We start from the raw sequence: 72,089 nt of genomic DNA on the forward strand, positions 1-72,089 counted from the left end.
GGATGGAAGAATCCTCCACAGCTGCCCCCGTCAACCCAACTAAGAGAAAGAGATTGGCGGTCAGAGGAACAGGTAAGGCAAGCCTTCATTTGAGCCCATCAGCTTCTGCAGAAAAAATATTCCATGATCATGGGATGACGTGACTGACTGATACAAACTGTCCACACAGCTAGTTGACCTTTGCCTCCTCTCTAGATCCAAAATGTATTGGAAATGAATGCCATACGAGATCTATCCCCACCCTCCTTATCACACACCCTTTCTAGGAGAGCCCACACTAGCTGATGACTCTGGAATTCTGGTTACCATCAATCTAGATATCATGCCACTGGGCTCTGTCTTTCCAACTACCTTTTAGACATCTCTGTCTGGATGCCCTGAGCATCCTATGTCCAAAGATTAATTCTTTCTCCCTGACAACATATGTTCTTTGTTTCTCCACTTCCCCTGTCTCAGTTAATGAGACTGCCATGCACCAAGATACCTGAACCAGAAACCTGAAGGGCATCCTACAGTCCTCCTTCTGCCCTCCTCCTATTTCTATTCACTGTGTCAACAATAGGCTGTCCTGATATTTTATCTCCTAAGTATCTCTCAAAACCCCACTTCCACTTCGTATTCACTAGCACCCCCCATTCAGCATCTCATCACTCATTCAACAATATTTAATGAGTATGAAGCATAGCTAGGTGTTTTAAAACAGAATAAAACCAGTGTGATCTTTGTTTTCTGATGGCTCAACATCTAGTTTTTTTTTTTTTTTTTCTTTTCTTTTCTTTTTTTTTTTTTCCTGAGATGGAGTCTTGCTATGTTGCCAAGGCTGGAGTACAGCAGCATGATCTCAGCTCACTGCAACTTTTGCCTTCCAGATTCAAGCAATTCTCCTGCCTCAGCCTCCCAAGTAGCTGGGATTACAGGTGCACACCACCATACCCAGCTAATTTTTCTATTTTTAGTAAAGACGGGATTTCACCATGTTGGCCAGGCTGGCCTCAAACTTCTGACCTTGTCATCCACCAACCTCAGCCTCCCAAAAGTGCTAGGAGTTCATGCATAAGCCACCACAGCCAGCCAACATCTAGTTATTTCTTATCTGAACTATTCAGGTATACTCTTGACTCTTACCATTCATTCCCTAAACAATACCCAGAGTGTCTCCTTCTCAAAACTTAAATTAGATCATTTAATTCAGAGATCAGTAAACTTTTTCTACAAAAACCAGATAGTGAATATTTTAGGCTTCTGGGCCGTATGTTCTATGCTGAAACTACTCAACTCTGATCTTTTAACATTAAAAACAGCCATGGACAAAATGTAAACCCATGGGTGAGACTGTGTTCCAATATGGTTTATTCATTAAAATAGGCAGCAGGCCAGATTTGACCCATGGGCCGTAGTTTGCCAACCCCCGATTTCATCGCAATGCTTCTTACTCCATTGGGATTCATCCAGATTCCTTTCCATGGCCTAGAGGGTGTGCCATCCTTATCTGAATATTACTTGCTCCTCCAGGCTCCACTATGCTCTAGCCACCCTGACCATCTTTATGGTGCTTAAACACTATGCCAAGTCTGTTAACATCTCAGGTCCCTGCCCTTGACGTTCTACCCAGCAGGATCTACGCAGCAGGATCTAGACCAGATCTTCTTCGAGTTACCTTGGCTCAAATGTCACCTCGTCAGAGAGGTCTTCACTGCCCACCCCAATAGGTCAGTACCCATTCCAATGTCAAAACATTCTAACTCCCATAGCTCTATTCATTTTCTTCAAATTATTTATCACCATCTGAAAAAATATCATTTGTTGCATGTACATAGCCTGCTTCCCCACCACCACACCACCACTAGAATGGAAGCTCCCTGGGAACAGAGACTGACTCATTCTCCCCTAGTTCCCAGGACCTAGATATGTGCCTGGCACTTAGCAGGGGCTCAAAAAATATCTGTTATCTGAACTGTTATTGCCTCTAGTCTCACTCCCTTCAACTCACTGGTATCTTCACTACCACTAGTCATCTTTCAAAAATACAAATGGGGCCAAATGCGGTGGCTCACACCTGTAATTGCAGCACCTTGGGAGCCTGAGGCAGGAGGATCACCTGAACCCAGGAGGGTGAGGCTGCAGTGAGCCATGATCCCACCACTGCAGTCCAGCCTGGGAAACAGAGTAAGACCCTATCTCAAAAAATAAATAAATAAATAAAAAAATAAAAAAATTAGCAGTGTGTGGTGATGCACACCTGTAGTCCCTGCTACCTGAGTGGCTGAAGCAAGAAAATCACTGAGCCCAGCAGTCTGAGGTTACAGTGAGCTATGATTGTGCCTCTGCATTCATGCCTGGGCAACACAACAAGACTCTGTCTCAAAAAAAAAGAAAAAAGTGGGCCAGGAGTGGTGCCTCATGCCTGTAATTCCAACACTTTAGGAGGCCAAGGTGGGTGGATCACCTAACATCAGGAGTTTGAGACCAGCCTGGCCAACATAGTGAAACCCCGTCTCTACCAAAAATACAAAAATTAGCTAAATACAGTGGTACACGCCTGTAGTCCCAGGTACTTCAGAGTCTGAGGTAGGAGAATCACTTGAACTCAGGAGGCAGAGATTGCAGTGAGCCGAGATTGTGTCACTCCACTCCAGCCTGGGAGCCTGGGTGGACAGATACCGTCACATGATAAATTGGGTGGAGAAGCACATGGTGCAAAGCATCTCTGCACAGCAAGAAAAGGAGACAGTTGCCAAGTGCATTGCGGACCTGAAGCTGCTGGCAAAGAAGGCTCAAGCACAGCCAGTTATGTAAATGTATCTATCCCAATTGAGACAGCTAGAAACAGTTGACAGACTAAATGGAAACTAGTCCATTTGATGAAGTCTTTCTGTATTGATGTCTACTGAAGTTATAGTTTACCCTTCTTAAAAATGAAAAGATTTTTTCATATAGTAAGAGAACGAAATCTCTATGGGCCAGTCAGATGTTTCTCATCCTTCTTACTCTGCCTTTGAGTTGTTCCATGATCACTTCTGAATAAGCAGTTTGCCTTTATAAAAACTTGCTGCCTGACTAAAGATTACCAGATTATAGTTTAAATTTGCAATTAATTCTGCCATCTTGCAATAAAGTGACAATTGAATGAAAAAAAAAGTAAAATACAAATGAATCATTGGATCTTGTCACTCTCTTGCTTAAAACATTTCCATGGCTCCCCACTGGTTTTAAGATACAAATACAAACTATGTGGCAAGATCACTACAGCTCTTATCAGACCTTCCCACACTCTCCCAGTAGGAGACTCTGAGCTCTGAGTGGCAAGGACCAACTTCTAGTTATGTTTTTATCTCAGGTGGTCAGCATAGTACCAGGAACACCGTTGGTGTTCCATGAATAGAGAATGAAATCAATCAACAGTAGTACTACAACTACCACAAAGCACAAATCTAATGCTCAGTAATACGCAATTTAAAGGCAATGAAGCAAGATTTCACATAACACTCTTGTTTACTTTTCTTTTCTTTTTTTTCCCCCCGAGACAGAGTCTTGCTCTGTCACCCAGGATGGAGTGCAGTGGCATGATCTCAGCTCACTGAAACTTCCACCTCCTGGGTTCAAGCAATTCTGCTGCCTCAACCTCCCACGTAGCTGGGATTACAGACATGCATCACCACACCCGGCTGATTTTTGTACTTTTAGTAAACACAAGGTTTCACCATATTGGCCAGGCTGGTCTTGAACTCCTGACCTGGTGATCCACCCACCTCAGCCTCCCAAAGTGCTGAGATTACAGGTGTAAGCCATGGCACCCAGCCTCTTTCTTTTCTTTGAAAGCTACTTGGGTGGGAGCTATGCTTATAACTCTGAATCTGACTTTGGATTTTGCCACCAAGATTTTACCTGGCAGGCAGCACTTACCACTTTCTGTAAGAATGAAGGGAGGAGGCAGGAAGATAAGTCATACAAATCTATTTCCTGTGATCAGCTCTGGTAAAAGGGTTAGGAAAAGAGTCATAACACGAAGGCTAAAATGTAACTTAGGGATTCTCCACAGATTCCAAGTGTCTACATTCTCCTTGTCATCTATTAGCAAAGAAAACCTGATGCTGGCTGGTTTGCTGTATAAAATAATCTAAGAGATTCAGGACGATCTCACCAACAGAATGGAAATTGTTCCTTCCAGAATAATTTCGATTAGCCCTTTGAAATCCTTCAACATTCATTAAAGCCAAAGAGTTTTCACCTAATTTAATCTAAAGGGTATGTGACCAGAGTCTTTCTAGGGAATACAGACTCCCAAACTGTTCGACTGGAAAGTGAAGAGGGAACGTAATACTCAAAATCGAAGGGAAATAAAAAGAGGCCAACCTAGAATGTCATTATTCTTCCTTGGTGGGGAGAGGAAAGGATTCCAGAGTCATTCCGAGACATTTACATGACCTCCTTATTAGCATCTAAAAGCTTCCAGTGTTGGATGCAGTCAGCTATGCTTTCTTCTAATGTAATAAAATCTGTTTCAGCAAAGCTTACACGAATCCATCCCCAGACTCCAGAAATAATAGGCTATAAATTACTGGATCTCCCATTTGATATAATGAAGTATAAGCATGGTCCTGCATACCGTTAACCTAAGCCCAGACAGGACCTTGTTTACTAGAGTATTAGGCATGGGTTCGGGCAATGATTCTAACCAGATAAATTGGCTCCAGTGAGGGCAGGTTTGCAATCCAAGGCATGGCATGCATAGGGTTGGTGAAATTCAGGGTGATTGAAGCAAAAGCTTCAGAACAAGAAAGACCACATCTGCTGGAAGAGCACAAAACTCTCAAGAGATGAATCTTTTTAAGAGTGAGGCAGGGTTACATAGCAGTTATAGGAGATCAGTTGGTACCCAGCAAGAGCTCCATACTGGCTATAACCAGGGATGCATGCTGTAGTCTCAGGAGAGGAGGTTCACAAAAGTAATTCAGACCAAGAGCCCAAACTGTGTTCTCTACTAAAAAGGAATCAAGGCTCCCTACAGAAATGATTGACTTCTTGTATGGTACAGTATATAGATCATGGAACATCTTTTAGGCCAGAAAGCAATGAAGTCATCAAAGTCCAACAAGATCACGTCAGAAAGACAGGAGAGTCAACTTGAAGAGATAATTATTAACCTAGATGAGACAACGTATGCATCCAGAACAATTAATAAATAATAACTGCAATGGTCTAAAATACATCAAATGCAAACAATAATCTATGAGTTCATAATGATATTCAGGAAAAAAAACTATTGGTCACTAGAGTAGAGGTTACTAGGTCACTAACTCATTATTCTGAAAAGTAACCTAAAATGGGAGGTAGGGTGGAGAATTCAGTATGTATCCAGTTTTTCCTGTACAAACAAATTTTTAGGGAGATTGAGTAAGATGAAACAAATCTAGCAAAATGGAGATAACTGCTTAATCTGGGGGTTGGACACATGGAGGTTCATCATATTTCTTTTGTGTATATTTGAACCCCCTCCAAAAAAAGCACAAGACAGAATGTGAGCTAAGAAGCTCACGGTTTAGGCAAGGCTTCTGCCTACAAGAGACACTAGGATATGAGGGGTAGTTTTAGCCCTGATGAGCTGAGCCAACTGTAGGTACTAAATTGCAGAGGTATCATGTTGCCCAGCACTTGATCGAATCCTAGATCCTAGGTCTGCTTGGTAGCATGTTTCCTAGATGGTGGATCTGAGACTGCCTATAGAACTTCCTTTGCAGTCATAATTGGCTCAGAAACTACAAAAGGGCTTGCTCTTGAAAATGGAGCCTGTCTTTGTCCATTTCATGCTGCTATAAAAGAATGCCACAGACTGTATAATTTGGAAGGAAGGAAGGAAGGAAGGAAGGAAGGAAGGAAGGAAGGAAGGAAAAAAGGAAGGAAAGAAGAAAGGAAAGAGGAGAAGGGGAAGGGGATGAGAGGAAGGAAAAGGAAGGAAGGCAAGGAGAAAAGGAGGGAAGCAGGAAAGGAGGGAGGGAGGGAAGGGAGGGAGGGGAAGGGGAGGGGAGGGAGGGAAAGGAAAGGAAAGGAAGGAAAAGAAGGGAGGAAGAAAGGAAAGGAATGAAAGGGAAAGGAAAGAAATTTATTTTGTACAGTTCTGGAGGCTAGGAAGTCCAAGGTTGAAGGGCCTGCATCTGGTGAGGGTCTTCTTGCCACATCATCCCACGGCAGAATGACGAAAGAGTGGGATTTCAAAAGCAAAAGGGCAAGAGCGACTGAACTCTGTGATAATAAGCTCACTCTTTTGATTATTAAATGATTACCACAATTACAACATTAATTCATTCATGAGGGCTCTCTTATTAGGCCCCACATCCCAACTGTTGCATTGACATTTGAGTTTCCAACACATAAACTTTTGGGGGCATATTTAAACCACAGCAGAGCCCTTACAGAAATTCAACCAAGAGGAACTGGAAAAATCAAACACATGAGAAAGACAGCAAAGGCTATCAGAGAAGTATGTGCAGGTTAAGGAAAAAAGTCACAATGAATCCTGTAGTGCAGACTACTTTGTACAAAACACCTAAAAAAAATTTCATTAACTCTCCCAACTCACCTGCATCCATATCTAAAGAGCCACACACAGCACCACCAAAGGCAGCAGAATGAGAACAGCATTCTCCTCAAAAGACGAGCTGTAAGAATCCAGACACCCGACCTCAACAGCTCCAGAACATCATCTCCCTGACCACCACTCAAGTAATCAGCTGGGAAAGTATTCAGAAAACGGAAATCCTGACACACCACTACCAAACAACTTAAACAGCAAAGAACCATTGAAACAGCAATGCTAGCTGCCAGGAAAAGTAGGAACAATGAGTAGAGGAAAAGCAGACCTCTTGGGGTCCACCAAGATCCAGTCTCTCAGCGTTAGCACTTTCAAATGCAGAATCCCTTCACCTCCGGGGCCTGTGGAGCTCAAGTCATGTTGTCCTCAAAGATAAATGAGCAGACAAGCTGGCTAGAAAACCACTCAGGGTATTACTCTTTAAAGAATCTTTACAGGGTCAAAGAGAAATGGGTCTACATGCTCTGTGCAATTCCCCACAGATTCTGAGGATGATGTCAGTATCTCTTTGCAGATGTGTTTAACAATTTGCAGTCACTCGTATTCCTGCCATTGAGCGCCAGTGCTTTTCTAATTTGAACTCATTCCAGCTCACGCTGACACGCTGGATCTGGTTACCATTAGCCAAGACTGTCGTCCATACTGTACCCCTTTAAGAGTCCTAAAAACAGCTCTTCCCCTACTCTTTCAAGACAAGTAAAAATGTCTGCAAAAGAAATGGGGGAAAAAAATTCAGAGAGAGAATATAATTAACATACTAGCAAGAGAGGAAAAAGTGAAGGGAGAGGAGAAACTAGCAAAATCATATGTGACATCACACCAAAGCTGGGCTAATATCCTTTTGCTTGTGTCTAAATAAGACATGAATTTTAAGCTGCTACTGGAAAAAAGTAAAAGAGAAAGAAAGAAGCAGGCCCAGGCCGGGTCTGGTGGCTCATTTCTGTAATCCCAGCACTTTCTGACTTAGTTTCTGACATCAAACACAGAGTGCCCTGATCCTTAGAGGCAGAGGCAGCTCTTCAGCCTATGGGGTAAGTAACCAGGGAATGGAATTCTCACCATAGCATATTTTTCTCTGCTAAAAGTTTTACTTTAAGATTTGGGCCTCCTCCTTTGTTTTTTTTTTTTTTTGTTTGTTTGAGATGGAGTTTCACCCTTGTTGCCCAGGCTGGAGTGCAGTGGTGTGATCTCGGCTCAATGCAACCTCTGCCTCCCAGGTTCAAGCGACTCTGCCTCAGCCTGCTGAGTCACTGAGATTACAGGCATGTACCACCACATCTGGCTAATTTTTTTTGTATTTTTAGTAGAGTTGGGGTTTTACCATGTTGGCCAGGCTAGTCTCCATCTCCTGACCTTGGGTGATCCACCTGCCTTGGCCTCCCAAATTGCTGGGATTATAGTCATGAGCCACCGCACCCAACCTTCTGTTCTTTCTTATTTTGCCCACCTAATGTAAGAAAACTAAGCTAAAATAAATTTTGTAACCAAACCAAAATTAAGTTCTCTAGGTGGTATGGTTCCTATACTCAGCAGACTTCAACTTTCCTCGATCCAGAAATGGCTGTCTGCAAGTCACCATCCTCAGAGTACATTTCAGATGCAAACTAGAATACATCAGTGTACAGTATGAAAGTCCAGAGCCTTTGCTTGAGTAAAACTAGATGCAGCAAAACCGTGGGCTTCATGCATGATTAGTATTTAAGAGAGGTCACAGAGAGTAGAATTAAATATGACACCTCCAGCCAGGTGCAGTGGCTCATGCCTGTAATCCCAACACTTTGGGAGGCTCAGGAGGGCAGATCACCTGAGGTCAGGAGTTCCAGACCAGCCTGGCCAACATGATGAAACCCTGTCTCTACTAAAAATACAAAAATTAGCCAGGCGTGGTGGTGGGCACCTGTGTTCCCAGCTACTTGGGAAGCTGAGGCAGGAGAATCATTTCAACCCGGGAGACAGTTTGCAGTGAGCCGAGGTTGTACCACCTCACTTCAGCCTGGGTGACAGAGCAAAACTCTGTTTCAAAACAAACGAACAAACAAATATGACACCTCTTAACCTATGATCAAAGTTCCTTTTAAATTCAATTTGGGGCACCATATATCACAAACCAGATGGCAAGAAATTAAATAAATTTTGGTCTCTTTCATGCCATCCCAATTACATCTTGGTCAATTCAGAAACATGTTTCAGCAAATGCTGGAGGAGTTTCTCTCTCTTTAGGAGTCCTCTTTCACTTTACCTGCGTAACAAAAGACCACACACATTTAGAAAGAGGATGAAGACAGGCCAGCTTCAGGACATGTTGCACAGGGAGAAATGACTGTCCCAAAAACAGAAGTCTCTATACTCCTCTGACAACTCCACAATAGACTGGCTACACACAAATGACTGAAGGAAGTTTACCAAGAAAATGAACAGTTGGCCAGGCGTGGTGGCTCACGACTGTAATCCCAACACTTTGGGAAGCTGAGATGGATAGATCACCTGAGGTTGGGAGTTTGAGACCAACATGGAGAAACCCCGTCTCTACTAAAAATACAAAAAATCAGCTGGGCGTGGTGGCGCATGCCTGTAATCTCAGCTAGTTGAGAGGCTGAGGTAGGAGAATCGCTTGAACCTGGGAGGTGGAGGTTGCAGTGAGCTGAGATCCCACCATTGCATTCCAGCCTGGGCAATTAGAGTGAAACTCCATCTCAAAAAAAAGAAAAGAGAAAAGACAGAAAAGGAAAGGAAAGAAAAGAAAAGAAAAGAAAAGGAACAGTTGGTAAGATCAAGACTTAGAAAAGAAAAGAAAAGGAACAGTTGGTACAATCAAGACTTCCGGCCCAAAGAGTCTGCAGCTGGTCTGACAATTTATTAAAAAATCTGAATGTAAATGGAGACACATTGGACTGTGACAGGCAGTAAAACAACTAAAGCAGTAAAGGGTCTAAAGGGTCTTGATTTGGGTTTCCTTTCCACCCTACACAGCTCCAGTGAACAGAGGAGTGAGCGTGCCTGTGGTGCTCCTGACACATCTGGGGTAGTTCCCATTGACAGTGGTTAACCTTTGGGATTTTCTACACATGGCAGGGTCATTGTCCATCTATGCTAACCTAGAATGTCCAGATAAAAGCTCCTTTTTAGAGACTGGAGAGGAAATTGTCAAACCTGAAGGCCCATGAACTGTCTCAGTCTGGGGAGAACATATACAGGAAAGACTACAGAATCTGATGTCAGAAGCCTAATTTCAGATTGACCCATACAGCTTTATGATTGTGGGTACTTAACTTACTTTTCAAGGCTCTGTTATTCTCTCATCGATGAGAAAAGTGGACCAAATAGTCTCCCAGATCCCTTCCAATCTTAACATCCTCTGACTTTATGACTGAAGAGTGATACTTGCTGGGTGCAGTGGCTCACGCCTGTAATCCCAGCACTTTGGGAGGCCAAGGTAGGCAGATCACCTGAGGTGGGGAATTTGAGACCAGCCTGACCAACATGAAGAAACCCTGTCTCTACTAAAAATACAGAATTAGCTAGATGTGGTGGTGCATGCCTGTAATCCCAGTTACTCAGGAGGCTGAGGCAGGAATTGCTTGAACCCAGGAGGCAGATGTTGTGGTTAGCCGAGATCACACCATTGCACTCCAGCCTGAGCAACAAGAACAACACTTCACCTCAAAAGAAAAAAAAAAGTGATACTAATAAGTTTAAAACTGTGGCTTAACCCCAATAGGAGCCTGCTGGGCTTATGCTAAGCAAAACTACTCCACACAGAGCCATTCTGACCATGTCCCTCCTTACACCAGCTATCATATAGATATGCACTACTGGTATGAGAAGTCCCCACTACAGAGGACATTGACTGATTCAATAATAGGCTGATTTAGTCATTCAACCAAAAAATATTTACTGAGCACCTTCTGGGTATTTAGGTATACAACAGAGCAAAACAGACAAAATCCCTTCCCTCATGGAGCTTACATTTTAGTGAAAGAGGAAGATGAGTGAGATATCAAATAGGAAATATGAATTGAAGATGTATTTTATGCAGAGCAGCCCGGAGGCCCTTGATAAGGTGACTTTTGAGCCAAAATCCAAAGCAGTGAGAGTGAGTCATGCAGACATTAGGGGAAGACTGTTCCAGGCAGAGGGAACAGCAAGCTCCAGAGACAGGACAAGGTCAAGCATGCCTGGCATGTTAAAGGAAACACCATGAGCTCAGTGTTTATAAAGAGGAGTAAGAGCAGGAGAGCAGCAGGAAGCACAGTGAGACAGGTAGTAGGGGACGAGATCACATAGAAAACAAAGCTACTGGAGAGTTTGAACAGAGGTGTAAACATGATCTAAATTTCACTGTAAAAGGATTGTTCTAGCTGTCATACTGATTAGACTGGGAGGGCAGGGTGGCTCATGACTGTAATCCCAACACTTGAGAGGTCGAGGCAGGTGGATCACTCGAGGCCAGGAGTTCAAGACCAGCCTGGCCAATATGGCAAAACTTTGCCTCCATTAAAAATACAAAAAATTAGCCAGGCCTGGTGGCTCATGCCTGTAATCCCAGCTACTAGGGAGGCTGAGGCAGAAGAATCACTGTAACCCAGGAGGCGGAGGTTGCAGTGAGCCAAGATCACAACATTGCACTCCAGCCTTGGCGACAAAGCAAGACTCCGTCTCAAATAAAAATAAAAAAGAGAGAGAGAGTACACTGAAAGAGGCAAGCATGGAAACAAGGAAACCAGTTAGGAGACTATGGAGATAATCCAGGTGAGAGATGATGGCAGATGGGTCCAGGGTGGCACCAATGAGGCGTGAAGACGGACAGACTCTGGGATATATTCTGAAGTTGAATTAACCAGGCACTGGAGGTCAGGATGATCTTGGAAAATCTTGGGACTACTGCAGAATCGAATGAAGCTAAATGGCACTAAATTCCAACATCCACTGTGAAATCCTGAGATCAGAGATTTGTTCACCTCTGTCACCCACTGTCCCACCCAGTACTTGGCACATAATGGGGATATAAAAAGTCTTCAATTCTTGAATGAATAAATGTGGAACTGAATACATTACAATGCCCAAAACCCTGCAGTTTGACAGGTCATTAGGAGACCAAAAAGCACGTGGTACTAGACATGTTTTACCAGCAATGGATCCCCTTCCCTGAGTAAATCTGTTTCTCTGTTTTTTTTTTTTTTTTTTTTTTTTTTTTTTAGACAGGGTATTGCTCTGTCACCCAGGCTGGCAGTGGCACAATGTTAGCTTACTGCAACCTCTGCCTCCTAGGATCAAGCAGTTCTCATACCTCAGCCTCCCCAGTAGCTGGGACTACAGGCGCCCACCACCATTCCCAGCTACTTTTTTTTTTTTTTTTTGTATTTCAGTAGAGACGGGGTTTCACCATGTTGCTGAGGATTGTCTCAAACTCCTGAGCTCAGGCAATCCACCTACTTTGGCCCAAAGTGCTAGGATTACAGGCATGAGCTACCACGCTCAACCTGAATCTGTTTCTTTTTATTAAAAAATTTCCCTTTATAACTTATTTCACAGTAGTAAACAAAGAAGCTGACAAAAAACCTCACATAATACAGTTGAAAATCTGAACAACTTGGCCATTTCCCTGAGAGGCCAGATGTAGTCACCAAACCTCATACCACCTCAGTAACTTCCAACTAAAATACAGGGATAAATGGTACACAAGTAGTAAGCTGATGTTCTTATAAATAGTAAATCATGCGCCAGGCACCGTGGCTCACACCTGTAATCCCAGCACTTTGGGAGCCTGAAGCAGGTGGGTCACCTGAAGTCAGGAGTTCAAGACCAACCTGGCCAACATGGTGAAACCCCATCTCTACCAAAAATTACAAAACTCAGCTGCACGTGGTGGTGCGTGCCTATAGTCCTAGCTACTTGGGAGGCTAAGGCATGAGAATCCCTTGAACCTGGGAGGCAGAAGTTGCAGAGACCTGAGATCATGCCACTGCACTCCACCTGGGCAACAGAGTGAGACTCCATTTCAAAAATAAAATAAAATAAAAATAAAGGCACATAGGATGGACAGGTGTTCAGGACAAGTGTGGAGGAGTTGTGGATAAGGATGAAAGTCGACTTGGAGACAATGGAGGCTACCTGGAGTTACTGGATGAAGAAAGGAGAGAAAGAGAGAAAAGGAAAAGGGTAAGGGGAGTTGAAGATTCACCTCAGTGTGGAGGTCAGCTCTGATTGCCAATAAAGGTCATCTCTGATTGCTGACAAAGGAAAATGTTGGAGAAGGTCTGAAAATATTGCTAAAGGTTGGTAGTTTCAGAAAATCTTGTAATATTTCCTTTACTTTAAAAGAAAACTCAGCATCTCAAAGGTTTAGTAGGAGTTGTTCCCCCCCGCCCCTCCTGCCCATGGATTTCAGAGTAGTTGAACCATTTGGCCACAGAAAATAACTCCAGTATGAACCACATTTGAATACTACCAATAAAGACATGGGACTCTCCTCCTCTGAGGTCGAGTGCATCTATTCACTTGCTGCTTAGCCTCCTCTTCTGCCCATCCTCACCTCCTTTGCTGGCATCTGTTTGTCCCATGGAGGATTTCACATCCTCCTCACAGAGCCAGCTGCCACCTCTCACTCTTCAAGGCTCCATCACTTGCCTGGCTCCACTGTCTTCTCACATGTGACATCTACTTTTCACCAAGCTGAGGACACAGTGCACCCATGGTGTGTTTAAGGAGACAGTTCTGATGGCCACAAAATTCTTTTGTCATGTGGTCTGTGATTTGAATTGTCCCATCCAAAGACTCATGCATGGTCCAAGGTCAGGCCAAGTAACGTTATGTTAAAATGAGGAACCATCAAGCACCTTTAATTACTTCCAAAATCTTTTATGAGTGGGACAAAGTCAAGTGCTGTTAGTGATGGCAAGAGTGGAGATTCTCCTTCTGGTGACACCTGCTGCTGCACTCTGGTGACGATGGCAGGTACAGCACAGCTCCAGCACCCAATCCTTGCAGTGTCTTCTAAGGCACTTGCACATTCTTTATGTAATACAGGTTTTGCATTGTCAGTTTCTGCAATAACTGTCACAACTGCCCCTAACAAAAGCAGTGACTGCACTCCTCACAACCTTGAATTTGAGCTTTGTCTTCAGAAATGAAGTTTTCTACAGGTTTCATCATCTTCAGACTAATGTAAACTGAAGATGTACCTCCAGGAATTCTTTCTCTATTGCTTCCCTTAGCAAAAAAGGTGTAATTTCCAATCTTCAGTTCTTTACCAATGCTTTGATTCTTTGCCTAAATCAAAAGCATGCTGAGGGCAGGGTATGGTGGTTCACACTTGTAATCGCAGCACTTTGGGAGGCCGACGTGGGTGGATCACAAGGTCAGGAGTTTGAGACCAGTCTAGCCAACATGGTAAAATCCCATTTCTTCTAAAAATACAAAATTTGGCCAGTCTTGGTGGCATGCACCTGTAATCCCAGCTACTCAGGAGGCTGAGGCAGGAGAATTGCTTGAACCTGGGATTCAAAGGTTGCAGTGAGCTGAAATCATGCCACTGCACTCCAGCCTGGGTGACAAAGCGAGACTCTACCTCAAAACAAAAACAAAAACCATCCTTAACCTATGAGTTAAGCACTGAGTTTTGTCTTCTCCACTGCAGAACTCCTGGACAAAGACAATTTTCTTACCCTACTACAGAATTTCTCAACCACTTTCCATGCCATAATCCAACAAAATCTATTTGGCACCTTGACTGACCTTAAGTAATTGCCCCAAGGTACTGTGAGAGCTGAAGGAACAGTATTTCAGGACACACCCATTAACCCAACTTGAGAACATTTATTCACCTTAGTATTCATGAGAATGATTAACTACACAAATTTGTAAACACCTAATACACACACATAATTCATACTTGATTCTCAACACTTATTTCCTGACAATACAAAACTTCACACTAAATGGCCATTATTAGTTCTTGCCAACATAAGTTCCCAAGGTAGTGGATGATCTACAAATTGTGGTCACTTACTCTGACAATGCACAATGGCAAAAAAAAAAAAAGATGGGAAAGAAAGGAAGGTACACTTAGAGCTCTAATAAAGAAATGAGGCCGGGCACGGTGGCTCATGCCTGTAATCCTAACACTTTGGAAGGCCGAGGTGGGCTGATCACTTGAGGACAGGGGTCCCAAACCAGCCTGGCCAACATGGCAAAACCCCATCTCTACTAAAGATACAAAATTTAGTTGGGCATGGTGGCATGCACCTGGAATCCCAGCTACTTGGAAGGCCGAGGCAGGAGGATCACTTGAATCTGGGAGGCGGAGGTAGCAGTCAGCCGCAATCGCGCCACCGTACTCCAGCCTGGGCAACAAGAACAAAACTTCATTCCCCCAAAAAAGAAAATAACATTATTTGTTCAACAGAGACTTATTAGATCTTCTCTATTAGGCTGTGATATTCGTGTACAGGCCAGAATTACAGTATTTGCCATTTTAGGAACAGAGCACACATGAATAGCAAATAGTAACTGCTATCCCTGAACAGCTGAAATGTGGCTACTTCAAACTGAAATATGCGGTGAGTATGAAAGACACATCAATTGTCAACAAAAATATATGCAAATGAAGAATGTGAAATACTTCACTGTATATTTATTTGTAATGATTTCAGGTTGAACTCAAAAATATAAAATTTTGTATGTGGCCTGCATTTGCAGCACACGTTGTATTTCTCTTGGATACCATCGGTCAAAGTTCAAAGCTTAATGACGGGTGCGTTGACTCACATCTGTAATCCCAGCACTTTGGGAGGCTCAGGCAGAAGGATCACCTGAATCCAGCCTGGCCATTATGGTGAAACCTCATCTCTACACACAAAAAAAAACTTGGGTAGGCATGGCTAACTTAGCCTGTAATCCCAGCTACCTGAAAGGCTGAGGCAGGAGAATTGCTTGAGCTTGGTTGCAGTGAGCCAAGATCATACCACTGCACTCCAGCCTGGGTGACAGAGTGAGACTCTGTATCACAAAAAAAAAAAAAAAAAAAGGGAAAAAGAGAAAAAAAAAAAAAAAAAAGCTTGGGTTATCCCTACACTGCATCTGTTTATATTGATAAATCATGGAGTGCCTATATTGAGCTTCTGCAAAAGATTTTTGGGGAGGTGAAGGAAGGAGCAGTTCCATCATTTTAAAAGATTAATTTTTAAAAGCTTCAAGATTAATCTGTGCTTTTAAAAAGGATTTCACAACTATTTTACTTGTTGTATTTGTTCTTGGCTGAGTGATTTCAGTTGCATTACAAGTAAGAAGTTCTGGTCTGTAAAACAGTTGATATTAATATTATAATAAAACATTTAGAAGATATTTACCGGTCTTTCTTACACAGCTTTGCACTGCTAAATATTATTATTATTATTTAAGATGGAGTCTCATTCTGTCACCCAGGCTGTAGTGCAGTGGTACCATTTCGACTCACAGCAACCTCCACCTCCCAGGTTCAAGTTATTCTCCTGCCTCAGTCTCCTGAGTAGCTGGGACGGCAAGTTTGCACCACCACACCTGGCTAATTTTTGTATTTTTAGTAGACACGGGGTTGTGCCATGTTGGCCAGGCTGGTCTTGAACTCCTGACCTCAGGTAATCCACCCGCCTCAGCCTCCCAAAGTGCTGGGATTACAAGCATGAGCCACTGCACCCGGCCAATTTTTAAACATAATCCATTCTGCCTTCATTTTACAGTGAAAAAAATCATTTTGGTGACTTGAATTTTGAAAATAGCAATTTTCAGACATTCAGGTGAGACCACCTGGATGTCTCCAAAGTCATCCTTTTTATAAGATGAATATGCAAAAGTCACTTTTACCCCAAACCAGCTCAATTATATTTCTGAATCTTAGATGAACTGTCACAATAGCACAGCCAGAAGCAGCTTGCTGTACCATCTTAAACCTTTCCTCTCCCTTATAACTCAATTCCAACGAATATACACAGATGCACAACCTCAATCAGTAAGCAAGACTCTACCCACTTCAACATTCCTTCCATGAGTAGAGAGGCCTTCTGTTCCTACTCCCCAACACTCAAACTACTCATGTGTTACCCTCCAAAATCAAGCCAGAATAACTTTTCTGAAGGGCAGATCCAAATGATTTTAAGAGGAAACTGCTATGAGACCTTTTAATGACTGCCACTGCTTTTGCAGGATCCAAGGCCTTCCTCCGTTTGGCCACAAAAGTCTATCTAAGCAATCCCACCACACCCACATGGCACTCCTCACTCCACACAGAATGGGTAATATATGTGAATATGTGAGCATATTTGACTCCTCTCTGCCTTTACTCATATTTGAAACACATTGCCTCCCTTCTGGATGCACAAGTGACTCATCTAGGTGTGCCATCCTTGCCTTCTCCCCAAAGAATGCTCAATAACTCTTCACTGCATTTTTCTGAGTATTAAGCCTCCTAAGGACAGGGTTCTTGCTAGACCCAATTTTGCACATCTGATGCTTATACTAAATAAATGTTTGTTCAATAAATGAATCTAAATGTTAATTTTAATATAAAGAAGTCATGATGAGAGGGGAACAAAAGACCCTTCTTGGTCAAATTAATCTCTCCTGAGGGAATACAATGAATTTGTTTCTGCAGATTATCATCTTACCTCTTAATAACAAATTTAATTTAACCACTCACTTGAAAGATGTTTTCCAGCCTTGGGATTCCATACAATGAGGGGCTTCTGAAAGTAATGTTTTCCGGGAGTCCTTCCACATTCAGATCATTCACATGTGCTTCAAATTTTTGGTACAGTACAGCCTTGGCTTCAGTGCTCCCCAAGGCTTCAGTTGAACAAAACCAAAGCAATTCAGAAGATTATGTTTATGTTGAAATCAGATTTTAGTACAATCCAAAGCAAGGTGCAGGTCAATTTTTTTTAATTGGAAAAACTCTAGAAACTTATTTACTAACTATTGAAACCAACTTAAAGCAAAGGCAAGTATAAATGACCCATCATTAGACAGATCAAAGAGACAGAAAATTAACAAGGATACTAAGGACTTGAACTCAGTTCTGGACAAAGCAGACCTAATAGACAACTACAGAACTCTCCACCCAAATCCACAGAATATGCATTCTTCTCAGCACCTCATCACACTTATTCTAAAATTGATAACATAATTGGAATTAAAACACTCCTCAGTAAATGCAAAGGAACGGAAATAATAACAAACAGTCTCTCAGACAACAATGAGATTAGATTAGAACTCGGGATTAAGAAGCTCACTAAAAACCCACAACTACATGGAAACTGAACAACCCCCTCCTGAATGACTAGTGGGTAAATAACAAAATTAAGGCAGAAATAAAGATGTTCTTCAAAACTAATGAGAACAAAGATACAACATACCAGCATCTCTGGGACACATTTAAAACAGTGTTTAGAGAGAAATTTATAACACTCAAGGCCCACAAGAGAAAGCAGGAAAGATTTAAAATTGACACCCTAACATCAAAATTAAAAGAACTAGAGAAGCAAGAGGAAACAAATTCAAAAGCTAACAGAAGACAAGAAATAACTAAGATTGGAGCAGAACTGAAGGAAAACCCTTCAAAATTCAATGAATCCAGGAGCTGATTTTTTGAAAAGATCAACAAAAATAGAAAGACCACTAGCTAGACTAACAATAGAGAAAAGAGACAAGAATCAAATAGAGGCAATAAAAAATGATAAAGGGGCTATCACCACTGATCCCACAGAAATACAAACTACCATCAGGGAATACTATAAACACCTCTATGCAAATAAACTAAAAAACCTAGAAGAAATGGATAAATTCCTGGACACATACACCCTCCCAAATCTAAACCGGGAAGAAGTCAAATCCCTGAATAGATCAATAACAAGTCCCGAAATTGAGGCAGTAATTAATAGCCTACCAACAAAAAGAAGTCCAGGACCACACAGATTCACAGCCAAATTCTAACAGAAGTACAAAGTGGAGCTGGTACCATTCCTTCTGAAACTATTCTAAACAATAGAAAAAGAGGAACCCTTCCCTAACTCATTTTATGAGGCCAGCAATACCCAGAAAAAACATGGCAGAGACACAATAAACAAGAAAATTTCAGGCCAATATCCCTGATGAACATCGATGCAAAAATCCTCAATAAAATACTGACAAACCAAACCAGCAACACATCAAAAAGTTTATCCACCACGATCAAGTCAGCTTCACACCTGTGACGCAAGGCTGGTTCAACATATGCAAATGAATAAACGTAATCCATCACATAAACAGAACCAATGATAAAAACCACACGATTAATTCAATAGCTGCAGAAAAGGCCTTTGACAAATTTCAACACCCCTTCATGCTAAAAACTCTCAATAAACTAGGTATTGATGAAACATATCTCAAAATAATAAGAGCTATTTATGACAAACCCAAGGCCAATATCATGCTGAATGGGCAAAAACTGGAAGCATTCCCTTTGAAAAGTGGCACAAGACAAGGATGCCTTCTCTCATCACTCCTATTCAACATAGTATTGGAAGCTCTGGCCAGGGTAATCAGGCAAGAGAAAGAAATCAAGAGTATTCAAATAGGAAGAGAGGAAGTCAAATTTCTGTTTCCAGATGACATGATTGTATATTTAGAAAACCCCATCATCTCAGCCCAAAATCTCCTTAAGCTGACAAGTAACTTCAGCAAAGTCTCAGGATACAAAATCAATGTGTATAAATCACAATCATCCCTATACACCAATAACAGACAAACAGAGAGCCAAATCATGAGTGAACTACCATTCACAACTGCTACCAAAAGAATAAAATGCCTAGGAATACAACTTACAAGGGACGTGAAGAACCTCTTCAAGGAGAACTACAAACCACTGCTCAAGGAAATAAGAGAGGACACAAATAAATGGAAAAACAGTCCATGCTCATGGATAGGAAGAATCAGTTTGTGAAAATGGCCATGCTGCCCAAAGTAATTTATAGATTCAATGCTATCCCTATCAAGCTACCATTGACTTTTTTCACAGAATTGGAAAAAACTACCTTAAATTTCCTGTGGAATCAAAAAACAACCCACAAGCAAAAAGCACAAAGCTGGAGGTATCATGCTACCTGACTTCAAACTATACTACAAGGCTACAGTAACTGAAACAACATGGTACTGGTACCAAAACAGATATATAGACCAATGGAACAGAACAGAGGCCTCAGAAATAACACCACACATCTACAACCATCTGATCTTTGACAAACTTGACAACAACAAGCAATGGGGAAAGGATTCCCTGTTTAATAAACGGTGTTGGGAAAACTGCTTGAGCCATATGCAGAAACTGAAACTGGACCCCTTCCTTACACCATATACAAAAGTTAACTCAAGAGGGATTAAAGACCTAAACGTAAGACCTAAAACCATAAAAACCCTAGAAGAAAACCTAGGCAATACAATTCAGGGCATAGACATGGGCAAAGCCTTCATGACTAAAACACCAAAAGCAAAGGCAACAAAAGCCACAATTGACAAACGGGATCTAGTTAAACTAAAAGAGCTTCTACACAGCAAAAGAAACTATCATCAGGCCAGGCGCGGTGGCTCAAGCCTGTAATCCCAGCACTTTGGGAGGCCGAGACGGCGGATCACGAGGTCAGGAGATCGAGACCATCCTGGCTAAAGGGTGAAACCCCGTCTCTACTAAAAATACAAAAACTAGCTGGGCGAGGTGGCAGGCGCCTGTAGTCTCAGCTACTCGGGAGGCTGAGGCAGGAGAATGGCGTAAACCCGGGAGGCGGAGCTTGTGGTGAGCTGAGATCCGGCCACTGCACTCCAGTCCGGGCGACAGAGCAAGACTCCGCCTCAAAAAAAAAAAAAAAAAAAACAAACGAAACTATCATCAGAATGAACAAGCAACCTACAGAATGGGAGAAAATTTGTGCAATCTGTCCATCTGACAAACGGCTAATTTCCAGAATCTACAAAGAACTTAAACAAATTTATGAGAAAAAAACAACCCCGTCAAAAGTGGGCAAAGGATTTGAACAGACACTTCTCAAAAGAAGACATTTATGCAGCTAAAGAACATATGGAAAAAAAGCTCATCATCAATGGTCATTAGAGAAATGCAAATCAAAACCACTCCAGTTAGAATGGTGATCATTAAAAAGTCAGTAAACAGAAGATGCTGGAGGGGATGTGGAGAAATAGGAATGCTTTTACACTGTTGATGGGAGTGCAAATTAGTTCAACCATTGTGGAAGACAGTGTAGTGATTTCTCAAGGATCTAGAGCCAGAAATACCATTTGATCCAGCAATCCCATTTCTGGGCATATACCTAAAGGATTATAAATCATTCTACTATAAAGACACATGCACATGTATGTTCATTGTGGCACTATTCACAATAGCAAAAACTTGGAACTAACCCAAAAGTTCATCAAAGATAGACTGGATAAAGAAAACGTGGCACATATACATCATGGAATACTATGCAGACATAAAAAAGGGTGAGTTCATGTCCTTTGCAGGAACATGGATGAAGTTGGAAACCATCATTCTTAGCAAACTAACACAAGAACAGAAAACCAAAAACTGCATGTTCTCACTCATAAGTGGGAGTTGAACCATGAGAACACATGGACACAGGGAGGGGAACATCACACATCGGGGCCTTTCTGGGGGTGGGGGGCTAAAGAAGGGATAGCATTAGGAGAAATACCTAATGTAGATGAGGGGTTGATGGGTGCAGCAAACAACAATGGCATGTGTATAGCTATGTAACAAAACTGCATGTTCTCCACATGTACCCCAGAACTTCAAGTATAATAAAAATAATAATAATCACAAAATCCTGACCCCAATCAAAGGCCACAATTTAATTAAAGCCTATAACACAGGACAAAAAAAAGCCACTCTGTTGCCTTCACTCACAACTTGTATGTGTGGCTTACAATGCATTTACTTTAATATCAGTCTTGATAAACTCTGGGGCAGAAATCCAGGGGTAACCTACCTAATCCTTTCATGAAATGTTTCCAACATGGCCTTGAGTGTGTGGGATCTTTCTCAAGCCCCATGCTTGAGTGCCATTTGCTGATGGCCTTTCCCCATGAGTGAAGAAGCTGTGCCACTAGCTGAACACTAGATACAAGACAGCATGAGAATCATGCTTGCAGCTGTAGTTATTAGCTGGGGGGCTGGTGGAGGGCACTGCTCCAAGATTGCATATTCTGAGTTTTCCCATTGTAATGATAAGTGCCTATGTTTTCTATCTTTTAAGATACTTGCATTTTTACATATCAGAATCCCAAGGCTGAGAAATAAAATTTTTAAATATTAAAATAATAATAATAGCCAAGCACGGTGGCTCGTGCCTGTAATCCCAACACTATGGGAGGCCGAGGTGGGCAGATCACAAGGTCAGGAGATCGAGACCATCCTGGCTAACACGGGGAAATCCCGTCTCTCCTGAAAATACAAAAAATTAACTGGGTGTAGTGGCGGGCGCCTGTAGTCCCAGCTACTCAGGATGCTGAGGCATGACATTGGTGTGAACCCAGGAGGCAGAGCTTATAGTGAGCAGAGATTGCGCCATTGCACTCCAGTCTGGGTGACAGAGCGAGACTCCATCTCAAAAATAAATAAATAAATAGATAAATAAATAAATAAAAATTGACCCATCATTAACAGTCAGATTTTGGCAAATTTAAGTGTCCTGGTCCCAAGACAATCTTAATAACTCTAAGATCTTAAAAGAATAAACTCTATTTTTCAATATCCTTAGGAAGAAGAGAAAGAAAATCATTATAGAAAATAAATAATAGAACCTAAGTACTATTTGGTTCTTTTCTTTTTTTTCTTTTGTTCCTTTTCTTTTCTTTTCTTTTCTTTTCTGACATGGACTCTTGCTCTGTCACCCAGGCTGGAGTGCAGTAGCGTGATCTTGGTTCATTCCAACCTCCACCTCCTGGGTTCGAGTGATTCTCCTGCCTCAGCCTCCTGAGTAGCTAAGATTACAGGTGCCTGCCACCACACCTGGCTAATTTTTGTACTTTTCAGTAGAGTCAGAGTTTCACCATATTGGCCAGGCTGGTCTTAAACTCCTGACCTCAAGTGATCCACCCACCTCAGGCTCCCAAAGTGCTGGGATTACAGGCATGAGCCACTGCACCCAGCCTGCAAGTACTATTTGGAAGCAGCCTTTTGCTATGAACTGCTCATGACTGTAATAACCCTGCTCCATTGGCTGCTGCAAACTGGCACATTTCAGGCTAAATTTTCATCTATACTCAAACAACAAGATCAATGTTCTTTACCCCTTCAACCTCGTGAGCACGCCATTGGAAAAAAAAAAAAAAAAAAAAAAAAAAAAAACTTTGCACAAAGAATTCATGGAATGTGAAATAAAAAAGTAAGGTAAGCAGAGGCCAGTTTAGATTACAAGAAGCATAACAACCAAAGTTAGCAGATGAAGATTGTTTGGATCCAGATTTAAAGCTAAATTTTTCAGATAATGAGAAAATGAGACACTGTTCAGGTAAGAGTGAGGAAACCTGGCTGGGTGCAGTGGCTCATGCTGTAATCCCAGTACTTTGGGAGGCCAAGGTGGGAGGATCACCTGAGGTCAGGAGTTCAAGACCAGCCTAGCCAATAAGGTGAAACCCCGCCTTTACTAGAAATACAAAAATTAGCTAGGTGTGGTGTCATGTGCCTGTAATCCCAGTTACTCAGGAGGCTGAGGCAGGAGAATCACTGGAACACAGGGGGCAGAGGCTGCAGTGAGCCGAGATCACGCCATTGCACACCAGTCTGGGCGACAGTGCAAGACTCTGCCTCAAAAAAAAAAAAAAAGAAAGAAAGAAAAGAGTGAGGAAACTCAAGTAAGGGCTGCATATGAGCTGACACCAAAAAATCATTGTTAATTTTGTCAGATGTGATGAGACAGTGGCTGTGTAGGAATACGTAAATACTGTTCAGGGATGCACACTGAACAGATTAAATGATGTGATGACTGATTTGCTTTACAATATTCCTGCAAAGGGAGGTAAAGGAATAGAAGAACAAAATGCAGGGCAATCTTAAAGATCACAGAAATTGAGTAATGAGTATTTTAGTGGTCATTGTACTATTTTCTCTACTTTTGAATAGGTATAAAAATTGTGATTTAAAAATGTAAAATAAAACAGCCAGGCACAGTGACTCATACCTGTAATTCCAGCACTTTGGGAGTCGAGGCAGGTGGATCACATGAGTCAGGAGTTCGAGATCACCCGGGTCAACATGGTGAAAGCCTGTCTCCACCAAAAATACAAAAAACAAACAAGCAAACAAACAAAATCAGCAGTGTATGGTGGCCGGCACCTGTAGTCCCAGCTACTCAGGAGGCTGAGGCAAGAGAATCGCTTGAACCCAGGAGGCAGAGGCTGAAGTGAGCTGAGATTTTGCCACTGCGCTTCAGCCTGGGCAACAGAGTGAGAATCCACCTCAAAAAAAAAAAAAAAAAAAAGAAAGAAAGAAAAAAAAAGTAAAAATCAATTGACTAATCTCTGGTCTGAAGCCACATCCAAACAGAACTCTAAAAAAAAGATTCAAGCAATTTACATGGTGTTGTTTATATACACATCTCCCTCGCACCTCTGTATGTAACATTTAAATATTTTGCAACATGATGGGTGGGAGTGGCTCAAAGCTGGACATGCTGGCATGTGCCTGTAGCCCCAGCTACTTAGGAGACTGAGACAGGAGGATAATTTGAGCACAGGAGTTCTAGTCCAGCCTGGACAACATAAGAAGACCCTGTTTCTTTCTTTTTTTTTTTTTTTTTGAGACAGAGTTTCACTCTTGTTGCCCAGGCTGGAGTGCAATGGTGCGATCTCGGCTCACTGCAATCTCTGCCTCCTGGGTTCAACTGATTCTCCTGCCTCAGCCTCCCAAGTAGCTGGGACTACAGGCACACACCACCACACCCAGCTAATTTTGTATTTTTAGTAGAGATGGTGTTTCTCCATGTTGGTCAGGCTGGTCTCGAACTCCCAAACTCAGGAGATCCTCCTTCCAAAATGCTAGGATTACAGGCATGGGCCACTGCACCCAGCCAACCCTGTTTCTTTAAAAACAAAGGTCGGGGAGCTGTCAGGGAACTCACTAATGAATTATTTTGGTGATATCAACAATTGCTATCAAAACACCACTATAAAATCCAAAATTACATCTATTCCCAGATCTTTCTCCTTACTTCCAAACTCATTTATCCAACTGTCTCCTCCACCTCCACACCTCAACTTAAATGTCAACTCAAAATTAATTAATTAATAATTTATTTGTTCTTAGATTGGCTTTCCTCTAACATCCCAAGACTTGTCTTAAATTCTTAATTTTATTAGCACCAAATCAGAAAGACTCTAGTATACACACTCTTTGATATAAGAAACACAAAATAAAATAATTATCATAGCTGTAAAACCAAATATGCCCATAAACAAATGATAGTAAAGGATTAGAGGCTTTCAGTCACAATAGAGAGTGATGTTAAATAAAATTATTCTGTTAATTCAACAAGAAAATATACAAACCTAATTCTAACAAACTTTCTATAAAATAAAAAAGAACCAATGGTTGAAGTTGAGAGTGAATAAGTGGAAGTTTTAGAAAGAGGTGAGGCCAACTGCAGAATGTGCTCCTCACATATCCTCAAGGCTGCCCCAATCACACCCCCTGCCTCCCCATCCCCTTATTCTACTTAATTCTATCCCAGACCTTAACACCTTACATAGTAAATATCTCCTACTTACTACATGTTTCCCCACTAGATTGAATGCTCCAGAATGTATGGGGCAGTTCCCCCTGCACCAGATTCACAGGTGCCAAACGACTGCAGGATTATGAGGCTGGAAGTAGTAAATATTTCCTAAATAGTTGCAGCGGTTCACAGCCATGAAAAATCTAAGATTTCCTCTCTCCCTTTCAGGAACCTTAGAGAAAGCAGCAATACTGTCAGAGGCATTTGAATGAGAGCAACTCGATTTTAAATAAGAGCTGGGTAAAATGAGGCTGAGACCTACTGAGCTGCATTCCCAGATGGTTAAGGCACTCTAAGTCACAGGGTGAGGGAGGAGGTCGGCACAATATACAGGTCATAAAGACCTTGTTGATAAAATGGGTTGCAGTATAAAAGCGAGCCAAAACCAAGATAACGACGAGAGTGACCTCTGGTCATCCTCACTGCTACACTCCCACCCATGCCATGGCAGTTTACAAATGCCATGGCAACATCAGGGAGTTATTCTCTGTGGTGTAAAAGGTGAACCATAAAAATAATCCACTCATGGCCGGGTGCAGTGGCTCTCACCTGTAATCTCAGCACTCTGGAAGGCCAAGGGCGGGTGGATCACCTGAGGTCAGGAGTTTAAGACCAGCCTGGCCAACATGGTGAAACCCCGTCTCTACAAAAAATACCAAAAAAAATTAGTTGGGTGTGGTGGTACATGCCTGTGATCCCAGCTATTCAGGAGGCTGAGGCAGGAGAATCGCTTGAACCCAGGAGACAGAGGTTGCAGTGAGCCGAGATCGCACCATCGCACTGCAGCCTGGACTCCATCTCAAAGAAAAAAACAAAAAACACACAGTATGAGAGGCTGGGCACGGTGGTTCATGCCTATAATCCCAGCACACTGGGAGGCTGAGGTGGGTGGATCACTTGAGGTCAGGAGTTCGAGACCACCCTGACCAACATGGTGAAACCCCATCTCTACAAAAAGTACAAAAATTAGCCAGGCATGGTGGCAGGTGCCAGTAATCCCACCTACTTGGGAGGCTGAGGCAGGAGAATCGCTTGAACCTGGGAGGTGGTGGTTGCAGTGATCCAAGACAGCGCCACTGCACTCCAGCTTGGTTAACATGAACAAAACTCCGTCTCAAAAACCAAACAGGAACAGAAAACTGGAGCTGAGTCCTACTCATTGTATTTACTTTCCTAAACAAAACAACATTATAAAAAAATTACTCAGTATTATAATTTAATTGAAGGGGAAAAAAACAGACTTACCAAATTGTTTTGCAAAAAAGCTGATCCACCATCTTTCATAATTTAGTGATTCCGGCATACCATACTTCCTTCACTATTGAAATCATAGGAATACAAGTTTTCTCAATCTAATGGGTTTAATAACTTGGGTTATTAAATATGATTATTATAAAATAGGCAGTATTTTTCTGTCCTGTGACTAATTTTTTTTTTTTGAGATGGAGTCTTGCTTGCTCTGTCACCCAGGCTGGAGTGCAGTGGCACGATCTCGGCTCACTGCAAGCTCCGCCTCCTGGGATCCCACCATTCTCCTGCCTCAGCCTCCCGAGTAGCTGGGACTACAGGCGCCTGGCTAATTTTTTGTATTTTTAGTAGAGACGGGGTTTCACCGTGTTAGCCAGGATGGTCTTGATCTCCTCAACCTCATGCTCTGCCTGCCTCAGCCTCCCAAAGTGCTGAGATTACAGGTGTGAACCACCACACCTGGCACCTGTGACTAATATTATTTCTAAGACCCATAATGTATTTATTACTGAAACAATGCTGACATACACTGCACAAAAAAAGGAAGAACCAGACATTCATTAAAGCTAGGAAAAAGCAGAACTCAGTGTGCTCAAGAACCACTAGCAGGCAGGACAGGTTGTCTCACGCCTGTTATCCCAGTACTTTGGGAGGCCGAGGTGGGCAGATCACCTGAGGTCAGGAGTTCCAGACCAGCCTGACCAACATGGTGAAACCCAAACTCTACTGCAAATAAAAAAATTAGGCAGGCATGGTGGCAGGTGCCTGTAATCCCAGCTACTTGGGAGATTGAGGCAGGGAGAATTGCTTGAACCCGGCAGGTGGAGCTTGCAGTGAGCTGAGATCACACCACTGCACTCCAGCATGGGAAACAGAGGAAAACTCCATCTCAAAAAAAAAAAAAAAAAAAAAAAGAACAGCGAACGGCTAGCAGGTGCCATTTGCTAAGGGGAGACCAGGGATATGATCTTGCTGGCAGTCCTACCATTTTAGGAAATCTAAACAGTGCGATTCCATTCTTTTTTGTCTGTACTCCAGAGCCAAAACAAGTAAGAAAATCAATTATATTTATATTTCTTTCAAACCACAACTAACAATTAAGAGATGATATGCATAGCTCCATACTCTAAAAGGAAACTTCTTATGTCCTGGGTATCGTGGACATTTGATGAATGCTTGTTCAGTTGACTAGTGTAGACTTCAATAATAAACTGTTCAATGCATTATATCAGATAAATCTTGCATCTCAAAAGTAGGACAAATATTGTTCTTTTAGTTCTGTCTACCCATAAATGCAACATTTACATGTATTTATAATGGGTTAATAAAAAGAAAATGAGTTTATGGTTCTAGAGAGTATTAGAAATTTGACAAGATGAATTCTCCTGTCCTGGAACATAATTTAAAGTTACAGAGATAGTATTTCATGTGGAACGTACCATTAAAAAAATCATTGCTAAGCATTCAATAATTATTTCACATAATCTTCTAATCTGACTTAAGACTGAAGACCTACCTCCTGAAGCTCGTTATATCAAGTTGTAAGTCTTCACGTGTTGAATTCATTAAGTTCATGTCTGAAAGGTGAGAATAAATACTTAATATTCACTATGCAATATTCAGCAAAGTAATATTCACTGGTGCATATTTTACATTTCTTCACCAAGGGTGGCTTTGAAAAGAAAAGACAGGCTGACCATGGTGGCTCACACCTGTAATCCCAACACTTTGGAAGGCCAAGGCAGACAGATCACGAAATCAGGAGTACAAGACCAGCCTGGCCAACATGGTGAAACCTGTCTCTACTAAATATACAAAAATCAGCCAGGTGTGGTGGTAGGTGCCTGTCATCCCAGCTACTCAGGAGGCTGAGCTAGGAGAATCATTTGAACCTGGGAGGCAGAGATTGCAGTGAGCCAGGATCACACCATTGCACTCCAGCATGGGCGACAAGAGCGAAACTCCAGCTGAAAAAAAGAAAAGAAAAGAAATATCCCATTACTTTAAGGTAATGTAGATACAGCCAGAATTTCTACAGAAATCTGAACCACATAATAAAGCCAGAAAAACATACCAGCTAATATTATTTAATACAGATAGTACTAAATGGAACAGGTAATTTTTTTTTTTTTTTTTGAGGCAGAGTCTCATTCTGTCACCCACGATGGAGTGCAGTGGCAGGATCTCCACTCACTGCAACCTCCGCCTCCCAGGTCCAAGCAATTTTCCTGTCTCAGCCTCCTGAGTAGCTGGGACTATAGGCATCTGCCACCACGCCCGACTAATTTTTGTATTTCTGCAGAGACGGGGTTTCACCATATTGGTCAGGCTGGTCTTGAACTCCTGAACTCAGGAGATCCATCCACCTTGGCCTCCCAAAGTGCTGGGATTACAGGCATAAGCCACCATGCCTGGCCGGAAAAGGTACTATTTTCCAAACATAAACATTAGTGTAACTTTATTGGACTTATAAAAATAATTTTTTTAGTAACAGAAGCAGAAGATTCTCCTGAACTGTATCTTTTCAGCTAACATTTATTTACTTAAGATTCAAACAATATAACAGCTATAAAAAGTTAAGAAGAGGTAGTCAGGTGCAGTGGCTCATTCCAGTAACCCAAACACTTCGGGAGGCTGAGGCAGGTGAATCAGGAGTTTGAGAACAGCCTGGCCAACATGGTGAAACCCCATCTCTACTAAAAATACAAAAATTAGCCAGGCATGGGGGCAATCGCCTATAGTCCCAGCTACTAGGGAGTCTGTGGTGGGAGGATCACTTGAACCTGAGTGGTGGAGGTTGCAGTGAGCTATGATTGCACCACTGCACTCCAGCCTGGGTGACACAGCAAGACTCTGTTTCAAAGAAAAAAAGAAAAAGTCAAGAGCATGGAGAGTATTAAAATCAGACAGAACCAATGGTCTATCATCAGAACAGCTTGAATATCATATCACAACAAAAGTGTCTTTCCCTAAGGCAATTACCATTAATACTGCTTTAAAGTTATAAAATGTGGGCTGAGGGGTAGCTCACACCTGTAATCCTAGCACTTTGGGAGTCTGAGGCAGGTAGATCATGAGGTCAGGAGAATGAGACCATCCTGGCCAACATGGTGAAACCTCATTGCTACTAAAGTACAAAAATTACCTTGGCGTGGTGACGCACACTTGTATTCCCAGCTACTCAGGAGGCTGAGGCAGGAGAATCTCTTGAATCTGGGAAGTGGAGGTTGTGATGAGCCGAGATTGCAACTCCAGCCTGAACAACAAGTGTGAAATTTTGTCTCAAAAAAAAAATTATGAAATGTGAAGATTGTTTTTATAATTTTATAACACCTGAGCATTACTGTCTTTAAACTAAATAATCTAATAAATCAAAATCACAACAAAAGCCCCACAAGCTAACCTGTTTCACCTTATAAAAAGCACTGACATTTAGTGTGTGGTAATTTGTTGCAGCAGCCACGGGAAACTAGTATTGTAGTGAAGCCTCAAAACCCACCTGAAGGGGCTGGGCACAGTGGCTCACACCTGCAATCCCAGCACTTTGGGAGGCCAAAGTGGGTGGATCACTTGAGGTCAGGAATTTGAGACCAGCATTGCCAACATGGTGAAACTCCATCTCTAAAAAAAAATACAAAAATTAGCCGGGCGTGGTGGCACATGCCTATAATCTCAGCTACTCAGGAGGCTGAGACATGGGAATTGTTTGAAACCAGGGTGGGGCGGAGGTTGCAGTGAGCCAAGAGTGCGCCACTGCACCGCACCCTGGGTGACAGAGTGAGGCTCCATCTCAACAACAACAGCAACAACAACAAAAAACTCCATCTGAAGAAAGTTTCCAGTTCTGTCAACAGTGCCCCACGAAACCCCTCAGAAGCACACACTCCTTTCCTGTGGGCCATGGACAGGAAGAAGAAAGCACTTCCTCATGGTAGAGGCCTACCCAGGAGAAACTCAAGGGAAGGCACTGCCAGGCCGGTCCTTCTGCCAAGGCCATTTTCTTTTGTTTTTTTGTTTTTGTTTTTTTGAGACAGTTTCACTCTGTCTCCCAGGCTGGAATGCAGTGGCACAATCTTGGCTCACTTCGACCTCTGCCTCCCCATTTCAAGCGATTCTACTGTCTCAGCCTCCTGAGTAGCAGGGATTACAAGAGCACAGCATGCCTAGCTAATTTTTATATTTTTAGTAGAGATAGGATTTTGCCATGTTCCCTAGGCTGGACTCAAACCCCTCACCTCAAGTGATCCACCTATCTCAGCCTCCCAAAGTGCTGACGAGTGAGCCACTGCACCCAGCACTCACCAAGGCCTTTGATGGCAGGCTTTTTCCAGCTGATAACTCCTTGTCTGGTCTGCTTCTGCCCCACTCTCCCTCTCACTAAGTTGGAATCCCTCGCTACTTTTCAGTAGAGGAGTGTGTGTACCCCAGTCTCAACTTGATATGACTCAGATCTGCATTTAACTCATGAAACCTGGCTGATCCTCAAGCCCTGGAGGAAAAAAAGGGTCTCTCTGCAGGTATGACACAGAATGGGCCTGTCCCCAGGACCCTCGGAGAGGGAAGTCCAATGTCCCACCAGGTTGGCAGAGCTGGGGAAGGGGAAGTGTTATGGTAGTCCCAAGACTAAAAGGAGGCAGCAAAGGGAGCAGGGCATCATTCCCATTGAACTCATGCCACTGCCTGAGTGAGGTGAGGGAGGAGTGCACCCGAGTGACATGAGGGGGTAGAGAGGCGTGGTTCCAGGGTGGCCTTCACCCGCCCTTCCTGCCATGTTACTCTGATCCCCTGCAGGTGAGCCTGCCCACTTTGGGCTTAGGGCTGCTGCAGAGGCATGTACTCAAATGCAGCCTCTCATGCATCATGGCTTCAGGAGTGGGGCAGAGCACAGAGGAGTCCTCAACAAAGGAGAGGTCAGGGCAGGAGGGAGTGGGCCTCAAATTCCAGGAGGGGGCCCTTCTCCTGGGTCCTCTTTTCCGGCCTCTCCCTCCTTACCCCTGGGCTGATCACCTGGGAAGAACTGAGGCAAAGTTTCTCATCCTCAGGTCTGAGGGGTTCATGTATCTGGGATTACAGGCACGTACCACCACGCCTAGCTAATTTTGCATTTTTAGTAGAGACAGGGTTTCTCCATGTTGGTCAGGCTCGTCTCGAACTCCTGACCTCAGTTGATCTGCCCACCTCTGCCTCCCAAAGTGCGGGGATTACAGGTGTGAGCGACCAAGACTGGCCAAGAAATCCTTTTTAAAAAACAAGCTGGGCCGGGTGCGGTGGCTCAAGCCTGTAATTCCAGCACTTTGGGAGGCTGAGACGGGTGGATCACGAGGTCAGGAGATCGAGACCATCCTGGCTAACACGGTGAAACCCCGTCTCTAATAAAAAAAAAATACAAAAACTAGCCGGGTGAGGTGGCGGGCGCCTGTAGTCCCAGCTCCTCGGGAGGCTGAGGCAGGAGAATGGCATAAACCCAGGAGGCGGAGCTTGCAGTGAGCTGAGATCCGGCCACTGCACTCCAGTCCGGGCGACAGAGCGAGACTCCGCCTCAAAAAAAAAAAAAAAAAAAAAAAACAAGCTGGGCTTGGTGGCTCATGCCAAAAATCCCAGCACTTTGGGAGGCTGAGGTGGGTGGATCACTTGAGGTCAGGAGTTTGAGACCAGCCTGGACAACATATGCAATCCCATCTTTACTTAAAAAAAAAAAAAAAAAGTAGACATATATTATTTATATATAAAATAAATTAACCAGGTGTGGTGGTGGGCACCTGTAATCACAGCTTCTCAGGAGGCTGAGGCAGGAGAATCACTTGAACCTGAGAGGCAGAGGTTGCAGTGAGCCGAGATCATGCCACTGCAATCCAGCCTGGGTGACAACAGTGAGACTCCATCACAAAAACAAAAACAGATTCCATCTCAAAAAATAAATAAATAAATAAATAAAATAAAACCAAAAACAAATGTGGTATGGCAATGGAAATACTGTGTTAAAGAGAGTTTCATAGAAAATAAAAGACCACTCAGATACAATAAGCTGTCCTTTCAGATGAGTATACTTGTTATTCTTATTTTACAGCTGAAGAAACCCGCTCAGAGAATGTTACTTGATTGGACCGTGTTGCATTTCTGGACAGTGCAGCTGAGATAAGTATTCATGTGTAACTCCAGTAGCCTACCAGGGTGCCTCTCATGAAGGCAAGAAATGTAAATTTGGCCTAATATACAAAGTTGCCAGGGCAGCACTGGGTCAATTCTACATACAGTACTTCTATGTTCATCAAGGGAAACCTTAAGTGAAGGCAAAAATGCTTCTAGAATGCAACTGGACGCCAGCACCTTTGTTTGTTGCCTTTGGGCTCTTCCTCTAAGGCCAGTAGTGACCTGAAATTACTGTTTCAATCAAGTGGACAAAATGGTACCAAGGTCATCAACATCAGACAAATTCACTTGAGGATCTATCTACGTGCTTTGAAAGACAAAACTGCTTTTGTAAAGGATACTGTATTTCAGAAAAAACAAAATCATATTAACAACTAATAACACTGTAAAATGCTGATGTGTTGAATGTTACTTTAGAAAAACATATTCAAATCTAGGAAAAAAATTTCTGATAGAAAACTACGTATCAGGCTGGGCGCGGTGGCTCAAACCTGTAATCCTAGCACTTTGGGAGGCCGAGATGGGTGGATCACGAGGTCAGCAGATCGAGACCATCCTGGTTAACACGGTGAAACCCCGTCTCTACTAAAAAATACAAAAAAACTAGCCGGGCGAGGTGGTGGGCGCCTGTAGTCCCAGCTACTGGGGAGGCTGAGGCAGGAGAATGGCGTGAACCTGGGAGGCGGAGCTTGCAGTGAGCTGAGATGGGGCCACTGCACTCCAGTCTGGGCGACAGAGCGAGACTCTGTCTCAAAAAAAAAAAAAAAAAGAAAAAGAAAAAGAAAACTACGTATCGGCTGGGCGCCGTGGCCCATGCCTGTAATCCCAGAACTTTGGGAGGCTGAGGCAGGCAGATCAAGAGGTCAAGAGTTCAAGACCAGCCTGACCAACATGGTGAAATCCCATCTCTACTAAAGATACAAAAAGTTAGCTGGGCGTGCTGGCGTGTGCCTTTAATTCCCAGCTATTCAGGATGCTGAGGCAGGAGAATCGCTTGAACCCAGGAGGCAGAGGTTGCAGTGAGCCAGTGAGCCAAGATCGCACCACTACACCCCAGCCTAGGTGACAGAAAAAGACTCTGTCAAAAGAACGAACGAACGAAAGAACGAACGAGAAAGAAAGAAAACTATGTATCAATTATCTAGCTGGCTATCTAGAGACAGGCTTTCATTGTATTGCTCAGGATGGAGAGCAGTGGGATGATCATAGCTCACTGCAGCCTTGACCTCCTGGCCTCAAGTGATGCTCCTGCCTCAGCCTCCTAAGTAGCTAGGGCCACAGGTGGACACATTTACACCTGGGTTTTTTGTTTGTTTTATAGAGACGGGGTTTCACTATATTGCCTAAGCTGGTGTTAAACTTTGGAGTCTCACTGTGTCACCCAGGCTGGGGAGCAGTGGTGCGATCTCAGCTCACTGCAACCTCCGCCTCCCAGGTTCAAGCCATTCTCCTGTATCAGCCTCCCGAGTAGCTGGGACTTCAGGCACGCACCGCCACACCCGGCTAATTTTTGTATTTTTTTGTAGAGACTAGGTTTCACCATGGCCAGGCTGGTCTTGAACTCCTGACCTCAGGTGATCCACCTGCCTTGGCCTCCCAAAGTGGAGGCCAGCATCGCGCCTGGCTAAATTTTTTATCTTTTGTAGAGAGGGGGTTTCGTCATGTTGCCCAGGCTGGTCTCGAACTCCTGAGGCCAAGCCTTCCATCCTCCCACCTCGGGCTCCCAAATGCTGGGATTACAGGGCCCAGTCAGCCTCATGTTTTATTTAAGCAGTCCCTTTTTGTTGCACACTTGGATCGTTTTTAAAATTTTTTTTTAGATAGGATTTACCTTGGATTTGCAGGCTGGAATGCTGTGGTGGGATCATAGCTCATTGGAGCCTTGAACCCTGGGGTTCAAGTAGCTGGGGGGGCTGAGGTAGGACTACAGAGATCGGGTCGCGCCATATTGCTAGGCTGCTCTTGGACTTAAGGGATCCTCCCGCCTCAGCCGCACCTGGACTGTTTTCTAGTTTTGACCAACATAAACACTGTGCTGGGTCTGAGTTTTTCAACTATCCTTCTCCAGCCAGCAACACACAAGACCTGGCAGGGAGGTCGTGGTTACCAGACTCCACACTGAGAAGACCGCCCAGCTCCAGGTACTGTACCGCCCGGTGACATTACCGAATGCCGGGGTCTGTAACGTGCGGAAAGCCTACCTGTATGGCGTCGCCAAAGGCGCACCCCTGTGACGTCACCGAGGACCGTCTCTCACGCGGAGCCAATCGGAACTGGCGGCAGGGCTGCGCGGTGGGGGGGGGGGGGGCCTCCAGGAGCGCATGCGCGGACGTCGGCCACAGGTGGCCTGGCAGGCTGTAACTGGAGGCTGAGCTGGCCTTTCTGTGTCTCCAGGCTTCGGCCTGGCAGCCTAGTGTTTGGGTGAGGGAGAAAGGACAAGATGGAGGAAGGTGAACAAGAAGGCACAATCCATGTTGCTTCCCGGTTCTTCATCACCAACTTTCCCGCGCCTGGGAAGATACAGATCAACGGAGCATGCGCCAGGTGAGGTCAAGCCGAAGAGATCAAAACTTACCCGGCCACGCCTATGGAGACGCCCCTATGCCGGCACTGCCCGCCCCCTTCCAGTACCAATGCATAAAAGTCCCCTGCCGGCAGGAGCAGGCCTGACTTCCTGGGCCCCCGCATTGGTGGACCGGAGAACCTGGCCCAAGAGTGTGTATTTGCAATAAAAGGCTGCCTCTTTCTTGTGTACTTTGGCCTCATTTTTAATTATTTAGCTCTCCTAAATTAAATTAAGACACCTAGTCCATAAGCTAAGAGGAGGAGTTTTACAACTTGGCCTGGCGCAGCAAAGGCCAGACTCTGAACCAGCAGGCCCTGGGCACCAAGCCCGGGGCCTGGCAGGCACATGGCAGGGTCGCGCAGAAGCTCCTCAATGGCCAGTGCCAACTGCAGCCCGGCACCGGCCTCTTCTGAGCTTGGGTACCTGGGCGCCACAACACCTCCCCAGCCAAGGCCCGGAGACCCCGGGGATCGTCTCCCGCTACCTGGCGCTGCTCATCCTGGGCAGGGTCGGCCCCCTCTGAGGCTGCCCCTCATTAGGGAACTGCACCCGGAGCTTAACCTCTGAAGGCCCTTTGCGATAGCGTTAAGGCTTTGAAACTTTGTAACAGGGTAGAAGGGGCCTGGAAACGAAGAAAACATCTTTTTAAAAATAATAAGCGATCGGCAGGGCGCAGTGGCCCACGTCTGTAATCCCAGCACTTAGGGAGGCCAAGGCGGGTGGATCACAAGGTCAGGAGTTCAAGACAAGCCTGGCCAGCATGGTGAAATCCCGTCTCTATTAAAAATACAAAAATTAGCCCCGGTAGTGGTGGGCGCCTCTAATCCCAGGTACTCGGAAGGCTGAGGCAGAGAATTGTTTGAACCCGGGAGGTGGTGGTTGCAGTGAGCCGAGATCACGCCACTGTACTCCAGCTTTTGGATTCTGATGGGTGGCTAAATTAGAAAATATTTTTTGTGATTTAGAATTTTATACGGAGATGTTCATTGTGATTTAATTATTCTTTATATTAGCAGATTTTTCCTTTTGATAGTTGCATGATTTCTTGTTTATTATTCATAATTGTCTGTTAATAAAGAAAAACTTTATTTCACTGAAGCAGTGAAAACCAACTTGGGTTTTTTAATAATGACCGACCTTTTTCTTTGAGAATACATTACTGGAAAAATGTAGATTATTAGATACATTACTTTTAATGAATATAAGTGGTATAATTAAAAGACTGAAAAGAATCCTTGGAAACATGGGTTTAATTTGATAGCTAAGAAACTGAGGACAAGATACTTATTCTTTGTAGCATATTTTCTAATGTCATTTCATTGTCTCACCAAGAAGTACTTGCATAAAGCCAGTTTGATTCTAGCATCTGTTGTATATTTAAGGTTGGGTAAAGTGGGTGAGTTTAACAGATATTTTTCCTTACTTCTTTTAGGCAAATCTGAATTGGGAAAGTCGACATTAATCAACTCATTATTCCTCACAGATTTGTATTCTCCAGAGTATCCAGGTCCTTCTCATAGAATTAGAAAGACTGTAGAGGTATGGATATTAGTATTGTTAATTGATGATAAGCTGGAATAATATTAATACAAAGCACACATTGTAACTTTTATTATGCTTTCTTAGAGGTAAGATGCAAACTTGCCCTTAGCCAGTGTAAGATGGTAGATATGACTTCATAAAATTAAAATAAAAAAGGAGAAGTACAGTTAATCAGAAGAATTATCTTGACTAGAACTTTCCAAATTTGTCCTAAGGACTCTCCTAGAGATGACACTGTGACATAGTAACCAGTTCCCCTGGAGTTGTGCTATATAGCATGATAATCATTTGCCACATGTATAAATCAATTAAAATTAATTAAATTAAAAATGCCATTTCTCATTTGCTTCAGATACATTTCAAGTGCTCAACAGCCACATGTGGCAAGTGGCCGCCATTTTGTGCAGCACATATGTGAGGATTTTCATCATTGCAGAAAATTGCATTGGACAATGTAGAGAAAACATGATTCATAGAAAAGCTATTGTTATTTAAATAGAGTGTTCTATATTAGTCAGTGGGATAATACCATATCATAGTTGAATGGCAATAGCAATTCTGTAAGACTCCCGAGGTGTATGTGAGCTAATTTACTGCTTCTCTGTCTTTGCTATGCATTCCAATCCTGGGTATCCTGTTAAATGTAGTTCTTCTAGTAGGTCTGAGATGGGCTGTATTTCTACATTTCTAACAAGATCCCAGGTGATACTGATGCTGCTGGATGGTAGATCACACTGTATAGAGCAAGGGGCTAGACTCTAGATATGCACTTTTTATTAAATGGTGCAGCAGCCTGTAGCCACTTCTTATCTTAGCAAAGGTCATCAAACTTCAAGTAACATAACCTGGGTTTCTGTAAGAACTTTGCAACTTTATGAAGTTGTTTAACTTATTTGAACCCATTTACTTTTCTATAAAATGGAGTTAATACCTATCATAAAATTGTTTTTAAGACATACTCTAAAATAATGTAGCTAGATAGAATTCTCATTGTAAGAAATTTAAAACTGTTTGCTCTAGTTTTATCCATTTGTATAAATTCTATCTCAATCCTAATTTAAACCTGATATTTAGACCTTCAGTTTTTCCATAAGTCCTAAGTGAAGAAAACAACTATGAAATGTTAGTCTGAAGTAATTATCTTAGTATTTTATAAATAATATTTTTATTTTTGTTTGAATTCACATTGTTTTTGAGGTATTTTTCTGTCAACTCTTAAAACTCCTAAGTTCATCATGACGTTTTTATATTATTTAAAGTAATCTCTCATTTGAAACTTGAAACTGAATATAATTGTTTTCATATTATAAAGTGTGCTACCAATATATTCATTAAAAGTAATATATCTAATAATCTACATTTTTCCAGTGATGTATTCCCAAAGATAAAAGTCAGTCATTATTAAAAAACCCAAGTTGGTTTTCACTGCTTCAGTGAAATAAAGTTACCAATACACTTATTAGTGCAAATAATATGCTAATTATTTAGCTGTGTTTCGATAATAAATGGTTTATTTTCTTTCATTTGGAAGGTTTTGAAATAATGAATAAAGATTTATTCAACATAATTTATATTTTTGAATCTTTATATAGAATAACTTGACATATCTTCCACTGGTAAATTCATTTTGCCTGTTTGAAAATATTGATTATTGTCTTTTAACAGTCATCAGTTAATTCATATGTAGAATTGCAACTTGTTTTGTTTGTTTGCATTCTTTAGCTGGAAGCCTGTTATCGATTACATTGCTAGTAAATTTGAGGACTACCTAAATGCAGGATCATGAGTGGACAGACGTTAGATGCCTGATAACAGGGTGCAGTGTTGTTTATACTTCATTGCTCCTTCAGAACATGGGTCAGTACCTTGACACTTCTGATTCCTTTTGTTGTTGTTGCTTACTGTTACCTTTATGTGCATATTTTAGTAATCTTTAAGTTTGTGACGTATATATGACTATACCCATTATAAAGTACCAAATTTCATGTAGAAATGTCTTAGTTGAAAAGCCTTTTTAAGTCCTGTATAAGCTACCAGTGATTTTACTCCTTAGTTCTTCATTCATAAGGATTTTCTCTGCTTCACGGAAATAAACAGTGTTGCCACCATGGTTTGAGGTCTCAATGTGGCAAATTTAGCTTTCATGTTGACCACCCTGCTACTAATTGAGCTACCAAATAAAAAGAAGCAGCCATCCCAGTTAGACATATTCAAAATAAACTCAAAGATGCTATTTATTATAAGTCTCATAAGAGATGGTTATCAAAAGCACTTGCATGCCAATGTTTTCTTGTGCCATTTCTTTCCACAATAATCTATTTGGCTTCTGTTTCACCGTAGCTGTCATAGACATGTCATTTAGGTATCATATTGTCAGTACTAATAAACAAAACCTTTTGTTTATTAGAACGTAAGACCTGAATATCTAGACATTAATCTGATCTGATTGTTCTGTTTGTTATAGTTAGCCCATACTCCCTTTTTTTGTTCTTTGTACTTCCCCTTTCATTTTGAGTATATATATGTGTCATTGACAAATGCAGATTTTTCCAATTATTCTTCCTCAGTCTTTTCCTTTGGGTAAGTAACTCAGCATATCTAATTCAGCCACCTGATAATTGTAACTCCACCATCTCCCCACCAAAAGAATTGTAGCAGCATCAGGCTAAATAGCATTAAGTTATCTAACACTCACATTAACAGTAGTGAAAACCAATTCCTTCAAGTATACCTTTCTCTTCTATTTTTGGCTTCTTGCTCTCTCTCTCTCTCTTTTTTTAATAGATGGGTCAATGCCCATTATTACTCTAGATGGATAAGGGAGCCTTAATTATATACTTATATTTTTGCACTGTCAGATTGGAGTGGGTTAAAAATGTTTCTTCTTTTATGTCTAATACTCTTATTTTTTTTGCTGTGCCCTAGACCATTGCATAACTGAAGACTCCCACCTTCAGTCAGGATTGGGTAGTACATGTTTGTAACTACTTGGTGTTGCCTTTTGTTGAGGTAATTTCAGTTATTATTATTATACTTTAAGTTCTAGGGTACATGTTCACAATGTGCAGGTTTGTTACATATATATACATATGCCATGTTGAGTTGCTGCATACATTAACTCATCATTTACATTAGGTATTTCTCCTAATTCTATCCCTCGCCCATCCCCCCACCCCATGACAGGCCTCAATATGTGATATTGCCAGCCCTGTGTCCAATTATTCTCATTGTTCAGTTCCCACCTGTGAGTGAGAACGTGCAGTGTTTGGTTTTCTGTCCTTGCAATAGTTTGCTCAGAATGATGGTTTCCAACTTCATCCATGTCCTTACAAAGGACATGAACTCATACTTTTTTATGGCTGCATAGTATTCCATGGTGTATATGTGCCACATTTTCTTAATCCAGTCTATCATTTTACGGTGTTCTCAATTTACATATTTAAATCACTAAACTGACTCTTTGACTTAAAAGGCTCAAAAAAAGTAATCTCAAAAATACCACACACTGTATAACTTTTCATGAGTATTTGTGTAGCTTCTTGAATTTATGTTTTTAAATATTTCTCGCTTACCTTGTCAGGGTCTTTTCCTGAAAGCCAGCTGAGTGAAATCTTAACCTGCAGTTAAGTCAATACAATTTGTCAGCTTATAACCAATATTATTATTTTAGATCTTCTGAACTCTCTCCAAGTTTAGTAATTCTCATGAAATCACATTCCTCCCATCCCCTTGGGGAAAATTTTATTTCTTAAAATTGCATGGGAAATGAAAGCTTTTTTAAAATAAAAAAAATTTATATTCAAATGATATATAGTGGCTTTGTGCCATTTCTTATTTGTCACAAGGGGTAAGATGTTTAAAATTGCTATATCTTATACATAAACATGTACCTTTCAATAATTTCTCAGTTTAACTATTTTTAGAAATGGAGCAAAGTTTTGCCCATTTGTACATGATATTGTGGATTAAGTGAAAAAAATATGAGGCCGGACACAGTGGCTCACACCTGTAATACCAGCACTTTGGGAGGCTGAGGTGGGTGGATCACCTGAGGTCGAGAGTTCAAGACCAGCCTGACCAACATGGAAAAACTCCTTCTCTACTAAAAATACAAAATTAGCTGGCCATGGTGGTACATGCCTGTAATTCCAGCTACTAGGGAGGCTGAGTCGGGATAATCGCTTGAACCTGGGAGGTGGAGGTTGCGGTGAGCTGAGATTGCACCAGTGCTCCAGCCTGGGCAACAAAAGCAAAACTCTGTCTGTCTCAAGGAAAAAAAAAAAGAATATGACACCGAATTTTATGTACAGCGTTCCAGATACCCTCCTCACTATAGACTGAAATTCTATGCAGTCTAATAAATGAATGAGAGGAGGGGAGGATTAGAGGAAGGGAGGATTAGAGAAGGGGAGGAATAAAAAATTTTTTTAAATTTAAAAAAAATTTAAATTTATTTAATAAAATAAAGTAATTGGATTGACTGTGGTGCCATTCACTGAGATAGGAAGCATAGAACAGGGAAAATGGGGTTCAGATAAGCTTTTGATTTTAAGGAGCCCATGGAACACCCAGGTAGCATATCCACTGGGTAAACACAAATCTGGAACTTAACAGTGAGATATGGGCTGTGTATGAAGATTTGAGAGTCAATTGACCAATTGAAGATAATTAAAATCTATTGTAGTCATGATCATTGTACTGAATGTAGGGTAAGAAGAGAAGGCCTGATAGGGGATTCTAAAGACTGTACCTCTTAAGGGACTAGCTTACTAAGAGGATCCTGGAAAGTATCCTAAGGAAAAAGAGCTTGTGAGAGAATAAGTAAGGATAAGCACCATGGTGGAAGTATTTAGTCAGCTTCTTAAAAGTATAGAGGCAAATGAGACAGCAGCCAGATTGTAATGAATAAAAGGGATGTTGAAGAAGATTATCTTGTGAGCATCTTGTCAGAGGAAGATAGTTGGTAGCAAGAACTGAATGTGGAGTTGAAAGAGGACTACCATTTTTCATTAAAAATAAATCTTCCAGCCTGGGCAACCTGGCGAGACCTCGTATCTACAAAAAAAAAAGTACAAATATTAGGCAGGCATGGTGGTGCACACCTGTAGTCCCAGGTACTCAGGAGACTGAGGTGGGAGGTTCTCCTGAGCCTGGGAGGTGGGTTGCAATGAGCTGAGATTACAACACTGTACTCCAGCTGGGGCAACAGAGAGAGACCCTGTCTTTAAAACATTAAATAAATAAATAAATAAATAAATAAATAAATAAAATTTTAAAGCCTTGTAAATTTTGAGTAATAAATATAGAGATAATTCTAGGAAATTCTATCAGGAGCCTTTCTGGTTTCTCCAATTCCTCTTTAGGGCAAAAAACCTGTGACCAGGGTTCAAGGGCAGGAGTGAAAGCCTTAGCCACTCCAATGCTTCTTGAAGTCCTGTTCTACCTAACTTTTGCTGGCCTAATACATCTTCACAGTGTTTCTGATAAGTAAGTAAAGTAGGATGTGTTAACTTAGCATTGGGGATGTGAAGACTCTTGTTCTCTCAAACTGATCAATTCAGTCATATTAAATACTGTGTATTTCAGACTTAAACCATTGGATATTGAGTTTATGAAGCACTTGCATGAAAAAGTGAGTATCATTCCATTTAATGCCAAAGCAGACACACTCACACCAGAGGAATGCCAACAGTTTACAAAACAGGTGAGCAGGATGTATTAACTCAGGTTTCTTATACCATTCTCACAATTTGCAGTTTTTACTATTTTTAGTATAATGTGTTACAATCCATTCCTCTTACTGCTTTACTGTATTGTCATTTATACTGTATTAAAAATAACTCTCGAATCTCCTGCCTTAGTTTTCACCTCAAAGCTCTTACTCATTATCATAGTATCCTTATCCTTTGTCAGTTTTTAAATATGGCTGTTTTAAGTGTTCTTTAATAACACCCCCACACAGGCAATTTCTCCCCATACTCTTTAGAATTATTTCCTTAGAATGAATTCCCAGGAAGAGGATTATTCTTTTAAAGGCTGTGATTGTTTTTATGGGCCTTTATCTCCCCACTCCCCGTTTTGTCATGGTGCTTTCCCAATAAAACAAATTCATTTTATAAGGCGTACATCTGTTTCACTGTGACTTTGCCAGCATGGTTTGTTATTTTATTTTGAAAACTTTTTTGGAATGCAGTGGTACCTAATCATTCTTTATCTTTTCCTTTTATTTTCCAGAAAGGCTGAACATTTTAAAAACAAAGTTTTTTCGCCCCTTTTTGTAATCCTTTTTGTTCAAATCCTTTGTCTTTTTGACCAGTAGTACTTGGTATTGCCCATATTTATTGATATGGGTTCTTCTTATTCCGGGTATTTAGTTCTCTCTCATTTTCACAATATTTTTTCTATTTTCTCTTTTGCTGCTTATGTCCTAATTTTTTTTCGTGCACTTTATGGGACATTTATAGTTTAAGTTGTAACTTAAATATTTATAGTTATATTAATATAAATATATTAGATATGTATAGTTTAAGTTATAACTAAAGTTATAACTGTAGTTTAAGTTATATATTTATAGTTTAAGTTCAAACCCATGATCCTAAGATTAAGAGTCTCATGCTGTATAACTGAGGTAGCTGGAAGACCACTAAACTGTTTTTCTAGACTCATGTCTAGTTGTCTCAATAATAGTGAGTTACACAGTCACACGTATTTCTAATTTAATTGTGTTTGGTTCCTTACATATTACATTTTATGAAAAGTAGGGTCAATTGTGGAACCTTTCTCTATTCCAGTAGTCTTTATTTTTGGCCAGTAGTATATTGTTTAAACCACAACAACTTTGTATAATATTTAAAAATAAATTGTAAATAACTCTATTGTCCATATAGTCCTGTTGTAACAAAATATTTTGTTTTTCACTTTTTTCAATATGCATTTCATTTCAGAATACCTTGAAACCTTTCATAAAAAGCCTGTTAAAATTTGCTTTGTAACCTGCACGTTATGCACATGTACCCTAGAACTTAAAGTATAATAAAAAAAAAATAAATAAAATTTGCTTTGAAGTTGTGCTAAATTCATATAAATTTCCAGAATGTTTTAGTACATTGTTTTTACTGTATCTAGTATTTTCTGTTTTATACTTACCCATTCCCATTTTTATTTTTTAGTGTGCTATTTCTAAGTGTCAAATACTATCATATAATACATTTATCTTCTTTTATTATGTATTTTGATTTGGATTTTTACTTCTAACTTAAAGGGAAAAAAGATGAATATGAAGTGACCTCTTCTTTCAAATTGGTGACATTCTGGTGGTTGTACTCAGGTCATTTTAATATACAACCTCTGACTAAAACCACTGCTTTTAGAGCTGGCTACTATTACTCATTTTTCTCTTCATTACGTATTTGTTGCCTTGTTTATTCTTTTTTAAAAAATATATATGTAGGTACATACCCTAATTGTAAAAGATGTGTGATCCTATTTTTTTTCAGTGACAACTTTATTTCTGTTTACTTCTATCTAGTATAATAACCATGTAACACAATTTGTTCAGGGTGCTTTTATAGCTGCTGGGAAGCTTTGCCATGAAAATTGCACCAAAATATAAGTATAGGCAAGGAAGCTAGTTTTAGGTATGTTAGCCATTGGTTTGTTATGGTCTCAAAGAAGGATAGGTAATTGAAAAGTATTTGGATGTCTATATTCTGTTTAGAATTTGGAGTGATTTTGGACATGACAATTTTATGAACTAGGTCATTTCTGGTGTTATTAATAAGTTGTCTTCTTTAGTTTTCTCCATCCTCCTTATTAATTCTTGATTTCTAGGATGTGTTTTCTCCCTGTGTCCTTTCCTAATCTTATGCCTGTTGCTCCTCAGTTTGTGTGTATGCACATGTACTTGAAAGGATTTTTCTGATGAATGTGCAGGGAGCAGTGCTATACTTAGTTTTACTTTACTTTTGCCAGATTCTACTAAAAATTTTAGGTGAGTGTAGCCCTGTTTATTCAACTAAATAAGATACTTGGGGATTTATATCTAAAGGAAGAATCTCAGTCATTGTAAAGAAATGACCTACTGTCATTATTGTGGAAGTCAATCAGAGAAATCCCTTTCTGGAGTTTTACATCTGTTTTGGAACTCTTTTGGTATGATAGCTATATGACTTTAACACGTCTGAAGTAATTGGATTTGGTGTTTATATATCCACTTTACAGTTTAAAAAAAAGAACAGCAGAGTAATTTGATTTTAGATTAAAACTTCGCATCGTTAAAAAACAGTAAAGGATCTGGAAACAAGGAGCCATATAGGAATCTAAGAAGCATGTAATAAACATGAGACTAATGTATTAATAATGTATGGTGCTCTTTTGCTGACTACTTCTTCCATTTTAGATAATAAAAGAAATCCACGAACATAAAATTAAAATATATAAATTTCCAGAAACAGATGATGAAGAAGAAAATAAACGTGCTAAAAAGATAAAGGTAGGTTCATCCCTGTACATACACTAAAGTAATCTGAGGCCCTAAAAACATGCTACCACATCCACAGGAAAGATAAAAAGTATCAGTGTTTTAAGTAGTTGACTTACAAAATGCCTAGGGAGATTTAATATTGAATTCAACTTTATAGTTAACTTTGAAGATTAGCTAGTATATATAATAAAGAATTGTATAAGCTACCGAGGTGAATAACACAATCTTTATTTCAAATTATTTTTAATTAACTGGTTTTCATATTATGTAATTTTTTTCCCTCTTAAAAAACAAGTGATGAGAAAGGAGATAATTCATTCTGTTATGATTTAATTGCCAGACAAAAATGTATTTCTTTTGTCTTTATAAAAGCCAACCAAAATTACAGTTGGATAGGAAGAATAAGTTCTAGCATTCTGTAGCATTGTAGGGTGGCTGTAGTTAACAATAATTTGGTCTATATTCAAATAGCTAGAAGAGAGGATTGTGAATGTTCTCAATACACAAAAATAAGTGTGAGTTGACAAATGTGCTAATTACCCTAATTTGTTCATTACATATTTGTTTACAGGTATCAGAATAGCATACTGTACCCCAGAAATATGTGCAATTATGTTTCAATTAAAAATAATAAAAACCAACCAAAAAGTCACATCAACATAATTTTCTATATTTTAATTTATCATGGTTTTCTAAGTACTTTGGCCCTAAAAATGGTATATGGAACAATGGCATTGTGTAGACAAATATCTTGGAATAATGAAATGCTTATACCTCACCAGTGAAGAATTTCTGCAGTTGTATAAAATACCTGGTTAGATATTTCCAGGAGCCATAGAATTGTGAAAGGCTATGCATGGATGAATACAAATCCAGTCACCTGGATTTGAAGTTCCAAAGTTAGAGCTTAGCAAATATACTATTCCCTGCTTTAGGTACTGTTACAGTTGGTTCGTGATCAAGTAGGCAGGCTAGTCACTAGCCTCCTTTTCTTTCCTCAAATGCTAATATATTTTTTACCTTTTTTCCCTGCGAAGTATGGGACAACTTTCTGTAGTGATTTTTAGTAAATAATTTGACCAGTATGTGCTTGAATATTCCTAACTTTAAAGAGAAAATTTAATTTTATCTATTGTGTACCTTGGTGGTGTTGGCAGTTTACTAAATATTTGTTAAATGGCCTATAAAAACTAATGCAGAAACTATCAAAAGTAATTTTTTTTTTGGCTTATCTGTTGAGTAAGGGAACTTTTATTCCTGAGTCTGTGAGGACTACAGAGATGTATTTGAACAAGAATACTTTGTTTTATGGGACCGTTTACCTCTTGCTGTAGTGGGTAGTAATATTATCATTGAAATTAATGACAAAAGCGTCAGAGGAAGACAGTATCCTTGGGATATATATTGTGCTGTCATTTAGCTCCAGCGGCACCATGAGCAACTGAAAAATAATTTGGAAGCACAGCACAAAGAATTAGAGGAAAAATATCATCACTTTGAGGATGAGAAAGGAAACTGGGAAGCTCAACAATGTATTTTAGAACAACAGAACTCTTCGAGGTAACTAATAGCAGATTACTAAGAAATGTGTTTATTAACGTTTTAAAGAATTGTTTTCCTACTTATTTAAAAAACATTAGAATAACATTTAAAAAGTCATCCCCCATTATCATGCATTCCAAACACAATGGTTTTCATGGATAAATATTTTTATATGGATGGATATAGTCTGTATCCATTAGCAATACTTTTTCAGTACATTTTCCATGACTTAATCTTCATAATTATGATTTAGCAACTTCATAACATTCTCCCCAGTTAACTCACCATAATTGGATTTCTTACCTTCTCCCCCAAATTGTTTGACAAAAGGGTTGTTTTCTATTTTTGGCACACAAAGGGAACTTTGCTTCAAAATCTATTACATATTTAGGGTACATTTTAATTGTGTTGAATTATGTTTTTATGATAAAATTCTTAAGACAAAATATTAGATATTTAATTTCCAATACAGCTAATCAGTTACTTTCTCTTAATGTGTATAAAAATCAATAATATTCGTGCCTTGGTTTTCTTTTCCTTCATAGTTTCATTTAAAACTGAAAAGTGGCATTCCTATAAGGATTCTATAATTTATCCTCACTACTAAACATTTTCAGATTTGACATTTGTTCTACTACACTAGCCGACTGTTAACATTTTCCCCAAAGAAGAGGAAAATAGATTTGTAGAAGCAGTTGCACTGCAGAATGCAAATGACAGCAGGAGAAAAGAACACACTGTTTGATGCCAGTTGATATTTTTCAGTTTGTGCGGTTTTATTTGGGAAGAATTGTTCTTGTATATTAAAATGGGGTTTTGCCATATTTTTTACTGCTTATCCTGGAATTTTGTCAAATATGTGATTGTCTAAGAAAATACTATTATAGATTAACATTGTCTTTGTTGTTTACTTCTAAATCTTTTGATTTTTTTTAGATGAAAAAGTAGTATCTGAAAATCCCAACGTTGTTGTAATTGGGTTAGCTATTGTTATCATGTTGTCTGTCATGTTTATAAAATGGTTACTCATCTTGATTATTTTCCTTTCATCATTTACAACCTTGGAAAAGAACAAGAAGAAAGGGAAGATCTTTTAAACTCTCTATTGACCACCAGTTATGTATTAGTTGCTAATATGCCAGCTTGTATATCAGTGTTTGTTGGATCCGTTTGACCAGTTTGCACCAGTTTTATCCATAATGATGGATTTAACAGCATGACAAAAATTATTTTTGCTGTTGTTCTTCTTGATGGAGATTAAGATGCCTTGAATTGTCTAGGGTGTTGTGTACTTAAAAACTAACAGCTCTAAGTACCTTTCCTACATTTTCTTTCTTTTTTTTTTTTTTAATTAAGCAGGTACCGTCAGTTTAATGCAAGAGAACATTTTACTGTTGTACAATCATGGCCTGGTGGTTTGATAGTTTATATGAGATTCCAAAATAAAAGGACTCTGGAAGATTTTCATTGAGGATAAGCTGCCATAATATGATGCAAACTGTGCTTCTCTATGATGATTATAATACAGAGGTTCCATTCAATGCAGCATATACAATAATGTAATTTAGTCTGACACAGTTGACCCTATTTTTTGACACTTCCATTGTTTAAAAATACACATGGGAAAAAACTATGTGCTTACAGTGCATCTAGAGCTTTTTTATAACAACCTCTTTTTGTTTGTTTATTTTGGATTCTTTAAATATATATTATTCTCATTTAGTGCCCTGTTTAGCCAGAATCTCATTACTGCTTCATTTTTGTAATAACATTTAATTTAGATATTTTCCATATATTGACCCTGCTAAAATAGAATATAGCATCTTTCATGTGGTAGGAACCAACAGGGAAACTTTCCTTTAACTCCCTTTTTATACTTTATGGTAAGTAGCAGGGGGAAAATGCATTTATAGATCATTTCTAAGCAAAATTGTGAAGCTAATAACCGACCTGTTTCTACCTATATGCAGTCTCTTTATTTTACTAGAAATGGGAATCATGGCCTCTTGAAGAGAAAAAAAGTCACCATTCTGCATTTAGCTGTATTCATATATTGCATTTGTCGGGGTCCGCATGTTTCTTAAACAAAGGAATGAACACACAAGACAACACAGGACAAGACATACATGGCGGCTGTGCCGAACAGCACACTCTGCTTTATCTTATACAGCCGTTTGTGGAATGTTACCAAGTCGTGGGGCATGTGTTGCTTCTCTGACCTTTCCTTGACTCCCAAGATCAGTAAACATTGACCAGTTCCCAGAGCCCACTGTTTACAGCTGGCTCCTTTATCCTTCTTGTTTGCAGAGAAGGACTGTCCTGCTTTGTCTGCAAGAGCAGGGCTTATCGGGAGCGTCTCGTTTGTGAGCACGCAGTCCTCTACATCTCCCTTCTTATTTACAGGTTTGAATTTCTTTTAAAACCATCATCACATGTTGGGCTCGCTGGGACTCGGTGTTTGCCCTTTGGCACCATTTCCAGCAGACTGTGAAAATGACAAAGGCAAAAACAACGATCAATACATTACTAGAAACAGAAGTCAGTAAAGTCTTTACAGGACTCATAGGGTTTAAAGATTTTAAGCTTTGCGCAATACCAGTCATTAAATCTGCGCTGGTCAGCAATGGTAACTGATTATGAAACGTTTCAGAAATATTGTGTGTTCTTGTATTTCCAGGGAAAGATTATTATGGCCAATTAAAAGCCTTTTTATCTCTGTCCAATTATGTACAGTGCTGTTAAAAGGAACTGGGGTAATACAAAATTGAGTAGTGTTCCAGTCACATTTTAACAAGGCTCAAGTATTTAACACTGTCAGTTGATCCCCTATCCAAGAAACCACTTGTTCTAAGTTATCTACTCATTTAGTCAAATGAGCATCGATGTCTCGTTGTTGTTGCCACAACAAGTGAGATTGTTCATGCCATTGTTGCACGAACTCTGGATTTTGGATACTCTGATGTAACGCCAGTCCAGCAACAGCGGCGGTGGAAGCAATGGCCACAAGTCCCACTACTGCTGTTATGACAATCCCAACCGCTCTTCGGCTGCGGTGGACAAGATCTTGTATTACTTTGTAAATTTGAGTAACCCCAGTAGATTTACTCCAGGTGCATGTCAAGTTTACAGGTAACCAGGTTTGTTTTTTTTTCTAGCTCTTAAAATATATATATTGGAGTAAGTCTCATTCCAATTATTATGTCACCAAGTAGTATTTGTACAGCTTAAAAATGTACAATTGCCCATACAGTTAACTACTCCTGTATTATTATCCCATTTAAAGATTCTTGCTAACAAGTAAGGTTTTTTAACACAAGCAATGACATATCTAGATCTGTTTCGATGTAAAGATATATGGAAAGGATTAGAAAGATTAGTGGTATTTAAAGACATGTTTCCCATAAAAGTAGACATTGGTTTGCCAGTAGCTAGTAACTTTTATATATGACTTTGTACTTGTGAGGTGTTGGCCAAATGTGGCATAGGGGGCGACAAGCCACCATCATGCCAAATAATAGTTTCATTACCATCAGCATAAATGCTGTGATTATTTTTATGTCATTGTAGGCTAATGTGGCTAAACTTAGTCTGAAAATCTCCATGCACACTTCAGTCAGTGACAAGGTATCTGTAATTTCTACCTTTTACCTCTAATAATAATCGTGGTCTACTTTTACATCTAGTCCACTTTAACTGGGAAACATCTCCAGACACGTCAGGACTAGGACATAAGGATAATGTAGTAGGCAAAGTTTTGTTAAGCAGAGTAGTATGATTATATTTAAAACTCTGAGTAACAACAATTATAGTAAAGGCAGCAATGTTAATATGATTATAGCGTACAGCCCAAGCCTCATGAGAAGTATGTAAACAATGTGGACTGTTCCCAAGACATATAGGTAACCCTTTCACCCCAAATTGATATGAACTGTTTATTATACCCGTGTCTAACTCAGGATCCTGATTTTAAAAAGGTGATGGCATCCAAGCAGTATCATTAGTAAATACTAAAATTTTTTGTCTCCCCAGGCCACACCTTGATACAAGAGTGGAAAGGGAATATAAGCCCAATATGTGAATTCTCCAGCTGTTATTTGGCAATTCACTACAGCTAGCATAGCCAGAAATAAGGTCAGTGAGGTTTTGGGCTGTCCAACTTGTTGAACAACCCCTTCAGCTTTTTGAGTAAGCTTTTTCAGCTGACCCCATGTCGGGGGCTCCGCTGGTTGAGTTTTGAATATGAAGGTTTTCTGAGTACTCAGATTTAATTTTTGAAATGCTGCCAGGAAGTCCTCTGGCTGGCTCCTCTTCACCATGGCACTGCTTTAACCGTCGGGATGGGAACCACTCGTCTCTGGCACCCGTACGAACGAGAGCATAACCTCGACCCCATTGTAAAACTTTTCCTTTTAAATATTGGCCTTGTAATGAAGGATAGTTCACCCACAAATTGCTAGCTTGTGGCTTTTCTAGTGGTTGTTGAAAATGTTTCACTGTTGCAGATTGCTATAATTGGCGCCAATAGTTAAGAAAATTTAAAGTAAAAAGAGCTTTCAGAATTTGATGTTTTGGGGAGTCTTGTCTATTTCCCCCTGTTTGTTTTAAAAGTTGTAATTTTAAGGTAGTATTAGCTTTTTAAATAATTGACCTTGACTGTTAAATGGAATACCAGTGGAATGACGAATGTGGTATGAAGAGAGGAAGGCAGCCAATTTGTGAGAGTAACAAGTAGGATTATTGTCAGTTTTTAATTTATTAGGAACTCCTATAACTGTAAAGTAAGTAAGTAAATGAGTAATAATAGAATTAGCTTTTTTAGAGGGTAATGGTGTAGCCCATTGGAAGTGTGACCAAGTATTAATTATATGATGAACATATTTTAAACAACCAAAAGAAGAAATATAAGTTATATTTATTTGTCAAATATGATTTTGTTGAGTGTCTTGGGGATTTATACCCGGACTTAAAAAGGGTGTAATAATAGGAGCACAAGATGGACAGGCTTTGACAATAGTTTGGGCTTGACGGCGCGTTATAGAAAATCGCCGTTGTACTTCTAAACTGTTAGTATGATGTAATTGATGTTTATTTTGAGCCTGTTGGACATTGCCAACAAGTAAAGAATCAATTTGGCTATTACCAAAAGTTAAAGGTCCCGGTAAAGCTGAATGTGAACAAATATGAGTGATAAAAAGGGGGGTTTTATGGGAAGGAAGAGACAAAAACAATAAGGAAAATAATTTTTGCAAAGGGGTTTTTGGGAGTAATGGTAAAGAAGTTTGAAAATATACTTAGTTACATATACAGTATATTGGGAATCACTAACTATATTACAAGGGGTTTGAGGCCAATCTTGTAGTACCATAAGAATGGTAAAAAGTTTTTCCTGTTGTATAGATTTAAATGGATAGTGAGAAATTTTTGAATTATTTGATGTCCAGTATCTAGCTTTTTTATTGTTAGAAGTATGAGTAAAAAAGGTGGGACCTTTAACTGGAGTATAAGAAATAGGATTATAGGACAGGAAAGAATATTGTTGTAGAAAAGTAAATAACCTATGACTGGGATAGGGTTGAGAAAAGGAACCAGTATACTTAGTGCAAGTCACTTGTTACCTTTTATGAGTTTTTAGTAGAGATTTAATGTATTGATTAGATAATCAGGTAATAATTTTTACAGGGTTAATTTTAAGCAATTGATGAGTTTTATGTTGCCCTTTAATAATTAATTTCACCAATTTATTAATATAAGGGTAAATTTTTTAATGGCTTTATTAGCCAAAAATAGTCACTTTAGAATGTTATTATTTTGATGTAAGATGGCTGTTGGTGAATGAGGATTATGAAAAAGACATAAAGAGAGTGGAAGATCGGGTATAATATAATTAAGGTGAGTTTTACTAATTTTATTTTTAACAAAAGACAATTTTTTTTTTTTTGTAGTAGGTGATAATTGTCGAGAACTGTTTAAATCCGAATCCCCTTTTAAGGTAGCAAACAAATGTTGTAATTTATAAACAGGAATACCTAAGATGGGACAAAGCCAATTAATATCCCCCCAAAATTTTTGAAAATTATTAAGGGTCACAAGTTGATCTCTCCTAATTTGAACTTTTTGTGGGCGGATTTGTTTTTTAGCAATAGATACCCCAAACATTGAATGGGGAACTGAGTTTGTACCTTTTTAGGAGATATTTGTAAATTATAATGAATTAACTGTTGTTGTAAAACCTCAAAAACTTGATTTTGGAGGATTATCTTAGGGGTAGCCAATAAAATATCATCCATATAATGATAAATTAACACAGTTGGAAACTGATTTTTTACAGGATTTAAAGTTTTACGTATGAATTTTTGACATAAAGTAGGGCTATTAGGCATATCCTGAGGAAGAACCTTCCACTGATATTTTTGAGTGGGCTGTCCATCATTATATTTAGGAATAGTAAAGGCAAACTTTTTATAATTTTGAGGTTGTAATGGAATAGAGAAAAACAATCTTTGAGATCTATGATCATTAATTTTTAACTTTGTGGGATAAGGCTGGGATTAGGAAGACCAGGCTGTAAACTCCTCATAGGTTGAATGTAAACATTTATAGTTTTAAGATCAGTTAATAAATGCCATTTTTTACTTTTTTTTTTTTTTTTTTTACATGACAAAGACAGGGGAATTCCATGCAGAAGTGCTTGGCTCTGTATTCCCCTCGGCCAATTGTTCTTTGACTAACTCTTTTAAAATTCCAAGTTTTTCTTTAGATAATGGCCACTGTTCCACCCAAACAGGAGTGGTAGTTTTCCACTTTAATTGCACAGCTTGAGGCTGGTGAACAGTGGCTATGAGTTTAAAGGATTGTAGCCCATTTTGAACATCATATTTTTGGCAGCTGAAGAAATATGAGGAATGCTTTAAAAAGCACCAAATTGTTGTAAAAGATCCCGTCCCCAAAGATTAATATTGATAGGAACAATATAAAAAAAAAACACTTGACCTTGTTGACCTTTAGGACTGACACAGGTTAAAGGTTTTTTTTTTTTTTTTTATACTTTTTTTAATACTTTTTATACTTTTTGTTATACAAGTTCTAGGGTACATGTGCATAATGTGCAGGTTTGTTACATATGTATACTTGTGCCGTGTTGGTGTGCTGCACCCATCAACTCATCAGCACCCATCAATTCATCATTTATATCAGGTATAACTCCCAATGCAATCCCTCCCCCTCCCCCCTCCCCATGATAGGCCCCGATGTATGATGTTCCCCTTCCCGAATCCAAGTGATGTCATTGTTCAGTTCCCACCTATGAGTGAGAACATGTGGTGTTTGGTTTTCTCTTCTTGTGATAGTTTGCTAAGAATGATGGTTTCCAGCTGCATCCATGTCCCTACAAAGGACACAAACTCATCCTTTTTTATGGCTGCATAATATTCCATGGTGTATATGTGCCACATTTTCTTAATCCAGTCTGTCACTGATGGACATTTGGGTTGATTCCAAGACTTTGCTATTGTGAATAGTGCCGCAATAAACATACGTGTGCATGTGTCTTTGTAGTAGAATAATTTATAATCTTTGGGTATATACCCAGTAGTGGGATGGCTGGGTCATATGGTACATCTAGTTCTAGATCCTTGAGGAATCGCCATACTGTTTTCCATAATGGTTGAACTAGTTTACAATCACACCAACAGTGTAAAAGTGTTCCTATTTCTCCACATCCTCTCCAGCAACTGTTGTTTCCTGACTTTTTAATGATTGTCATTCTACCTGGTGTGAGATGGTATCTCATTGTGGTTTTGATTTGCGTTTCTCTGATGGCCAGTGATGATGAGCATTTTTTCATGTGTCTGTTGGCTGTATGAATGTCTTCTTTTGAGAAATGTCTGTTCATATCCTTTCCCCACTTTTTGATGGGGTTGTTTGTTTTTTTCTTGTAAATTTCATTGAATTCTTTGTAGGTTCTGGAGATTAGCCCTTTGTTAGATGAGTAGATTGCAAAAATTTTCTCCCATTCTGTAGGTTGCCTGTTCACTCTGATGGTAGTTTCTTTTGCTGTGCAGAAGCTCTTTAGTTTAATTAGATCCCATTTGTCGATTTTGGCTTTTGCTGCTGTTGCTTTTGGTGTTTTAGACATGAAGTCCTTGCCCATGCCTATGTCCTGAATGGTATTCCCTAGGTTTTCTTCTAGGGTTTTTATGGTATTAGGTCTAACATTTAAGTCTCTAATCCATCTTGAATTAATCTTCGTATAAGGAGTAAGGAAAGGATCCAGTTTCAGCTTTCTACTTACGGCTAGCCAATTTTCTCAGCACCATTTATTAAATAGGGAATCCTTTCCCCATTTCTTGTTTCTCTCAGGTTTGTCAAAGATCAGATGGCTGTAGATGTGTGGTATTATTTCTGAGGACTCTGTTCTGTTCCATTGGTCTATATCTCTGTTTTGGTACCAGTGCCATGCTTTTTTGGTTACTGTAGCCTTGTAGTATAGTTTGAAGTCAGGTAGTGTGATGCCTCCAGCTTTGTCCTTTTGACTTAGGAATGTCTTGGCAATGTGGGCTCTTTTTTGGTTCCATATGAACTTTGAAGCCGTTTTTTCCAATTCTGTGAAGAAACTCATTGGTAGCTTGATGGGGATGGCATTGAATCTATAAATAACCTTGGGCAGTATGGCCATTTTCACGATATTGATTCTTCCTATCCATGAGCATGGTATGTTCTTCCATTTGTTAGTGTCCTCTTTTATTTCACTGAGCAGTGGTTTGTAGTTGTCCTTGAAGAGGTCCTTTACATCACTTGTAAGTTAGAGTCCTAGGTATTTTATTCTCTTTGAAGCAATTGTGAATGGAAGTTCATTCCTGATTTGGCTCTCTGTTTGTCTGTTACTGGTGTATAAGAATGCTTGTGATATTTGCACATTAATTTTGTATCCTGAGACTTTGCTGAAGTTGCTTATCAGCTTAAGGAGATTTTGGGCTGAGACGATGGGGTTTTCTAAATATACAATCATGTCATCTGCAAACAGGGACACTTTGGCTTCTTCTTTTCCTAACTGAATACCCTTGATTTCTTTCTCTTGCCTGATAGCCCTAGCCAGGACTTCCAACACTATGTTGAATAGGAGTGGTGAGAGAGGGCATCCCTGTCTTGTGCCAGTTTTCAAAGGGAATTTTTCCAGTTTTTGCCCATTCAGTACGATATTGGCTGTGGGTTTGTCATAAATAGCTCTTATTATTTTGAGGTAACGTTCCATCAATACCGAATTTATTAAGCGTTTTTAGTGTGAAGTGCTGTTGAATTTTGTCAAAAGCCTTTTCTGCATCTATTGAGATAATCATGTGGTTCTTGTCTTTGGTTCTGTTTATATGCTGGATTACGTTTATTGATTTGTGAATTTTTTTTTTATTATACTTTAAGTTCTAGGGTACATGTGCATAACGTGCAGCTTTGTTACATATGTATACTTGTGCCATGTTGGTGCGCTGCACACATGAACTCGTCAGCAACCATCAATTCATCATTTATATCAGGTATAACTCCCCAGTGCAATCCTTCCCCCCACCCCCCTCCCCATGATAGGCCCCAGTGTGTGATGTTCCCCTTCCTGAGTCCAAGTGATCTCATTGTTCAGTTCCCACCTATGAGTGAGAACATGCGGTGTTTGGTTTTCTCTTCTTGTGATAGTTTGCTAAGAATGATGGTTTCCAGCTGCATCCGTGTCCCTACAAAGGACGCAAACTCATTCTTTTTTATGGCTGCATAGTATTCCATGGTGTATATGTGCCACATTTTCTTAATCCAGTCTGTCACTGAGGGACATTTGGGTTGATTCCAAGTCTTTGCTATTGTGAATAGTGCCGCAATAAACATACGTGTGCATGTGTCTTTGTAGTAGAATAATTTATAATCCTTTGGGTATATACCCAGTAGTGGGATGGCTGGGTCATATGGTACATCTAGTTCTATCTCCTTGAGGAATTGCCATACTGTTTTTCATAATGGTTGAACTAGTTTACAATCCCACCAACAGTGTAAAAGTGTTCCTATAACTCCACATCCTCTCCAACACCTTTTGTTTCCTGACTATTTAATGATTGCCATTCTAACTGGTGTGAGATGGTATCTCATTGTGGTTTTGATTTGCATTTCTCTGATGGCGAGTGATGATGAGCATTTTTTCATGTGTCTGTTGGCTGTATGAATGTCTTCTTTTGAGAAATGTCTGTTCATATCCTTTGCCCACTTTCTGATGGGGTTGTTTGTTTTTTTCTTGTTTGTTTGAGTTCTTTGTAGATTCTGGATATTAGCCCTTTGTCAGATGAGTAGATTGCAAAAATTTTCTCCCATTCTGTAGGTTGCCTGTTCACTCTGATGTTAGTTTCTTTTGCTGTGCAGAAGCTCTTTAGTTTAATTAGATCCCATTTGTCAATTTTGGCTTTTGCTGCCATTGCTTTTGGTGTTTTAGACATGAAGTCCTTGCCCATGCCTATGTCCTGAATGATACTACCTAGATTTTCTTCTAGGGTTTTTATGGTATTAGGTCTAACATTTAAGTCTCTAATCCCTCTTGAATTAATCTTCATATAGGGAGTAAGGAAAGGATCCAGTTTCAGCTTTCTACTTATGGCTAGCCAATTTTCCCAGCACCATTTATTAAATAGGGAATCCTTTCCCCATTTCCTGTTTCAGGTTTGTCAAAGATCAGATGGCTGTAGATGTGTGGTATTATTTCTGAGGACTCTGCTCTGTTCCATTGGTCTATATGTCTGTTTTGGTACCAGTACCATGCTGTTTTGGTTACTGTAGCCTTGTAGTATAGTTTGAAGTCAGATAGCGTGACGCCTCCAGCTTTGTCCTTTTGACCTAGGATTGTCTTGGCAATGCGGGCTCTTTTTGGGTTCCATATGAACTTTAAAGCCGTTTTTTCCAATTCTGTGAAGAAACTCATTGGTAGCTTGATGGGGATGGCATTGAATCTATAAATAACCTTGGGCAGTATGGCCATTTTCACGATGTTGATTTTTCCTATCCATGAGCATGGTATGTTCTTCCATTTGTTAGTGTCCTCTTTTATTTCACTGAGCGGTGGTTTGTAGTTGTCCTTGAAGAGGTCCTTTACATCCCTTGTAAGTTAGAGTCCTAGGTATTTTATTCTCTTTGAAGCAATTGTGAATGGAAGTTCATTCCTGATTTGGCTCTCTGCTTCTCTTTTACCAGTGTATAAGAATGCTTGTGATTTTTGCACATTAATTTTGTATCCTGGGACTTTGCTGAAGTTGCTTATCAGCTTAAGGAGATTTTGGGCTGAGTCGATGGGGTTTTCTAAATATACAATCATGTCGTCTGCAAACAGGGACACTTTGGCTTCTTCTTTTCCTAACTGAATACCCTTGATTTCTTTCTCTTGCCTGATTGCCCTAGCCAGAACTTCCAACACTATGTTGAATAGGAGTGGTGAGAGAGGGCATCCCTGTCTTGTGCCAGTTTTCAAAGGGAATTTTTCCAGTTTTTGCCCATTCAGTATGATATTAGCTGTGGGTTTGTCATAAATAGCTCTTATTATTTTGAGGTACGTTCCATCAATACCGAATTTATTGAGCGTTTTCAGCGTGAAGGGCTGTTGAATTTTGTCAAAGCCTTTTCTGCATCTATTGAGATAATCATGTGGTTCTTGTCTTTGGTTCTGTTGATATGCTGGATTACGTTTATTGATTTGCGAATGTTGAACCAGCCTTGCATCCCAGGGATGAAGCCCACTTGATCATGGTGGATAAGCTTTTTGATGTGCTGCTGAATCCGGTTTGCCAGTATTTTATTGAGGATTTTTGCATCGATGTTCATCAGGGATATTGGTCTAAAATTCTCTTTTTTTGTTGTGTCTCTGCCAGGCTTTGGTATCAGGATGATGTTGGCCTCATAAAATGAGTTAGGGAGGATTCCCTCTTTTTCTATTGATTGGAATAGTTTCAGAAGGAATGGTACCAGCTCCTCCTTGTACCTCTGGTAGAATTCAGCTGTGAATCCATCTGGTCCTGGGCTTTTTTTGTGGGTAGGCTATTAATTGTTGCCTCATTTTCAGAGCCTACTATTGGTCTATTCAGGGATTCAATTTCTTCCTGGTTTAGTCTTGGGAGAGTGTAAGTGTCCAGGAAATTATCCATTTCTTCTAGATTTTCTAGTTGATTTGCATAGAGGTGTTTATAGTATTCTCTGATGGTAGTTTGTATTTCTGTGGGGTCGGTGGTGATATCCCCTTTATCATTTTTTATTGCGTCTATTTGATTCCTCTCTCTCTTCTTCTTTATTATTCTTGCTAGCGGTCTGTCAATTTTGTTGATCTTTTCAAAAAACCAACTACTGGATTCATTGATTTTTTGGAGGGTTTTTTGTGTGTCTATCTCCTTCAGTTCTGCTCTGATCTTAGTTATTTCTTGCCTTCTGCTAGCTTTTGAATGAGTTTGCTCTTGCCTCTCTAGTTCTTTTCATTGTGATGTTACAGTGTCCATTTTAGATCTTTCCTGCTTTGTCTTGTGGGCATTTAGTGCTATAAATTTCCCTCTACACACTGCTTTAAATGTGTCCCAGAGATTCTGGTATGTTGTATCTTTGTTCTCATTGGTTTCAAAGAACATCTTTATTTCTGCCTTCATTTCGTTATGTACCCAGTAGTCATTCAGGAGCAGGTTGTTCAGTTTCCATGTAGTTGAGCGGTTTTGATTGAGTTTCTTAGTCCTGAGTTCTAGTTTGATTGCACTGTGGTCTGAGAGACAGTTTGATATAATTTCTGTTCTTTTACATTTGCTGAGGAGTGCTTTACTTCCAATTATGTGGTCAATTTTGGAATAAGTGCCATGTGGTGCTGAGGAGAACGTATATTCTGTTGATTTGCGGTGGAGAGTTCTATAGATGTCTATTAGGTCCGCTTGGTGCAGAGATGAGTTCAATTCCTGGATATCCTTGTTAACTTTCTGTCTCGTTGATCTGTCTAATGTTGACAGTGGAGTGTTGAAGTCTCCCATTATTATTGTATGGGAGTCTAAGTCTCTTTGTAAGTCTCTAAGGACTTGCTTTATGAATTTGGGTGCTCCTGTATTGGGTGCATGTATATTTAGGATAGTTAGCTCTTCCTGTTGAATTGATCCCTTTACCATTATGTAATGGCCTTCTTTGTCTCTTTTGATCTTTCATGGTTTAAAGTCTATTTTATCAGAGAGTAGGATTGCAACCCCTGCTTTTTTTTTGTTCTCCATTTGCTTGGTGGATCTTCCTCCATCCCTTTATTTTGTGCCTATGTATGTCTCTTTATGTGAGATGGGTCTTTTGAATACAGCAGGCTGATGGGTCTTGACTCTTTATCCAGTTTGCCAGTCTGTTTCTTTTACTTGGAGCATTTAGTCCATTAACATTTCAGGTTAATATTATTATTTGTGTACTTGATCCTGCCATTATGATATTAACTGGTTATTTTGCTCGTTAGTTGATGCAATTTCTTCCTAGCCTCGATGGTCTTTACATTTTGGCATGTTTTTGCAATGGCTGGTACCGGTTGTTCCTTTCCATGTTTAGGGCTTCCTTTGGGGTGTCTTGTAAGGCAGGCCTGATGGTGACAAAATCTCTAAGCATTTGCTTAACTGTAAAGGATTTTATTTCTCCTTCACTTATGAAACTTAGTTTGGCTGGATATGAATATCTGGGTTTAAAATTCTTTTCTTTAAGAACGTTGAATATTGGCCCCCACTCTCTTCTGGCTTGTAGAGTTTCTGCCAAGAGGTCTGCTGTCAGTCTGATGGGCTTCCCTTTGTGGGTAACCCGACCTTTCTCTCTGGCTTCCCTTAAGATTTTTTCCTTATTTTCAACTTTGGTGAATCTGGCAATTATGTGTCTTGGAGTTGCTCTTCTCGAGGAGTATCCTTGTGATGTTCTCTGTATTTCCTGAGTTTGAATATTGGCCTGCCCTACTAGGTTGGGGAAGTTCTCCTGGATGATATCCTGAGAAGTGTTTTCCAATTGGTTCCATTTTCCCCCCTCACTTTCAGGCACCCCAATCAGACGTAGATTTGGTCTTTTTACATAATCCCATACTTCTTGCAGGCTTTGTTCATTTCTTTTTCTTCTTTTGTCTTTTGGTTTCTCTTCTCGCTTCATTTCATTCATTTGTTCCTTAATCGCTGATACTCTTCCTTCCAGTTGATCGAGTTTGTTACTGAAGCTTGTGGATTTGTCACGTATTTCTTGTGTCATTCTTTTCATCTCTGTCATTTCATTTATTACCTTTTCTGCATTAATTAGTCTAGCTATCAATTCTTCTACTCTTTTTTCAAGATTTTTAGTTTCTTTACGCTTGGTACGTAATTCCTCCTTTAGCTCTGAGTAGTTTGATGGACTGAAGCCTTCTTCTCTCACCTCTTCAAAGCCATTCTCCCACCAGCTTTGATCCATTGCTGGTGATGAGCTGCGCTCCTTTGCAGGGGGTGATGCGCTCTTATTTTTTGAATCTCCAGCTCTTCTATCCTGCTTCTTCCCCATCTTTGTGGTTTTATCTGCCTCTGGTCTTTGATGATGGTGACGTACTGATGGGGTTTTGGTATAGGTGCTCTTCCTGTTTGATAGTTTTCCTTCTAATAATCAGGACCCTCAGCTGTAGGTCTGTTGGAGATTGCTTGAGGTCCACTCCATACCCTGTTTGCCTGGGTATCAGCAGCAGAGGTTGCAGAAGATAGAATATTGCTGAACAGCGAGTGTATCTGTCTGATTCTTACTTTGGAAGCTTCCTCTCAGGGGTGCACTCCACCCTGTGAGGTGTGGGGTGTCAGACTGCCCCTAGTGGAGGATGTCTCCCAGTTAGGCTACTCAGGGGTCAGGGACCCACTTGAGCAGGCAGTCTGTCCCTTCTCAGATCTCAACCTCCATGTTTGGAGATCCACTGCTCTCTTCAATGTTGTCAGACAGAGTTGTTTGCGTCTGCGCAGGTCTCTGCTGCTTCCCCTGTTGTTGTTTAGCTGTGCCCTGTCCCCAGAGGTGGAGTCTACAGAGACAGGCAGGTTTCCTTGAGCTGCTGTGAGCTCCACCCAGTTCGAGCTTCCCAGCGGCTTTGTTTACCTACTTAAGCCTCAGCAAAGGCAGGCGCCCCTCCCCCAGCCTCACTGCTGCCTTGCAGTTAGATCACAGACTGCTGTGCTAGCAAAGAGGGAGGCTCCGTGGGTGTGGGACCCTCCTAGCCAGGTGTGGGTATAATTTCCTGGTGTGCCCGTTTGCTTAAAGCGCAGTATTGTTGTGGGAATTACCCAATTTTTCCAGGTGTTGTGTGTCTCAGTTCTCCTGGCTAGGAAAAGGGATTCCCTTCCCCCTTGCGCTTCCCAGGTGAGGCGATGCCTCACCCTGCTTCAGCTCTCGCTGGTCAGGCTGCAGCAGCTGATCAGCACCAATTGTCCGGCACTTCCTAGTGAGATGTCCCCAGTACCTCATTTGAAAATGCAGAAATCACCGGTCTTCTGTGTCGCTCGCGCCGGGAGTTGGGAGACTGGAGCTGTTCCTATTTGGCCATCTTGCCCTGCCCCAAAGGTTTTACACTTTGATAAACCACACAACCAGCATCCAAGTCAGTGAATGTAAATGAAACTTGTTTTTTTTTCCCATTGTATAGGCTGCCAATGATTTAAACAAATGATTGACACATCCACCCCCATGTCAATTAACCCCTCAAAAACTATTCCATTAATGTGCAATGAACATAAGGGCCTTTGATCAGAAACTAAACTTTCCTAAAAAACGGTTTTTCCTGTGCTACCGATCCCTCCCTGTCGAGATACCTCTGTAGATAGGAACAGGAAAAAGGCAATAAAAGTAATTGTGCAATACGCTCCCCTGCCTCCAGGCGCATAAATTGTGAGACTTGTACCTTAATAAGAATTTTATTAGTAAAATCAGGATCAATAAGTTTTGGAATTACTATTAACCCCCGTATAGTACTGCTGTTTTGACCTAACAAAAGTCCTACATGTCCTTTTGGCAAAGGACCACACACTCCAGTAGCTAATTTATGTACTCTTTTATTAGGAGACAAGGTATAAGGCTGAGTAATAGCTAAGTTAGTAGTGGCATTCTGCTTAGTTGCTGCATAAAGCTGGGAAACTGGGGTAAGGGGTGGTATTCTTAAGGAGGACTTGAATTTATTTCTTGATGTTGTAGGCCATTGCTCACTGGGTATTGTGGTAGGCTTGCATTATAATTGTTGGGGCCCCAAGCCTGTGGGCCCCGGCTCCTGTTTCCTGGGAGAGGAGACAGTATATTTTTACTTTTATTAGTTTTGAAGTGACATTTATTTGTTTAATGTTGACCTTTGTCACAACGTTTGTACACCTTTGAAGGCAGCTTTCTGCCTTGAAGGATAAAAGTGTTCAATTTTTTTATGACATTCTTTTTTGAAATGTCCAGGTTTACCACATTGACAGCAAATACCTTGTTTGTTATTTTCTTTTAAGGCTTTAGATAGGCTCCAGCAAATAACTGAGCGTTATAAAGAGCCCCTCCAACACCAGCACAAGCTCTAATATATTTATCTAAATTGGCCCCAGTGCCCTTTAGTGGTCTTAACAATTTTTGACAATCAGCATTAGCATTTTCAAAAGACAATGTTTGTAGCAAAATTTTTGAAGTAGGGCCAACACCCATAGTTTTTAAGACAGCATCTTGAAGATGGGCTGCAAAATTTGGATATGGTTCACTTGTGAACTGTAAAATCTTCACAAAGGAGAGGGAAGATTTTCCTGCTATCTCTACCTTATTCCAGGCCCTTAAAAACAAAGTCTTGATTTGAATAAATGCAACATTATCTAGGCCAGCCTGAGCATTAAGAGTAGCATATTGGCCCGTGCCTGTGAGTTGTTCCTCAGTGGTTCCTGGGGAATCACATGTAGTATTGTTTTTAGCCTGCACATGTGCCTCGTCCATCCACCAGCTGCTCAATTGTAAGCACTGAGAGCGATCAAGAACAGCTTTCCCCCAAATCTCCCAGTCTATAGGAATCATCAAATTTTCTGATGAAAAAGCATCAAGAAGACCAAGGACAAAAGGAGATTGAGGTCCATAGTTAGAAATGGCAGCTTTCATTTCTTTCAAAAATTTAAATTATAAGGCAGTAAATTGGACATTATTGCCACCATTTGGAAACTTAGCATTAGGAATCAAAGGAGCATGAATAATTGGAAACAAATCCATCTCCTCAAATTTTTTTATCTTTGCCTTTTCTCCCTCCCCCAATGGCGGGAAAGGCACTGAGAAAATGTTGCCAGACAAAGATAAGGAAGCTGGGGGAGTTGGAGGCACTGAAAAATCCCCTTCTAACGGGGCAGAAGGAAAAGAAACAGGGAAAGCTTGCAAAGGTGAATTAGAAGAATGTATCTGTAATATTTGTTGAAGCATTCCCATAATACGCTGGATGTCAGAATTTCCCTTAGAAGAAGGAAGAGTTGGCTCTTCCTCTTTTACCCCTTTTGCTATCCCCCCATCATCTGTTATCCTGTCATAAATGGGCTCCATTTTAGATTTATTTTTTCCCAAATCCTCAGATGCCTTTCCTCCTGTGGCTACATCACCATGCTCTGAATCAGTCTCAAGTAACTCTAATGCCTGAGTGATAGAGTTACAGAAGGTCCACAAATTTAGAGGCATAGTATCGCCTAACTGGTGAGTTCTACACGGAGCTTTACTACCTGTAACCATTCTCTCCGATTTAGCTGCACTTTAGTCTGATACTGAAACCAGTAACAATGTTGTTCAACATGGGCAAACAATCACTTCAAAGTCTTTTTTTTTTTACTTCTACTCCTATAGACAGCAACAGTCCTTGAAACAGCCATAAATATTCTGAGGCCAGAGAGGTGGAATTCCCCAAAATTATCCCATGGGTCCCCCTTCTGTACTTACACACCCGGGGTGCTCCCCCTCCGGTTCCTTGCTCTCTCTCTTGGAGCCACGGACCCTGCTCGCTGCACCAGTTTTTGGGGTCCACGTGTTTCTTAAACAAAGGAATGAACACTCAAGACAACACAGGACAAGACATACATGGCGGCCGCGCCGAACGGCACACTCTGCTTTATCTTTTCTTTTTTTTTTTTGAGATGGAGTCTTGCTCTGCCGCCCAGGCTGGAGTGCAGTGGCCGGATCTCAGCTCACTGCAAGCTCCGCCTCCTGGGTTCACGCCATTCTCCTGTCTCAGCCTCCCGAGTAGCTGGGACTACAGGCGCCCGCCTCGTCGCCCGGCTAGTTTTTTGTATTTTCTATTAGAGACGGGGTTTCACCATATTAGCCAGGATGGTCTCGATCTCCTGACCTCGTGATCCACCCGTCTCGGCCTCCCAAAGTTCTGGGATTACAGGCTTGAGCCACCGCGCCCGGCCGACACACTCTGCTTTATCTTATACAGCCGTTTGTGGAATGTTACCAAGTCGTGGGGCATGTGTTGCTTCTCTGACCTTTTCTTGACTCCCAAGATCAGTAAACATTGACCAGTTCCCAGAGCCCACTGTTTACAGCTGGCTCCTTTATCCTTCTTGTTTGCAGAGAAGGACTGTCCTGCTTTGTCTACAAGAGCAGGGCTTATCGGGAGCGTCTCGTTTGCGAGCACGCAGTCCTCTACATGCATTTCTGTATTTTTTGTTTGTATTGTAAAAAACTCATGTAAAAAACCATGTTGTGATATAATAGAGTGTGGGGTCTTAAATATTCTACACTTGATGTACAGGAGTAAAGTATGTGTGGGAAGAAACTTTTCAACTTGAATTTGCCTCCTTTACGATAACATCTCTTATGTGCTTGTCTCACTTAGAATGCATTTGTGCTGATTTTCTAATTTAAGAAATACCATATCTCTCTATTCATTTCTCTCTCTCATTTGTATGCTTCTTTTTCTGAGAACAATTTTTTTTTTTCCCAGATAGTGTCTTGCTTCATTGTCCAGACTGGAGTGCAGTGGCACAAACATGACTCACTGCCGCCTCAACCCTCTGAGCTCAAGCAGTCCTCCTGCTGCAGCGCCTTGAGTAGCTGGGGCTGCAGGGGTGCACCACCACGCCTGGCTGAGTTTTGTATTTTTTGTAGAGATGGGGTTTCATTATGTTGCCAAGGCTGATCTCAAACTCCTAAGCTCAAGTGATCCCCGCACCTCAGCCTTTCAAAGTTCTGGGATTACAGGCATGAGCCATCATGCCCGGCCTCTGAGAACAGTTTCTAACTCAGTCAGATTAGGTATACTCTCAAGTCCCTGGAAACTGAAATTTTTTTCAACTGGAAAAAGGGTGGCGTAATTTCTTTTCTCAATGTCAAAATGATGGAGATTTTAACATAATGCATAATTTAAGTATAATTAATGTAGCCCAGTTTATTATCTTGAAACGTTTTACCCTATTTACTTTTTTTAATTAATGAACTAAGCAGAGGGAATAATTATAAGTCAATAGCAGAGATTATTGTTTGGGTGTTTTTATTTATTTATTTTCAGTGTTTGTGTTGAGAGATTAGGTTAACTAACACCTCTAGCCAAAAATGTTTGCTTTTAGGGAGGCTAAGAACAATCTACTGAATTTGGAGAATGCAAAGGTAAAAAATTTTATTTATGTAGACTGCCTTCCTAACTGGTTAAGTACTACTTCTTCTGGGAAATATTATTTCAATATTCTATGTATTATAATAATAAATTTGTAAGACACATCCATTATTCTACCATCCTATTGAAAACTTTCAAGAAGTCTTTATCCTGGCATGCCCGGGGTTTTGCCTGAACCTGATGTAGGATCTGTATAACTTTACTAGGTCTTCTGATTGTTCACTCCAGGCTTAAGTATATTAGAAAGCTCTTTTTGCTATTCGGCCTGTGGATTTCTGAAAGGATCATTCACAATATGTGTAAAATTCAGGTAGGCCTAAGGAAAGGCCACCCTGTAGAAAGCAAAATGGCAGTGTCTGTTCTCCACTGTCAGAGGCATTATATAATTGAAATATCCTGTCAGCCATTGTCTTTCTGCTAATTAAGTGGGGCTGAACAAGTAAGCACTAATACTGGTGAACCACTTGGGCACCTTGTGGGTAGAGTTTTGCTGCCACCTAGTGAAATGGGATATCATTGCTTCCTTATCAGGTTCACAAGCAAGTTGTGAAGTTGCTAATAAAGTGGACGCAGAGCTTATTTCTGTGTAGCTCAGGCTGTAATCTTGAAAGCTGAGGAGATACAGACCCATGTCTCAGACTCAGCTGGGTGTCACATTACCACCTGCACATTCTGACCCACTGCATCTTAATATGTTTTATCCACTTGGAGAAACTAATCTAGGAGTAGAAGTCAGAATATGGTAGGTGAGGGGGAAAAAGAAAAGATGGCTTGATAGCCACAAGTGCATCAGGAGCAAAATGTTGACTCAGAAAGTTAACTAGATCATGGTCTCCAAATCCAATGCTGTTTCCTTATGAAAATATTTTTGAGCATGTGTCCATAATTACATGTATTGATCATTTAAAATATGTGTCAACAAATGTACTGCTACACTAATGTGAACATTATGAAACAAAATTTGAAAGAGTGAAATAAAAAGGTCAGCACTCCTTTCCTAACCCCCAATGAATTATTACACTCCACCATGGAGGCCATCGATCTAGGTAGTATGTGGATAGTTAATAGTTACTGTTGCATCACCAAGGAACGTCCTAGTGAAGACTGCCGTGGTGTCCTTCTTGATTTGAAAGGAAACTTTGCCACACCAGTAAGTTGTAGTCCTTTCTAATAAAAAGCTTGCAAATGTAAGTCCTTGTACTTCATTCTGCTGCAAAGGACACTTCTATAAAGTGAAAGACGACACACAATAGAAAAAAATACTTGCAAATCATATATTTATTAAGGTACTTGCATTCCAGAATATATAGAATTCTTACAACTCAACAATGAGACAAATAACCCAATTAAAAAGTGGGCAAAGAATCTCAATAGACATTTGTCCGAATATACAACCACATGAAAATATGTTCAACACAACCATCAAAGAAATGTAAATCAAAAACACAATGAGATACTATTTTACACCCACTGTATTAGTCCATTTTCATGCCGCTGATAAAGACATATCCGAGAGTGGACAATTTGCAAAAGAAAGGGGTTTAATGACTTCCAGTTCCACCTGGCTGGGAAGGCCTCACAATCATGGTAGAAGGCAAGGAGGACCAAGTCACGTCTTAGGTGGATGACAACAGGCAAAGAGAGATTGGGCAGGAAAACTCCCCCTTATAATACCATCAGATCTTGTGAGACTTATTTACTGTCACAAGAACAGCCAGGGGGCGGAGCAAGATGACCGAATAGGAACAGCTCCTGTCTCCAACTCCCTGCGCGAGCGACACAGAAGACCGGTGATTTCTGCATTTTCAACTGAGGTACTGGGTTCATCTCACTAGGGAATGCCGGACAATCTGTGCTGGTCAGCTCCTGCAGCCCGACCAGCGAAAGCTGAAGCAGGGCGAGGCATCGCCTCACCTGGGAAGTGCAAGGGGGAAGGGAATCCCTTTTCCTAGCCAGGGTAACTGAGACACACAACACCTGAAAAATTGGGTAACTCCCACCCCAATACTGAGCTTTATGCAAACGGGCACACCAGGAGATTATATCCTACACCTGGCCGGGAGGGTCCCACAGCCACGGAGCCTCCCTCATTGCTAGCACAGCAGTCTGGGATCTAACCACAAGGCAGCAGTGAGGCTGGGGGAGGGGTGCCGGCCATTGCTGAGGCTTAAGTAGGTAAACAAAGCCGCTGGGAACCTCTAACTGGATGGAGCTCACAGCAGCTTAAGGAAACCTGCCTATCTCTGTAGACTCCACCTCTGGCGACAGGGCACAGCTAAACAACAATAACAACAACAAAAAGCAGCACAAACCTCTGCAGAAGCAAACGACTCTGACAGCTTTGAAGAGAGCACTGGATCTCCCCCCACGGAGGTTGAGATCTGAGAAGGGACAGACTGCCTGCTTCAGTGGGTCCCTGATCCCTGAGTAGCCTAACTGGGAGACATCCTCCACTAGGGGCAGTCTGACACCCCACACCTCACAGGGTGGAGTACACCCCTGAGAGGAAGCTTCCAAAGTAAGAATCAGACAGGTACACTCGCAGTTCAGCAATATTCTATCTTCTGCAACCTCTGCTGCTGATACACAGGCAAACAGGGTCTGGAGTGGACCTCAAGCAATCTCCAACAGACCTACAGCTGAGGGTCCTGACTATTAGAAGGAAAACTATCAAACAGGAAGGCCACCTACACCAAAACCCCATCAGTACGTCACCATCATCAAAGACCAGAGGCAGATAAAACCACAAAGATGGGGAAAAAGCAGGGCAGAAAAGCTGGAAATTCAAAAAATAAGAAAACATCTCCCCCTGGAAAGGAGTGAAGCTCATCGCTAGCAACGGATCAAAGCTGGACAGAGAATGGCTTTTAAAAGATGAGAGAAGAAGGCTTCAATCCATCAAACTTCTTAGAGCTAAAGGAGGAACTACATACCCAGTGCAAAGAGAATAAAAATCTTGAAAACAGTGGAAGAATTGATAGCTAGAATAATTAATGCAGAGAAGGTCATAAATGAAATGACAGAGATGAAAACCATGACACGAGAAATACGTGACAAATGCACAAGCTTCAGTAACCGACTCGATCAACTGGAAGAAAGAGTATCAGCAGTTGAGGACCAAATGAATGAAATGAAGCGAGAAGAGAAACCAAAAGAAAAAAGAAGAAAAAGAAATGAACAAAGCCTGCAAGAAGTATGGGATTATGTAAAAAGACCAAATCTACCTCTGATTGGGGTGACTGAAAGTGAGGGGGAGAATGGAACCAAGTTGGAAAACACTCTTCAGGATATCATCCAGGAGAACTTCCCCAACCTAGTAGGGCAGGCCAACTTTCAAACTCAGGAAATACAGAGAATTCCACTAAGATACTCCTCGAGAAGAGCAACTCCAAGACACATAATTGCCAGATTCACCAAAGTTGAAATGAAGGAAAAAATCTTAAGGGCACCAGAGAGAAAAGTCGGGTTACCCACAAAGGGAAGCCCATCAGAGTAACAGCAGATCTCTCGGCAGAAACTCTACAAGCCAGAAGAGAGTGGGGGCCAATATGCAACGTTCTTAAAGAAAAGAATTTTAAACCCTGGATTTCATATCCAGCTAAACTAAGTTTCATAAGTGAAGGAGAAATAAAATCCTTTACAGATAAGCAAATGCTTAGAGATTTTGTCACCACCAGGCCTGCCTTACAAGAGACCCTGAAGGAAGCACTAAACATGGAAAAGAAGAACCAGTAGCAGCCATTGCAAAAACATGCCAAAATGTAAAGACCATCGAGGCTAGGAAGAAACTGCATCAACTAACAAGCAAAATAAACAGTTAATATCATAATGGCATGATCAAGTTCACAGATAACAATATTAACCTTAAATTTTAATGAACTAAATACTCCAAGTAAAAGACACAGACTGGCAAACTGGATGAAGAGTCAAGACCCATCAGTCTGCTCTATTCAGGAGACCCATCCTACATGCAGAGACATACATAGGCTCAAAATAAAGGGATGGAGGAAGATCTACCAAACAAATGGAGAACGAAAAAAAGCAGGGGTTGCAATCCTAGTCCCTGATAAAATAGACTTTAAACCATGAAAAATCAAAAGAGACAAAGAAGGCCATTACATAATGGTAAAGGGATCAATTCAACAGGAAGAGCTAACTATCCTAAATATATATGCACCCAATACAGGAGCACCGAGATTCATAAAGCAAGTCCTTAGAGACTTAGAAAGAGACTTAGACTCCCATACAATAATAATGGGAGACTTCAACACTCCCATTAAATCACAAATTAAATTGTGATTTAATTTTCATCACAATTAAAAGAACTGGAGAAGCAAGAGCAAACACATTCAAAAGCTAGCAGAAGGCAAGAAATAACTAAGATCAGAGCAGAACTGAAGGAGATAGAGACACAAAAAACCCTCCAAAAAATCAATGAATCCAGGAGTTGGTTTTTTGAAAAGATCAACAAAATTGACAGACCGCTAGCAAAACTAATAAAGAAGACAAGAGAGAGGAATCAAATAGACGCAATAAAAGATGATAAAGGGGATATCACCACCGACCCCAGAGCAATACAAACTACCATCAGAGAATACTATAAACACCTCTATGCAAATAAAGTAGAAAATCTAGAAGAAATGGATATTTTCCTGGACACTTCCGCTCTTCGAAGACTAAACCAGGAAGAAGTTGAATCCCTGAATAGACCAATAGCAGGCTCTGAAATTGAGGCAATTAGTAATAGCCTACTAACCAAAAAAAGTCCAGGACCACGTGGATTCACAGCTCAATTCTACCCGAGGTACAAGGAGGAGCTGGTACCATTCCTTCTGAAACTATTCCAATCAGTAGAAAAAGAGGAAATCCTCCCTAACTCATTTTATGAGGCCAACATCATCCTGATACCAAAGCCTGGCAGAGACACAACAAAAAAAGAGAATTTTAGACCAATATCCCTGATGAACATCGATGCAAAAATCCTCAATAAAATACTGGCAAACCAGATTCAGCAGCACATCAAAAAGCTTATCCACCATGATCAAGTGGGTTTCATCCCTGGGATGCAAGGCTGGTTCAACATTCGCAAATCAATAAACGTAATCCAGCATATAAACAGAACCAAGACAAGAACCACATGATCATCTCAATAGATGGAGAAAAGGCTTTTGACAAAATTCAACAGCCTTCATGCTAAAAACGCTCAATGAATTCGGTATTGATGGAACGTACCTCAAAATAATAAGAGCTATTTATGACAAACCCACAGACAATATCATACTGAATGGGGAAAACCTGGAAAAATTCCCTTTGAAAACTGGCACAGGAAAGGGATGCCCTCTCTCACCACTCCTATTCAACATAGTGTTGGAAGTTCTGGCTAGGGCAATGAGGTAAGAGAAAGAAGTAAAGGGTATCGAGTTGGGAAAAGAAGAAGTCAAACTGTCCCTGTTTGCAGATGACATGATTGTATATTTAGAAAACCCATTGTCTCAGCCCAAAATCTCCTTAAGCTGAGAAGCAACTTCAGCAAAGTCTCAGGATACAAAATTAATGTGCAAAAATCACAAGCATTC

At 40.6% G+C, this 72,089-nt stretch overlaps 1 protein-coding gene across 1 annotated transcript; it reads left to right on the plus strand.

The window, feature by feature from the left end:
• The first annotated feature begins 2,667 nt into the window (after nucleotides 1-2,667).
• LOC111530448 (septin-7-like) lies at nucleotides 2,668-46,791 on the plus strand. Its single transcript, XM_026446726.1, is given in 11 exon segments — nucleotides 2,668-2,792; nucleotides 28,135-28,215; nucleotides 34,850-35,011; nucleotides 35,582-35,766; nucleotides 36,780-36,909; nucleotides 37,038-37,096; nucleotides 37,254-37,276; nucleotides 38,619-38,746; nucleotides 42,476-42,593; nucleotides 45,288-45,384; nucleotides 46,667-46,791. Coding segments are annotated over 11 exon segments (1,233 nt in total).
• The last annotated feature ends 25,298 nt before the right edge of the window (nucleotides 46,792-72,089 follow it).

This window comes from Piliocolobus tephrosceles, unplaced genomic scaffold, assembly GCF_002776525.5.
Source record: "Piliocolobus tephrosceles isolate RC106 unplaced genomic scaffold, ASM277652v3 unscaffolded_76, whole genome shotgun sequence".
Classification (NCBI taxonomy): Eukaryota; Metazoa; Chordata; class Mammalia; order Primates; family Cercopithecidae; genus Piliocolobus; species Piliocolobus tephrosceles.